The 70,195-nt window shown below is 47.3% G+C and overlaps 3 protein-coding genes across 6 annotated transcripts; 2 read left to right on the top strand and 1 right to left on the bottom strand.

The window, feature by feature from the left end:
* Positions 1–15,154: 15,154 nt before the first annotated feature.
* ZNF365 (zinc finger protein 365) lies at positions 15,155–27,063 on the bottom strand. Of its 4 annotated transcripts, none has more exons than XM_058188878.1 (5): positions 26,761–27,063; positions 24,683–25,411; positions 21,350–21,530; positions 18,968–19,005; positions 15,155–18,246 (listed from the first exon to the last, which is right to left on the bottom strand). In XM_058188878.1, exons 2-5 carry the CDS (start codon positions 25,396–25,398, stop codon positions 18,174–18,176), a joined length of 1,008 nt encoding a protein of 335 aa, XP_058044861.1. In that variant the 5' UTR covers positions 25,399–25,411; positions 26,761–27,063; the 3' UTR covers positions 15,155–18,173. The 4 variants fall into 4 exon arrangements, with proteins under 4 accessions (XP_058044861.1, XP_058044859.1, XP_058044860.1 ...); XM_058188876.1 differs by having other exon boundaries at positions 15,156–18,308; positions 26,761–27,060; XM_058188877.1 differs by lacking the exon at positions 26,761–27,063 and adding an exon at positions 25,664–26,086 and having other exon boundaries at positions 15,156–18,308.
* LOC131200739 (uncharacterized) lies at positions 26,289–27,290 on the top strand. Its single transcript, XM_058187938.1, has one exon. The coding sequence runs from the start codon at positions 26,289–26,291 to the stop codon at positions 27,288–27,290; it is 1,002 nt and encodes a 333-aa protein (XP_058043921.1).
* A 3,741-nt stretch (positions 27,291–31,031) lies between these two features.
* RTKN2 (rhotekin 2) lies at positions 31,032–53,450 on the top strand. Its single transcript, XM_058189241.1, has 12 exons — positions 31,032–31,190; positions 31,491–31,672; positions 35,169–35,227; positions 37,357–37,410; positions 39,991–40,108; positions 40,648–40,851; positions 43,477–43,571; positions 47,101–47,207; positions 48,696–48,830; positions 50,154–50,319; positions 51,641–51,748; positions 52,791–53,450. Exons 1-12 carry the CDS (start codon positions 31,182–31,184, stop codon positions 52,982–52,984), a joined length of 1,431 nt encoding a protein of 476 aa, XP_058045224.1. The 5' UTR covers positions 31,032–31,181; the 3' UTR covers positions 52,985–53,450.
* The last annotated feature ends 16,745 nt before the right edge of the window (positions 53,451–70,195 follow it).

The following is a 70,195-nucleotide window of genomic DNA, read 5'->3' as shown; positions in this document are numbered from 1 at the left end:
GGGCTCTTATGGTGGCTTCCATTGTGCAAGTGGGCATGATGATGACCTCCAACCATTTTGAGTAGGCGTCCACTACTATTAAAAAGTCCCATGGGTCCCGCAAAGTCTATGTGCACTGTGGACCAGGGTCCTTTTGGTATCTCCCACTCCATGGGGGTTGTGCAGGGTGGGGCTGGACATGTTTCCTGGAAGGGGATGCAAATTGCCACCCATTATGTGATGTCTCTGTCCATGTTGGGCCACCAGATATAGCTCCAGGCGAGTGTTTTCATGCACATGATGCCCGGGTGCCCGGTATGTAATGTTTTGAGCACCTGTCTTTGCAAATTCTGGGGGACTATTACTCTTTCCCCCCACAGCAGGCAGCCCTTTAACACTGACAGTTCTGATTGTCTCTGTTCAAAATGCCTGAATTCTTCTTCCACCCTTTCTGGTGGCCATCCCCTCAACACCCAGTTCAAGACCTTGGACAATACCTCTTGGTCTCTCTTGGTGTGGTCTGCAATCTCGGTGGATGTGATGGGGCTCTTCTTCATCGGCATCAATGAGCAGGACATGGGTGATGGGTGCGGGATCTTGCACTAATTCTGGCAGAGGGCATCTGCTGAGGGTGTCTGCGTTGGTGATGTTCTTTCCGGGTTGGTGGGTTAGTTTATAGTTGTAGCCTGTTAGGAAGATGGACCACCTCATCAGTCTGGGTGACATGAATGTTGGGGAGGAGACCCAGTAGTAATTTGTGATTTGTGGTCAGTGATGAGTTTGAATCTCCGGACATAGAGTGGTATCTTTCAGCACTTTATTTAGCGGCAGACAAAGTACGAATTGCTCGGCAGTAGCTGAGCCCGGCTCTTTATAGAGCGCCAGCATGCAAGCCGGCCACTGACAGCGCTTTAAATTTCCCGTCGCTGAAACACCCAATCAGCGGCAGGCATGCATATATTCCTACGTACCTCCTTACGTTACAATGCTGACTCTGTAAACCGCTTAGAGAGGGCTGTAAAGCACTGTGAAGCTGTATATAAGTCTATTGCTATCAGTTGCAGTGAGTTCAATCCGAAGGTTTTCTTGTAGAGAAGCTAGGGAAACATAAGATTTTTGGCTGAAGAAGTGAGCATGAGCAAAACTTTGCTGGCTGAGGAATTCTGGAAGCTGAAGCCCACAAGTTTTAAAGTTGCCAAGGTTGGAGACCCCTGACCATGACGACACTGGATGGAGTGGCCTGCATGGGCTTGTGCGGCCTCAGATTTATCCATTTCTCCCTCAGAAGATGCGCTTGGGTGGATTAGAATGGATTCGCAAATCAACATGTGTGAAACTGATCCCTACCCAAATTGGAACAATCTAACTGTTCCTGTGTTAATCAAGTTAACATTAAAGACCAAGAGTGTACTACATGCTTGTTGAACAGCCCGGTCTTGATTTCTCCATCATTATTATTATTTATTATTTATTATTATTTATTTTTTGTCGCACAGTATATATAAGCATAAGCATGAAACAACTATACAACACATAAGCATATATATGAGTATGAGTATGTAATAACTATATTAATTGGATATAACGAAGGAAAACAATAGGACAAGAACGGTAGGCACGTTTGACCTCTTAGGAATGGGGTGAGGTCAATGGTAGATAGTTTTTGGTTAAAGTTTTGGGATTTTGGGAAGAGACCACAGAGTCAGGTACTGTATTCCAAGCATTAACAACTCTGTTACTGAAGTCATATTTTCTGCAATCAAGATTGGAGCGATTCACATTAAGCTTAAATCTATTGTGTGCTCGTGTATTGTTGCAATTGAAGCATCTTCCACTTGTTGCCTCTCCCCCCCCCAACATTGCCAAGGAAACAGGAAGCCCTTGATGAGACCCAGATATTTGCCAACTCGTGCCATATTGTGCCAACTCTGGAGGTTTCCTGCCAGGCTCTCCATGAGCCACCCATCCTCCCCTTTTCCTTGGGATCAGCCTGTCCTCTGCTCTGGCCACAGAGATCCTGCTGGCCAGGGGTGGGCTTCAAAAATTTTAGCAAGGGGTTCTCTTCCCAGTTGCTAGGTGGGGCTAGCCATGGTGGGCGTGGCTTTGTCAGCGTCCTGCATCATTGGGGGGAGCTTTTTACCCTCCCCGGGCTCTGGAGGCTTTCCTCAAGCCTCTGGGAGGGCAAAAACAGCTTCCCCAGGTTCCAGGCCCCCATTTCCGTCCTTCCCGAACTTCCGGTAGGCCCGTTTTTCACCCTTCCTGAGCCAAGTGCACATACTGCACTTACCTGCATCCAAAACAGGCTGTGTGGGGACTCCTGGGAGGGGAGAGGAGGGGAGGGGTGGGCGGGGCCAGTCAGGAATGGGATTTGGGGGTTCTCTGAACTGCACATAATCTTAACTAGAGGTTCTCCCGAACCCCTGCGAACCTCAGCAGCCTACTTCTGCTGCTGGCCCACCGGCGTCCTGGGCAGCCCCGGTTAGATCAGGGCCAGGTAGGTCCTTCCCTCCTTGCTAGGAGACCCAGGGGGCTGGCTTCCCCTTCCCCCTCCTTTGTTCACTGCCTCCTTACTCTCATGCTAACGGAAAGGGGGTCTTGCCTGTTTACATAGGATGCTGATGAAAAGACAAAGACAGAGCGAGAGCAGTTTTTGAATGACAGCCTATCAAACTCGCATTCCATAGGGCATCGTGATTCACCCACTCCCACCCTCCAAAGCAGCCATTATCCTTGGCGTTTCATTAATTCCTTCTAACTGCCGTCACGGTTGTTCTCCGCTTTCTCCCCCCCCCCCCCCGCTCTGTCACGCCCGTCTGCCAGCAGGGCTGGGGCCTCCCTTGTTTTATCAGGCGCACCAGCCATGCTCCAGTTATGATCCTATAATTATAATATTTGTTTTACTCTTGGTTTATGTTTCTATTCAAATTACGTGCACCCCATCGATCCATCAAAGGCTTATGGAGAGAACTGCTCAAAAATAGAAACGTTAAAAACATCCCGCCTTCGTCCCTCCAAGAAAGGCCATTTAAGTCTGCCAATGTCGGGTGCCCACAGCCGCACCGGAGCCCTCAAAGGGGGAATGGAAGTCTGTCCAAGGGTGAGCCAGTTCAGGCTGGCTGAGTCACCGCTCCGGGTGGGTCTTCTGGATGAAGTTTAAGGTTCCCTTTTGGCAGCTGCTCCCTGGGAAAGCTGCAGCTTGACTGGTGTGTTTTACATCTGTTTTCCTGTGGCTGGACTCAGACAACTTACACACACAAACACACACACACTGAAGTTGTTGTGAGAGAGAAGCATCAGTGGCCAGTCATGGCCAGGATCCTCCAAGCCTTTCTGGGCCTCCTGCTTGGCACTCCCAGCCTTTGTTTCTGATGCTCTGAGCCAGAGGAGGGAGATGGCTGTGGGAAAACAGGGCGGCCATCAGAGAAAAGCCCCCGGAGAGGGATTTGGGGACATGCTGCATGGTAGAAGAGGACACATTTGTGTCTTCTGCATTTTCTTGATCATTCCTCCACTGACCCTAAAGAGATCAGCAGGCAGGGCTGAAGCAAGAATTGGTGTAGGGTCTCCTGCTTGGGCGAGGAGTTGGACTAGATGACCTGCAAGGTCTCTTCCGACTCTGTTAATCTCATCTAATCTAAGAATCATAACCATAAATACTGTGAGGAAAATAAACCCCACTTAAAATCCCTGCTGATCTTGGCAGCAAACTGTTCCCCACTTGCTCAGGAGGCAGCCCTGGTGAATTTGGAGGGTTTCCTGTGCGAGGAAATGTGAAGGGGCTCAAGAGACTAGTCCTCAGTGGATGGAGATGGTAAACGGAATGGATGGTCTTTAACCACGCAGTCACCATCTCTTGGAAATGACTTCCAGCTTTCTGCTTCCACGGCCATGGCAAACCCAAGCATTAACCCTCCACTTTTATTGGCCCCATCCTGCTTTGCCCCGCTGAGAACCATGGACAGCTCTCTCCTCCGTGGAAGGGAAGGCAGCTGGCTGCCTTGCCTGCCTTTTCCTTCTTCCTGCCTTGGGCTGGCTTGTATTCTGCATTCCCCATCCCCCGTCGGGGGCACCACTGCTCCCCCCTCTCCCCTCCCCCGTTCGACCAGCTTCAAAGTTGCATCTGGAGTGGGCACCTGCCAACTAATCGACCAACCTATACTCATGGCAGGAGGAAGGTGCCCCTGCGTGGCACCCAGAAGCATGTGGCCAAAAGTATCCTGCACTCTGTAGAAAAGGGATGATGGATGATCGAGACTTTAAGAACTCCTTGGAACTAGAAATGCCCCGAGCTTTGTCCCTAACAAGGAACCTCGGTTAGCTCCAGGCGGCGGCTGAGATTTTAACCCTCAGCACTGCTAACCCAAGAGAGAAGAGGGTCGCTGAGATTGTTAAAACCCAGCAATAAACCTGCGTTGTGTATCCTCAGCACCTGAGCTGATAAGCAGCTCTTCTGCCTCTCTGGATGTTTGCAACGGGAAGGAACAGCCACCCCAATAGCAATAGCAATAGCAATGGCACTTAGGCAATAACTCTTAATAAGTGCGTGCAGCTCTTCATTATGGAGAATCTGATCAGACATTTGTTATTTGTGCAATTTTGTGCTAATGGGGCAGCAACAAGATTTATATCTCATGTTTTGATCTCAATTGATTGCTAACTTTTTCTGCAACAATCCATTGCATTTAGTTATCACACATTAACTCTGTTATTAAAACCAAATTAAATGCTATTCTGCCTTTTAATTGAATTAAAATAAATGTTGGTAAAGTTTAATTAAATGCAAACAACACTTTTCATTATCGTGTTGCTTCAGTAACTTCTGTTGTTGAGCGAGGGGCCTCTGGACCCTTTGTGGGCTGTTAAAGTTGGCAGAAGTGGACTCTGCCCAACTGTCTGTCCACACATCAGATGCTGCTTTTGGGATGTGTGGTACCCAGATGTCTTCGGCTACCTGGTCCTCTTCAGCACCCTCGGGATGAATGGAAGGGCCCACTGCTTGCTACCCTGATCTCATTTCTCCAGGGAGTCACCAAGTTCTTCTCTCTTAGTGTTGTGGCCCACCAGTGGCCAGCAGAGCTGGTGGCAGACTCAGACAGTGAGGAGGTTGGGGAGGAACATGGGCCAGTCCTGGAGTCTGGGAAAGGCTCTAATTAGTGCTCTGCATCGGAGGCACAGATGGGGGCCATGGCCTTCCGACAGTTATCATCTGCCTTCGGAGTCGGATATCAGTGTGGCAGAAGAACAGCTGGAGCCTGTTCCCGATGTGCACATGTGCAGAGCTGCCAGGAGAAGGAAACAGCTAAGGAACAAGGGCCGACTCGGGAGTAAAGGCACAGGTGGACGGTGAATGGCCCCCTCCTATAAGGAATAAAGAAGAGCAAAAGGGGAAGGGAGTTTGCAGGAGACAATTAGTTCAATTCACGAGGGTGAAGATCTGTTCCTGACTTCTTGCCAAGTAATTGCTGCTACTACAGCATGGCGTTTGGAAGATATCGGCCTGGCAACTTTCCAAGCCTGATAAAGGTCTGTAGTTGTAAAATCTCATGAAAGACTGTTTGCCGGGACTTTGCTGGAGAGGAATTTCCCTTTAACCTAAATAAAAGAGGTTTTATCGGGACGAGGAGTCTAGTTCATGCTCTTGGGAGGCCTAGGTCAGAACACTTACACATTAGCGCATGGTTGGGTGAAGGAGTCTCTCAGTTGTTTTCATTGAGCAGAGAAGCTGGCATAGGGTGCAAGTGGGCTGCTAACAACTTTAAAAATATTGCGTGGTTCATGAAACACAGAGATAGAGACGTACAAGCAAGGTGCAATTGTAGCATGCAGACTTTGCATGAACTAGCAGGCTGTGCCTTATAGTTCTCATGCGTGGTTTAAGGCAGCTTTGCAGAAATTAGCATCTCTCAGAGGGAGGGAGCTCGCAGCCTCCTTCCAGGCAGGCAGGCACAGAGCATAAGGAAGATGAGTGGCTTTCCATGGTTTAGCTGGTGCCAAATGCATCGGAATGTTTCCTCATTCAAAAGAAAGGAAATAAACTCTGATTGACTAGATGCAGCTAACATGGCCAGTTAGCTTCAGCATCATGGGAATCCTGGCTTGAGGGAGCCCCAGAATTGGCCAAGACTCCCTGAAGAAGTTCAGGGAAGGATTTGTGAGCTGCTCTTGACATCAAAAATTCTCCCAAAGGTTATACATTTCACTCTCTATACTTCTTGGCTAATCATCCTGTTCATCTTTTTAACCTGAGGATTGCTGCTTTTGAAGTCCCATAATATTTATTGTGCGGTGTGGCAAAGATGCAATCACTCAAATGAAACTGTACCTTTGGGACAACCATGACCTGGATGACTGAGAATCTCTACAGACTTTTAGCTATACAATTTGGGATGAACACCCTTGGAACAATGTGGGAGTAGGAATGGATTTCCAGAGGAAAAATATGGCAGACTACAGGAAACATTTGCATCATTCAGGTGACCCTGAGGACACAGATAAACCTCCAAGTGCTTCAAGGACCCTCTAAAAAGATGCAAATGACCAGCTGTCTGCAAGGAATATAAATCCTTCCATTCCCCACTATCCTGTCAGAGCTGAAGAAGCTTCCTGGACGAGAAGCGAAACATCTTCAGAGAAAAAACAAGTCCAGCTGCCTTCCGAAAAAGCACTTTTTGGGACAATCACTCAAGTGCTACAGTTGAAGGTTAAATGGGGAAGGAAGGAAGGAAGGAAGGAAGGAAGGAAGGAAGGAAGGAAGGAAGGAAGGAAGGAAGGAAGGAAGGAAGGAAGGAAGGAAGGAAGGAAGGAAAAGCTGTTGAATGAATGAGCCCAAGACATTAAAAATTCATTTTAATGCAGGGCCAAGAAACAAAGGAGTCTTCCATTTCCATCCCGTCCTTCTGCAGTGACCTCCCAGTGGCTCCAGCAGCAGAAGCATTTTGGTTTGAGGCAGAGCAGGAGAAGTTAAGGGTGTTGGTGGAGAGAGACAGGATCAAAACAGGAAGGCTGGGTGCCTGATAGCCAGGGAAATTACCAGAACCCTGTGCAATAATTGCCTTCCAGCCATTTAGACCAGGGGTCTCCCACCTTGGCAACTTTAAGAGTTGTGGATTTCAACTCCCAGAATTCCTCAGCCAGCAAAGCTGAATGAATTCCTGCAGAGACAGTGGCAGTAAAGAAGTGGCAATTTAACCAAATGTTTTTGAAAGGAGTTCCAGCAAAAGTTTTGCAAAACCACGCTCCGTGTTTTATCTTCTGGGGTCATTTAACCCTTGGATCCATGGGCTCCATCTGGAGCGAATGCTGAGGTCCTGAGGGAGAACCTTTGCTTTGATGCCAGTCCGTCAGGATCTTACCCTGAGACACCGAAGGACTTCCTCGGCTTTTGGGGTGCGTTGCTCTTATTGTGTGAAAGTGAACACGATTATGCCTGGATTTGCAATACTGATTGCATTGCTTCCTTGGGGTTCACATTTTTCTAACTGAGCTCTAGATAATAGTCTGGTTTTATCTGTTCTGATTTAGCTGGAGAAATGAGTGAAATAAATCATTTCTAGCAGCAGCCCTTGATACGCTGCAAAATGCTCTTTTTCCAAATTTACAACCAATGATGGATTAACACTATTAGGTAGCATTAACAGCCGCAGAGCGGGGTGTGTGTGTGTGTGTGTCAGAGCCATACGGGGCACTGCTGCAGAGGGATGATGGCCAGTGGTGAACGGGAAGGGCAGCTGAAGGCAAAGGAGTCCGAAGAATTTCCTTCAGAGCTCCAAAGCTCAGCCAGGGGGTTAACTGGGGAGGTGCCCAATCATGATAAGACCACACCTAGAGTACTGCATCCAGTTTTGGTCACTCTAGAAAGAGTGCAGAGGAGAGCAACCAGGATGATTAGAGGACTGGAGGCTAAAACATACGATGAACGGTTGCAGGAACTGGGCATGGCTAGTCTAGTGAAGAGAAGGACCAGGGGAGACATGATAGCAGTCTTCCAATATTTGAGGGGCTGCTGTGAGAGGAGGGGGTCAAGCTATTTTCCAAAGCACCTGAAGGCCAGGCAAGGAATAAAGGATGGAAGCTGATGAAGGAGAGATTCAACCTGGAAATCAGGAGAAATTTTCTGACAGTGAGAACAATCAACCAGTGGAACAGAATTTGCCTTCAGACGTTGTGGGAGCTTCATCACTTGAGACTTTCAAGAAAAGATTGGACTGCCATTTGTCAGAAATGGTGTAGGGTCTCCTGCTTGAGCTGCGGGGGTGGGGGGTTGGACTAGATGACCTACAAGGTCCCTTCCAACTCTGTTAATCTGTTAACAGTTAAACAAGAAGTCCTTGTAGAAGAGAAGGAGGGGTGTGTGTAAATCTATGCTGAAAAAGCTGCGTGGCCTGCAAGCGGTAGTCAAACAGGCATGGATAGATTGACATTTGGATGAACTGTCTTTGGAATGAGAGGGGAGGAGGCTTCTACTCAGATGTTCAGGGGGCTTTCAATATTGTGTTTTTACATTATTCCAGTAACTAAGAGCAAGTCACAGAACCCATTGTGCCCGTTTATATAATCCAGATACGCTGGATCAGAGGTCTCTAAGTATGTGAGCTCACCCAACTGGCATTTATAAGTATCTCCGGTGTGGCTATTTAAATCCCTGAATCTCAAGTGAAGTCTCTTGGCGCTTGGAGCTTTCTAGGGGGATCATGTGGGCACACGGACCTGGCTGCTGTTGTCAGGGGAAACAGAGCCCGAAGGAGCCACCTGAGGAAGACTGAGTTCCCGTTCTTGGCTAAAGTTTTCCCCCAGCCGCACGAGAAATACTCTTCACATGCTTGTCAGATCTTTGAAGCCCAGCTCGTTGGGGCTGGATGTTGGCATAATTCCCTTCAATGGGGTTGGGGTTGGGGACAAAACAAAGGAATCTAGGAAGCCCCCCGCCCACCCCATTGGCTTTTTAGTCATGGGAGGAAGTAGTTGATTGACTTTTTTTGTGATTCAACCGTTCAAAAGCCTCTTTTCCCGTATCCACCTCGTTCCGCAGTAATTGACATTATTTCTCTTGTAGCTGAACCAAACTGACAGGAGCTTGCTAAAAGGTTCCTCCTATAGGACAGATTGTGCGAGGCCCTTTCAGTGGCCTGTTAGCTTTGCAGAGGCTGTTTTTTCACCCTCAAGTTTTTATTTAAAAAAAATTTTTTTTACAAACATATCAATGCGTGAATAGTGTGAGTGTCATTCCTTTTACTATAAATAAAATATCATTAATCATATTTGTGCTGTTTAGTAAGCTTATATGGTTCTAATAATAATACACATATTTATGTTAATCTTCTATTATTTAGTTATTCAATATTTCAATATGTTATTTTTATGCCAATCATCGTATTATTCAAGCAGACTTGATAATACCATCGTTCAAGTTCTGATTTCCCCTCTTGTTATTACTTCACCTTATTATATAAAAATGTGTATTCCATTAATCCCCCCCCCTAGTTTCCATCCCTATTCTAACTTCTAATTATGCCACTATTATATTTAAAAATATTCCTTTTCTATCCATCGTCTCTTGCCCGCTTTAAAGCTTTAATTGTTCATTTTTTTTAGCTTGCCTCCCATATTCCTTTCTTGGATCTTTGCACTCTGGCAGCTATTTTGCCTGCCGTGGGGAAAGCACCCAACAGGTTTGGGTAAGGTTCAGAATCCAAAGTCTTGGAGGCAGCAGGGGGATGATGACAAAGGTTTGAGAGCTGCCAAACTAGTCTGCAGACAGGTTGCATGTCAATCTTATAAACCTTGCATCCATATTTTTGCCTCTGGATTGCTATTTATGCTCAGAGGAACCAACCCTATTTAGATGAGGTTTATACCTGGAGATACACCACTACCTCAACTTAGATACAAAGCTTGCAAAAAAATTTTTTTTCTCCAGATGGAAAATTGCTGGCTTGTACCCAGCATGCTCCCAGTCAATCCTATATGCAGATCAGAGGAAGCATGCACACCATTAAGTCCAGCTAGTCAGAAAATATAGTTTGATGTTTACTAAACATCAAAAAGAGCTAACTGGCAAAGGGAAGCAAAAAGTAGGCAAGAGGAAGGAGAGAAAGCTGTGATGAATAAGTCGGAGATATAAGGGCAGAGGGTTGACTTGGTCTGTTTATCAGTCTCTAACAAGAGGCGAAGGGGACCCGGGGGCTCAGTGGCTAAGACGCTGAGCTTGTTGATCGAAAGATCGGCAGTTCAGTGGTTCGAATCCCTAGCGCTGCATAATGGGGTGAGCTCCTGTTACTTGTCCCAGTTTCTGCCAACCTAGCAGTTCGAAAGCACATAAAAAATGCAAGTAGAAAAAATAGGGACCACCTTTGGTGGGAAGGTCACAGCATTCCGTGCACCTTTGGCATTGAGTCATGCCGGCCACATGACCACAGAGACGTCTTCGAACAGAGCTGGCTCTTCGGCTTTGAAACGGAGATGAGCACCGTCCCTTAGAGTCTGGAATGACTAGCACGCATGTGTGAGGGAATCCTTTACCTTTACCTTTTTATCATGAGGCACAGACCTTTTCATAGCCACCAGATGCAACACCACAAGTCATTAGCTTGGACTGTCTGCTAAAAGGAGTGAGTGGGAGACTTTCAGCCTTTGTGTGCATGGCAGCCGCAGAATAAAGATGGAAGGTAGGACACCAGGGGACCCATCCATTATTGTGCCTTGAGAAAGAAACAGTTTGGCAGACGGAGGATTAGTTTGAAAAGTGGCTACCTGACGCCCTCTGAGTGTTGGTGACAGGCTATCCAGATCCCCCACTCTCTGAAAAATTCAGTTCACTAATTGGGACTGAACTGAATGAAAATTTAAATGGAATTTTAGGTAGGGAAATGGAGCAGTTCTCAATAAAATACTTTCAGAGCAGGGTATCAAACTCAAGGCCCGCGGGCTGGATCCAGCCCACGGGATGCTTAGATCTGGCCCCTGGGGCCGGCCTGGAAACAGCAAAGGACTGGCCCGTGGTGCCTCTGCCAGCGAAAACGGAGCTTGGGGAGGAAGTGCTCCGTTTTCGCTGGCAGAGAGCTATCAAAACAAACTAAAAACAAAACAAAAGGAGAAATGTTTCCCCTTTTGCATTTGAGCATGCAAGAAGGGACAGGAAAGGAGAAAGGGAAAGAGGAAAGACAAGGAAAAAGAAAGGAAGGTGGGAAGAGAGCAAGGAAGAAAAAATAAGGTAAGAGGGGAAGGAAGAAGAAAGGAGAATGAAGAGGGAAGGAAAAAAAGAAACAGAAGGACGGATGGACGGAAGGAAGGAAGGAAGGAAGGAAGGAAGGAAGGAAGATTATAATGAGAGTGAGGGAGGGTCTCAGGGAAGTCCTGCCTTAGCACTTGGTCATCGTATATGCCCCACCCTGAACATGAATGATGGTGAGTTGGCCATGCCCACCCATGGCCATTCCTACCCGCGGCCACCCACCGGCCCTCCAAGGCAGGAGTGGGTTCTACTAACCTTTACTACCGGTTCACATCGTGCCCACGCGCATGCGCAGATCACTTTTGATGACATCCGGGTCAGTGGGCGGAGCCTCCCACCGGTTTTCTTACTGGTTCTATAGAACCGGAGCAAACAGGGGGCAACCCTCCACTGCTCCGAGGTCAAACACAGCCCTGATGTGGCCCTCAATGAAATGGGAGTTTGACACCCCTGATTTAGAGCCAGGAGGAAAATTGAAAGATCAACTCAAAACTGGGACTGTTCATTATTATGTTTTATCTTCCTCTAGTGGGCAAAATGGGACATTACAGGAACCCTCTCCTGCCTCGGGTCTACTTTGCAAGTCTCAAATATTTAGACCAGGGGTCTCCAACCTTGGTCCCTTTAAGACTTGTGGACTTCAACTCCCAGAGTCCCTCAGCAAAGGGACTCTGGGAGTTGAGTCCCTTAGCAAAGCTGGCTGAGGGACTCTGGGAGTTGAAGTCCACAAGTCTTAAAGGGACCAAGGTTGGAGACCCCTGGTTTAGACCACCTACCCTTTTGTGTCCTGGGTCTGTAAACAGGCAGATGAGGAGGGGGGATGTCTCTGTGTTGTTCATGATCAAAGACAGCTGCTTGGTGGCTTTGCTTTGTACCAGAGGGTCAGCTGAACGGCTGTCAGGAAAAAAAACATCCATCCGTCTTATTCTGTGAAAGTGATCCGGAATCAGAATCCACCCATTATGTAGGCTGTGTGTTTGTATGGGTGCGTGTTTTGTTAATGTTGCATTTGCTTTACTTTCCTCCTCTTTTGCCAGGCTGCCTTCCGGCCTCGCTTTTTTTTTTTTTAATAATTTTTTAAAAAAATTTACATCTCATTTTGTGAATGGTTTGATTCCTGGGTTTCATACATTTCAATATAAATAACCATAACAATATTATTCTTCATAATTACAGTCCATTTTCATTTTTGATTTTACTAACATATAGTTTCTATTGTCATCTTTCAACTCTAAACTTCATAATTCTATCATACTTCATATTATCTTAATATCTGTTTTTACTATTTTCCCCCTCATATTTCCACTTCTATTTTAGACCTCTTTTTCCCCTTTTCCCCTATCATTCTGATAATCAGACGTGATCTTTCCTTTTTTTTTCATTATTCAATATTCCAATATATCAATCATGATTTTTCTCTAGTTTTTTGTTAGTATTCACATTTTTTGTGTATATATTTTCTCTAATCCTTCATTTCTTAAATTCATTACATTACTACATTCCAGTCTTTCTTTCTGCACCAACTCAGAAAGCTCAAACTGCCTAAGGAGCTACTGATCCAGTTCTACAGAGGAATTATTGAGTCTGTCATTTGCACCTCTATAACTGTCTGGTTTGGTTCTGCAACCCAACAAGAAAGACACAGACTTCAGAGGATAATTAGAACTGCAGAAAAAATAATTGCTACCAACCTGCCTTCCATTGAAGACCTGTATACTGCACAAATCAAGAAGAGGGCTGTGAAAATATTTACAGATCCCTCACATCCTGGACATAAACTGTTTCAACTCCTACCATCAAAACGATGCTATAGAGCATTGCACATCAGAACAACTAGACACAACAGTTTTTTCCCGAAGGCCATCACTCTGCTAAACAAATAATTCCCTCAACAATGTCAAACTATTTACTAAATCTACACTACTATTAATCTTCTCATCGTTTTCATCACCCATCTCCTTCCACTTATGACTGTGTGACTATAACTTTTTGTTGCTATCACTAAGGGTTAAATTGCAACCTATGACCATCATTTGTGCTGTAAATGTTGTACCTTTGATGAAGGTATTTTTTTTCTTTCTTTTTCTTTTTCTTTTCTTTTATGTACACTGAGAGCATATGCACCAAAACAAATTCCTTGTGTGCCCAATCACACTTGGCCAATAAATTCTATTCTATTCTATTCTATTCTATTCTATTCTATTCTATTCTATTCTAACATATATTCAAAAATAATTTTTATCTCTTACTCCACATATAAACAATTATCCAAGTTATATGATTCTAATATTCTTACATAATATTCATATCTTCCGGCCTTGCTGATGGAGCAAGGGCCTTTCTCTGAAGCTGACTTCCTGAGGAAGCACCCAGGAGTTGTTGGAGGAGAAGAGCAGGATGATTATGTGACACACCAACATCAGTGCCTCCTCTGTGCATAGGCTGTGCGAAGGATGACTCCAAAGCTGTGCAAAGGATGACCCGCCTCCCGCCCAAGCAGGAGACCTTACACCATTTCTGACAGATGGCAGTCTAATTTCTTCTTGAAAGCCTCCAGTGATGAAGCTCCCACAAGTTCCGAAGGCAACTTCTGTTCCATCGGTCGATTGTTCTCACTGTCAGAAAATTTCTCCTTATTTCCAGGTTGAATCTCTCCTTGTTCAGTTTCCATCCATTATTCCTTGTCTGGCCTTCAGGGGCTTTGGAAAATAGCTTGACCCCCCCTTCTCTCTGTGGCAGCCCCTCAAGAATTGGAACACTGCTCTCATGTCTCCCCTGGTCCTTCTCTTCACTAGACTAGCCATGCCCAGTTCCTGCAATCGTTCATTATGTTTTAGTCTCCAGTCCCCTCATCATCCTGGTTGCTCTCCTCTGCACTTTTTCTAGAGTCTCAACATCTTTTTTAGTGTGGTGACCAAAACTGGATGCAGTATTCTAGGTATGGTCTTACTAATAGAGTGGTATTAGTACCCCACTTCATCTTGATTGCATCCCTCTGTTAATGCAATTTAGGATTGCATTGGCTTTTTTGGCTGCATCTGCAGATATTTAGCTGGTTGTCCACCAAAGACTCCAAGATCCCTCTCAGAGTTACTGCTATTAAGCCTGGTTTCACCCAGTCTGTATGTGTACTTTTGTTTTTTCTTGCCTAAGTGTAAGAGTTTACTTTTCTGTACACTGAATTTCATTTTGTTAGGTAGGGCCCAGGACTCAAGCAAACTCTGTGGGGAGGGTCTCTGAGAAGCCCAGTTAGTTCAGTCACAGCATATAGCCAAATAGCCAGCAGGAGCTTTTGCAGACCTGGAAGTTTGGTCAAAGACCTCCCATACCTCCCCCAGCCTTATGGGCTGGCCCCACTTCAGGTCAGGAAATGCAGAATCTATCCCCACCCAGGTAGAGACGGAAGATGTTCTGACCTAGGCCTCCTGAGAAAGCATATATCACAATCTTAGTCCCCCAAAACCTCTTTTATCAAGAGGTTTTTTAATCCTGTGAATCCTCTTTTATGTCTTATGTCTTATGGGTGGGGCCAATCATCTCCAAGCCTTACTCCCGAGTCGCCCTTTTGTTCCTTAATTGTTCTTGCCTTCTGGCAGCTCTGTGCATGCGCATACTGGAAACAGGCTCACAGTTCTTCTGCTTCACTGATGTCAGATTCCAGAGGCTCTGGAGGCAGCACATAACTCCCAGATGGCCCTGGCCCCCTCTCTGCCTCTGATGCAGAGCCCTCGTCTGAGCCTTCCCCAGACTCCAGGACTGGTTCTGCCGGCTGCTGCCACAACAGAAGAGAGGCCTGAGAAAGGGTCAGCCAAGCTCCGTTCTCGGCCTGGGGGTGCAGGTCACACCGCTGTTCAATGGAGATCGGAGAATTATGGAAGCCAAAGGTGACTGTTTAGATTGGTAAAAACCAGAACAATGTAATTGAGAAATATAATCTTTATTAGACTTTTTCATAGTCATCTAAAATGTATTTCTTCCTCTCTTTTTTTTTTGGCATTACAGTGCATTCCAACTGCTTTGGAACTGATTGATTCAGTTTTTGAGGGTATAGCAAGGAAACGACCTGCCCTCGGTCTTTTGTCATGAGAAACAGCAACTGCAGGTGAAGGTGGAAATGGACTGAGTCCTCTTTGGGGCGGGGGAGACGAAGGAGCAGCCAAGGACCCTCCAGGAAAGAGGCAGCCTTTCCGGCTGGCTCAGAAAGAACCCAGGATGGAAGTCGGCATTGCAAAGCCCCAGGAGCAGCTGCTAAGAAGAGGCCCCCCTCTCTTTTTGAGCCCCCCTGGAGCCAACCAGAGGTCCTGCTGCTGAGCCTGCGGTCCCCAGCTCTGAGCTGAAATTCGCGAGGATCGGGGGGGGGAGTTCCTAGGGACCCCTTTCCTACCACGGCCAACTGCTGAGGCCACAGCCAGAAGCCTATCAGCTAGTTGGAGCCATGGGAAGACACAGGGAGCATCGTGCAGGGTGGCTGGCTTTACAACATACTGCCAGGGCAAGGAATCGCTCCAGATCTCTTTCTTAAGTGCGGGAAGGGAATTTCCCCAGGAAATTGGGATAAAAGCAGGCAAGGGGGTCTCCCCTACATCAGATGGGGGCTGGGTGAGGCTTTCTCTCAGGGCCACTGGATCTGGGGCTGTCACCTGCTGGCCAATGGATGGATGAAGGCAACTGGATACAGAGATTCCAACACAATGTCCCCATCTAATGGTTCTCTAGATCTGTGCAGGTCAGAGGTGTGAGCCCAGCTACAGCTGGGATATTTGGGGTCCTCCAACTATCAATTGAAACAGAAAGCTGGACATGTACCCCCCAAAAATCCTTTGACATTATAAAATGAAGCAACATTTTAACAGATCGACCAATCCCTACAGTTACGAATGCTTGTTTTTCTACCTCTGTTTAAATATATTGCAAACCCTGTTTTTTTATTGCCACAATCCTACCAATGTTTTTTTTTCCCCTAAGTAAATTTAAATCTTGTAAGGAAAAACAATCCACAAGGCTTAATACGCTTACCGCAGAACCACTGTGTCACATAAAGACATTTTACACCTTTTATCAGAAGCATTTAAAAAGGAGTGATAGGGTATATGGGGAATATATTTTTCGTACGGGAGAGAAGGTAAAATATCTGTAAATTTGGCATGAAGCCGAAGGACAGCCACCCAGAGCAACGGAGAAGACACAATGGGCGAAAGGAAGGGATATCCAGAGGCTTTGTCAGTGAAATCCCACCCCAGTTTCCCCCCCCCCTTCTTTCTTTGGCAAACTCAGATGCTCCTAGGGAGACCAGGGGAAGTGGCTTCTGTCCCTTGGTCTTCCCTCCCAATCCAAAGTGGAGGGAACTCTTTGCTGCAGGCTTCCTTCAGTGGTGGTATTTGGCCGGTTATATCCGGTTTGGGAAAACCGGTAGTGGCAGCTCTGCCCACCCGACTGGATGTCATCATGTCCCATTTTTGACCCTCTACGCATGCCATATTTGCAAATTGGTAGCGAAGATACGTGAATACCACCCCTGGCTTCCTTGCTCCGCTGGCCAAAAGACCAGGGATGGGCAGCTGCTGGCTCAGCTTCTGCGGCCAACTCCCTGTGTCCACTACTGCCCTTGGCCAAGATTTGGCTATGATCCATCAGGCACAGCAGGCCCCTCCTGCCTCCACTCCAGGCAAGCAGAGGTGTGCAGGTAGGAGAGCTAGATTCTTCTGCTTGCCCTTTGCATTGGCAGGAGGCCCTCTGAGCAATGGCATTATAACAGTGTCTGTTCCCCCCAATCAACCAGCAATCACATGTTGTTAAATGGTCGAAGTCCTGGGAGAGTTTAGCCATCGTTCCTCAGAGCCTCTCCATGCAAGAACAGCCAACTCTCTTGGGTGGGAATGTGGATGCCCCATGAGAGGACAGCAGGATCTTCCAAAACTTTGATCACTGGGGGCGGGGGAGGGGAGATTTCAGGAACCCTCTATACACAGTGTATTACACACTTCCCCTATGCAGAGCCTTGGCGCTGCAAGGAGCCACAGCAGTGGTGGGATTCAGCTGGTTCTCTCCGGATCGCGCGAATGCTCACATTTGCAAACCGGTAGGGAAGGTAAGTGAATCCCACCTCTGAGTCTCAGGGGAGCATCTCAACAACATCCAGCCCACAACGGTGTGGACGACCTGGGTCTCTCACACACACTAATTACGGTGAAGCGATGGAGCTGGGAAGGGCGGGGGGGGGGATTTGCAACATTTCTGGACCTACCCCTGCCCAGCCTCACCCCTCACAACAATAAAAAGTGGATTTTCAGGGTGCCAGGCAGAATAGATTCCTCCAAATTGATGGCAGGAGAAGGATTTATGTTGAAATGGCTTGCCAAAGTATCTCTTTGTGATATTCTGAGTAACCGCAGGAACAAGTTTGGAAACAAATTGAAAGGCTCCCAGTTCGTTTCAGCTTCAGCTGAAATCAGCTGTTGAAAATAAAGCAGCACCTCTCATTCAAAGTCACATGGAAATGAGGCCATTTACATATGCAATCTCGATTATCTTTTAAATATATCAAGTCCTTGCCCAAATGAGTAAGGAAAGAGATGATGATGACGATGGTGGTGATGGTTTGCTACGTGCAGCTTCCGGGAAGTCAGTCCCCCTAATTATTCCCCCCTTGATGGGCAGACGCTGCACCCTGGAATTGCCACGGGCCCTCCAGGCCAACCTTAGCAGAGCCCCAGAGGGACCATCTGGGGACTTCCAGCCAAGAGCTGCTGGTTCAAAAGCGAATTATGTTAGAATATAGATATATCGCTCTCTATAGCCACACAGACACATCTACACATGCGTGTGTAGGGATACATGGGCGCCTCAGTAAACCGGTTTGCTCTTTTTGCTGATTTTTGATTTTGCGTTCACCTTTCGGGCAATGTTGTTGGCTGCCTCCGCCTTCTTCTGGGGCCTCCCAATGTCCCAGCAGCCTTCCGCGGGTTCATACAACCACTTGACGGGGTGAAGGCCGCCTCCAAGTCTGTCGTCCTTGACTTTCTTCAGGAAGAGCCGCCCTTTCTGAAGCAAATGAGGTTTGGGGTCAGGGGGGCTACCAGAACTGTGTGGGTGCCCCCAGCTGTAAATGGGGGCAGAGAGGGAGGGAGAGAAAAGGAGAGAGAAAGAAAGAGAAGAGAGGGAAATGGAGGAAGTGGGAGGAAGAGAGGGAGGAAGAGAGAGAGATTAAGAGAGGGAGAGAGAAAAAGAAAGAAAGGGAGGGAGAGAGAGAAAGAGATGGATAGAGACAGAGAGTGAGGGAGAGAACGAGAGAAAGAAAGAGGGAGAATGAAGGAGGGAGAAAGAGGAAGAGGCAGAGGGAGAGAGGGAAGACAAAAGAGAGAGGAAGAGAGAGAAAGAAAGGGAGAAGGAGAGAGAAAGAGAGAAGGGGAAAGGGAGGCGGCAGAAAGAAAAAGTGAGGAAGAGAGGGAGGCAGAGAGGGAAGGTGAAAGAGGGAGGAAAAGTGGGAGAGAGAAAGGGAGAGGGAGAGAGAAGGGGGAGGGAGGGAGAAAGAAGGTGAGGAAGACAGAGGAAGGAAGGAAGGGATAGAGAGGGAACGTGAAAGAGTGAGGAAAAGAGGGAGAGGGAGAAAGGGAGAGGGAGAGAGAAAGAGGGAGAGGGAGAGAATGAATATGAGTGTCAGATCTGGCAAAGGGAACTCAGAAACAGAAAATGTAGTTTTAGCAGCCCAAGCTCAGACACCCACCCACCCACGTGAACGGGAGGGAAGGTCATACATACAGGCATCTGGCTTTCTTGAAAGATGACAGATCTGTAAACTAAAAAAGGGAGAACTTATTAGACTGACCTGAACCGATACTAAATGAATCATTATTTATTGATTATTGTGATCCTGTGTTTTTACATACAGATACAAATTCTGCCGAGATCAATGGGGTTTATTTCCAGATGACACAGCATGGTAAACATTAATCAACCAAGAATACCTGGGCCTCTGGGTGGCTCAGACTCCTAAGACAGTCTGTTATTAACAGCAGCTGCTTGCAATTACTGCAGGTTCAAGCCCCACCAGGCCCAAGGTTGACTCAGCCTTCCATCCTTTATAAGGTAGGTAAAATGAGGACCCAGATTGTTGGGGGCAATAAAAGTTGACTTTGTATATAATATACAAATGGATGAAGACTATTGCTTGACATAGTGTAAGCCGCCCTGAGTCTTCGGAGAAGGGCGGGATATAAATGCAAAAAACAAAAATAAATACTTCGATTGAAATTTGCCGAAATGGACCACCGGAGCCAACAACGTCTGTTCAGGACTCTACAATCCCTTTCTGGAGTGTTCTCCAGCCTGGCCTGGTTGCAGGCTGCTGAGCTTCAGGGGTTTTATGTGTCCTGGAGCCCCTGTGGCTTCTGGAGTGGCAGAGGGCAGGGTGCTGTGACCGTCTGGGCCCTTTGCCTGCTGCCACCCTCATAAATTCTGTTTTGGGAAGAGATTTCCTTCCTTATTTCCCGCAATGGCTCAGGAACCTTCATCATGTTGCTATTTCTCATTGGTAATTACTGCACTGCCTGAAGAAATTAAGTTGTCGGAACTGCCACTGCCCTGCCAGTCTGCCATGAACCCGGGGGGGGGGGGGGGAGACTGGAAGGGAGGGTGAGGGCCTGGGGGAAAGAGGAAACTGTGAGAACTGACCCAAGGTCATTTTCCTGGGACAGGGGTCTGCAAACTTGGCTCTTTTAAGACTTGTGGACTTCAACTCTCAGAGTTCCTCAGCCAGCTTTGCTGGCTGAGGGACTCTGGGAGTTGAAGTCCACAAGTCTTAAAAGAGCCAAGTTTGCAGACCCCTGTCCTGGGAGAAGAATGCCAACATGTACTGCTTCCAAAACATCTCTTTTAGACTTGGCCGGACAACGAAAAGGCAAAAGAAATAAAAAAAATGGGAAGGGACTCAGAGAGGAAATTTAAGTGGCAAAAATCTGGCCCGAACTCTCAGTTCCGGCTTTACGCTACTGCAATTCACTTGACTTCTAGTAAACAATACCTTTATCAACCAAGGGAGTTAAGGATCTTTTTTACCCTAGAAACCCACGTTTGAGGCAGGGCTGGCATTAGCAGCGCCTGGCCCATTTGCAGCAGAACCCGAACCCACAAGCAAACGCCCATCCTGCATTTTCTTTAAGGCGATTTAGTTTGCTTGAAAAGGCTTCAGCCTCTTTGAAGGAGGTTTTTCCCTTAAAATCTTGAAGGAAACTAGGATAAGGATTATCACTTCCTGAAGGCACACCCACACCCACACCCCGCCTCTAACTGCACAGATTTTGCCTGTATCCAAAGTGCTGCTAGTGGAAAACCTTTTCCTCCCAAAATATAGGTGTTGTGGCTTGCCTGCGGCTAGAGTGAGAAGGTTGGGGAGGAACTTGGGCCAATCCTGGGGGCTGGGGAAAGCTCCGATGAGGGCTCTGAATCGGGGGAGGGGGGGCAGAGGAGGTAGACAGCAGCAAGGCAGAGGAACAGATGGAGCCCATTCCCAGTGCATGTATGAGCAGAACTGCCAGAAGACAAGTACAACTCAGAAAGCAGGGTCAACTCGGGAATAAAAGCCATACCTTGGAGGCGATTGGCCCCTCCCATAGGAGATAAAAGAGGAGCGAACAGGGAGTGGGCTTTTGCAGGAAATAATTCGTTCATTCTGAGAGTCTAAGATACTCTGTTCCAAGTTTTGTCTTGTACTGCGGTTGGAAACAAGTTATGTGGCAGCTTAACGAATGAGATAAGGTGTGTTGAGAAATATTCCTTTAAAAAACTGTTTGGACAAACCTTGCTGACTGTGAATGAACGTCATTCACAGTCGTGTAAATAAAAGAGGTTTTAGCAGTAATTCCTGCCTCCTGCTTGTTAAGGGAACCTAGGTCAGAACAATAGGTGGGCATTTCCATCTCTTTAAATGTGGGTCCAGCCACATCACAGAGGCCAAACTTCTCTCTGGTCACCAACTGCATTGAGTTAGAGGAGGCCACCAGAGGCAGCCACACCCCCTCCGGGGACCTTCAAAGAGAGCCCTGAGAGGCAGGGAGGGTCCTAGATGGCCAGAGAGGTGGTGAAGCCACGGAGGACTCTTCTAAGGGCTGGATTTGGGGATGAGCAGGCTTCTCTTCTGCTCACCAGATGTTGGCTGAGGTCTCCGGAGCTGCCCAGCAGATGCTGATGCTGATACTTCTCCAGCTGTTTCTCCGCCTGGTCGACCCGCTGCAGCAGGTTCTCAATGAAACGCTCCAGCCGGGCTTTCCCGCGGACTTCTTTCTCGGCCGCTTCCTCCAGGAAGTGATTAAAGGTCACGACCTCCCTGCAAGGGCAACAAGGCAGCTGTACTGGGATGGGGGGGGGAGAGGGATGGCACAGAGCGGTGGCACCCACTGAGCGGCAGAAATGGCAGTGCCCTCCTGGCCTACCCCAGATGCCAAGCTCTCCAGGATGCAGGATTGGCAGCGGGACAGGCTGGGGCAATCATGACGCCTGACAACAAACAAGTTTTACTCCTCATTGAGATCCTTTTCCCCGGAGAAAGGAAAGGAGACATGAAGGGGGAGGCAGCGCCTGGCACTCCAGGAAAGCTCCTTGTGCTCGGAATCTGCACCCGGCTCCTGGGCTTCTCTCCCTAGGCGGCTGCAGCAGACCTTCGAGTGGAGCCAAGAAGTGAAGGGGTCAGGGGTGGTATTCACTTTTCCTACCGGTTCACAAATGTGAGTGCGCGTGTGCATGTGCACAGCCGTCCGCGCATGCGCTTTGCTCATGCATGCTCCTTCTGCGCATGCGCACGACCTCAAAAACATGCCAAAGAGGACGGCATAAAACTGGGGCAGGTGGACAGGCCCACCCGTGATTTCCGCTACCGGTTCACGCGAACCGGTCCGAACCGGCTGAATACCACCTCTGGAAGGGCTGCTCCTTTTGGAGTTTCCTCCCATGCTGTTGGGTGGGGCCCCTACACCAGCCGAGCAGAGGAAGGAAATGCAGAGATGGTGGGCCCAGCTCCACACAGAAAGCATAAGAAGCTGCATTTCCAAGGTCCATCCAGATAGCAAGGCTCTTGTGGCCAGCTTGGGACCCCGGCAGATCCCTGGGGAAAGAGTGGGGCGGCCCCACTGCAGGGCATTTTTTAAACTTCATGTAAATCTGGAGGGAGGAACTTTATGGGAAATTGATGCCAGCCATCTGCAGAAAGAAAATCTGAGGCCCTTCATGCCCTTTCCCACCTTTGAGGGGGGGAGACCCTCTGGACAAAGCCTTCTCTGCTCTAGACCAGGGGTCTCCAACCTTGGCCACTTTAAGCCTGGAGGACATGAACTCCCAGAATTTTGGGAGTTGAAGTCCTCCAGTGTTGTGACTCCAGCCCCTGAACCTGGCCCCATGCCCGAAAGTGACTCTGAGAGTGAGGGGGAAGGGCCAGTAAGGCTTACTTTGGGAGCACCGATTCCTTTGGCCCGGCTCCAGGAGCCAGAACCAGACCAGTCAGAGGACGTAATGAGGCCGTCATCCCGATTCCTCCCTTCCTCAGGCTACGCCTTCAGACCCAGCTGATAATAATAATAATCAAGCTTGGATCGACCCACGCTTCAGAAGATTAGAGAAGCGGCGTCATCAAAGGGAAGGGTAGGGCAGGAGCCCCACCCCACAGGATATATAAGGAGCTTTGGGACTGCTCTCATTCCACGGGAAGCAAAAATTAGCTGAACCGTTTCAAAGAGAGCTGAAAGTCTTACTCTGTGAGTCATTTGTTTGAACTTTGGCAGGCAGCTGCGATTTCTCTGCCAGGACTGATAAGAGCCGTGAATCCACTGGCTGAAGGCCAGCTTGTTGCTCCGAAGTGGGGAAGGAGATAGAACATCCAGGCTTAAAGTGACCAAGGTTGGAGACCCCTGCTCTGGAATATTCTCCTACTGGAGGGGAGGTCTTTGCCCCTTCCTCCCACCTTCTGCAAGAGCTTAAAACTTGGCCAGTCTTTGCCTTTGCTTTCTCCTCCTCTTTTGATTGGGGAGGGGGGTATGTAAAGTACACAGAGTGTTTGATTGGCTGCAGACGCCACATCTCAATGACTGAGCCCCTTCCCAAAGACTCCCTCAGTCCAGGCCAGTGGTGAAATCCAAACTGGTTTGCTACCAATTCGGTAGCTGCGCATGTGCGCTGCATGATAAACGCCCACTGCGTGTGCACACATGTGCAGTACATGCCAAAAGGAGGCTTGGGATGGTAAGTAGAACAGCAAGGGGGGGGATCAGCTGTGCCGCATGATTTAGCTTTGCTAGAAAACAGGATTTCCAGCTTTCTAGCAAAGCTAAACCCTGATCAGCACAGCTGATTGTTGGAAATACCGGTTCGGTGGAACCGGTAGCTTTTTTTAACTACAGGTTTGTCTGAACCAGTAGCTTTTTAAACTGCTGATTCAGACGAACCAGTAGCTTTTTTAAACTACCAGTTCAACTAAACCGGTAGCTTTTTTTTACTACCAGTTTGCCTGAATCGGAGCGAACAGGTAGCATTTCACCCCTGGGCACTTCCAGTAATGGGAGAAGTGGATGACTCCTCCTCATGGCTGAGCCAGAGAAAGTCCTTCAAAAGCCCTCCTTTCTGGCTTCCTTCCCATCCCAATTTCTACCTTATGTATTTTTAAACCAGATCAAACATGGCTGCATTTTACTCAGGGACCTGCCTGTGAGGCCTCCTAGCTGCACATAAGCCTTGATGAGACGAGCTAGATCCCCCCAAGGAATCTGTTGCCAAGGACAGGCCCTGAAGGTGAGACTTGATGCAAAACAGGTAACTAAGCAAATGAAAACAGGGATCTGTGCTATTGTTCCTTTGAGAAAGGTTTTTTCCCCACCATTGGCTGAGGATTCTGAGAACAGACTGCAGGCAGAACAGACTTGCTCATCAGCTGGGACCTTCAGCTGGGACATCTACGGCCTTTCGGTCAATGGAAGGGACAGAGCTAGCACATGGCCGGAGAGATCTTCCTCCACTTGGTCCCCTCCCCCATCACCTCCTTCAGCAGCAGGGTCAAGCCATGCAGAGGGAGAAAGAAAGGCCACTGCCCAGTGGTGAAATCCTCCTCGGATCGCCACCAGTTCGCTCCCCATGTATGCATTGTGTGCATCAAAAAGAGCTGCGCACGCATGCTCAGTGCACACCAAACACACGCTTCATGCGGAAAAAGAAAACTTCATTAGATAAGTAGAAGAGCGGGTGGGGGGGAAACAGATGTGCTGCGCGATTTAACTTCGCTAGAAAGCAGGATTTCCAGCTTTCTAGCGAAGCTAAACCCCGCACCACAGCTGATAGTCGGAAATACCGGTATGGATGAACAGGTAGCTTTTTTTTTTACTATCGATTTGCCCAAACTGGTAGTTTTTATCACTACGGTTTGCCCGAACTGGAGCAAACTGGTAGCATTTCATCCCTGCCTCTCAGACCCGGGTTCCTCCTCATCTTCTGACTTACTCCTCTTTGCGGTGCAGCTCCTCCTCTGACTCGGTGAGCCGCTGCTGCAGCACCGCAATCATCTCCACTGCCACATCCACCTGGCGGTTCAGGGCCCTCTCGCGCCGCTGCACCTCCTGCTTCTTCTGCGAGAGCTGCACAAAGGCTGCCCGGACCTCCAGGAGCTCAGCTGTCTTTCGGGACAGCTCCCGGGAGAGGTTGTCGATCCGCCTCTCGATGGTCTTGTCGACGGCTTCTACCATGTGGTTGAACTTTTCCCGTACATGGGCCTCGAAGGAAGCGCTGGAGTCCACGGCCTTCCAAGTGGGGTCCCAGCTCAGCTCGGCCGAGGCGTGGCCGGACCCCAAGTCGGCCGGCCATTCTGCCTCCCCCGCCAGGGGCCTCCTGGGCAGAGGGTCTTCCGGCTCACAGAAGTTCAGATAGGAGAGCCGTGGCTTCAGGACGCTATTGCCCCCATCCCGGAAGTTGCCCTGGGTCTGGGGGTGGGAGGAGGAGGAGCCCCGGCCCTCCTTGAAGGGAGAGAAAAGGCCAGTTTGGGGCCGGAGGCTTCTGTCTTCGAAAGCGTGGCTGTACTCCAGATGGGCCCTCAGGGAGGACAAGCTCCTGAACCGGGCGTGGTCCCCACACCGGGGGCAGCGAAAGGGCATGCGGGCACTGGCATGGTCCAGCGATTCCTGCCACGTGGATTTGCTGTCCTCAAAGGCCTTCTGTTGCATTCCTTTCCCAATCCTAGCACCCAGGGGAGGAAGAAAGGAGAGGTCAGCGAAGGTCTTCTCGGCCAGTCACGAGGAAACTTTCCGGACTATAGATCCCATCACCAGGCCAAGGGCACAGTTTCGCTGGCTGCAGAGAGCAGGCAAGAGAGTCCAGCACTTTCGGAGAGCACCGGATCGGAGGCAGCTGCCTCTCAGCCCCCACACAAAGACCCTGAATTTTGCCCCACTTGCGAACTCTCGAAAGAGGCCCATTCACACGTCTTACCTGGATCCAGTCAAAGAGCAGGTAGGCCGGCCTCTCCACCCGGTGGATTCCTTCCCTCTCACAGGTGACCTTTTCTGAGAACTGGGTGCAAGGACCCAGTTGGGGGAGGGACAGAGGGAGGGGCAGGGCTGCTCTGGGACTGGGTGGCCCTGGATTTTCAGCCCCTGGGGCTGCTCCTGTTGGGCAGGTTGGGGCTGGTGTGTGTGTGTGTGTGTGTGTGTGTGTGTGACACACACATTTGGGGGCTTCTTCGAGAGGAAAAGGGGTTTCCAAAGACCGAAGTCCCTCTGGGATAGGAGCCACAGCCCAGCGCCTCCCTCTCAGCTGGAAGCAGCTGTGGGGATCCCCTCTTGAGGCCCCGGGGATCCTGCTGCCTATTTGGGGGGGGGGCAGGTGTTTATATTTCGTCTTAAGGTGAAGAAGCCTCTTGAGGCCTCAGTTGCTCCAGAGCAGAGGTCTCCAACCTTGGTCACTTTAAGCCTGGCGGACTTCAACTCCCAGAATTCCCCAGCCAGCAAAGCTGGCTGGGGGATTCTGGGAGTTGAAGTCCGCCAGGCTTAAAGTGACCAAGGTTGGAGACCTCTGCTCCAGAGAGTCCAGAGTGGGGAGGGAGCGGCGGGGCGGGATGGCTGAAAATATCAAGGGCGACGATGCCCTCCTGCCCCGGCTTGAGCGGGAGCCGCCCCGTCGGCATCCCCCGCCCGCCCCCCGGATGCAAGAGGACTGGCGATGCGGAAAAAGGACACCCTCCCCCAAATCCGCCGCCCTGAGTAGGCCGGCCGCCTCCCCCCCCCCACTTCCCAGCAGGCACCCGGGGCCACGGAGAGCCCGCGAACCGAGCCACCCCCCCCGCGCTGCCCTCGAAGCGTCCCCCCCACCTCCCTCGGATGACGTCACGCTCGGGCCGGCGGGATCCCAGGTGGGAAGCGGCTCCACCGCCAGCCGCACTCCCTTCCCTCCCCTCCCTTCCCCATTCCAAAGCCGGGCTAGTAAGTTGCTCGCTGCGGTGGGTCAGTGCCGGCCGGGCGCCGCCTTCCTGGGCTCCCCCAGGCCGGTCTCTCGGCGCTGCTGGCCGCTCCCCGCGTTCCCTCACTCACCTCCGGAGCGGCGGCGACGGCGGCTGGTGGTGCTGCGGGTGCTGCAGTCCCGGCGCGGCTGCCCCTACTACCCCCCTCCCTCCGGGCGCCACCGCGCTCCAGCCGCGCCTCCTGCGCCGCTCATCCGAGGCTGCGGGGGGAAAAAAAACCCCGTTTTCAGCAGCGTCGTAAATCACGGCGGAACGACGCGCTCCCAAGTCGTCGTCCTCCACCCCCCACCCCCCCCGCCGCCCGCCGTGCTGCGGCGGCGGGAAGAGAGAACGGAGCGAGGGCCGAGCAGCTCCCACGGCTCCCGGGGACGGGATGGGATTGCCTTCTGCTCCCGAAGCCAAGCGGCCGGTGAAGGGAGTGCCCGCGGGGGTCCGGAGGGTGGTGAAAGGCCCCGCGGCGATCCGGGATGCCCCGTAGGCGGCCTTGCCACCTCTGGCCCCTTCCCTGACCCGAAGAACCGACCGTTCCCACCGCCAAAGCAGCAGCCAGGCTCAACCCGGTTCCTCCGTGCAGATGCCGCCGCCGCCGCCACCTGTTAAGAGGGAACTGCCCCGGAGAGCCGGCTCCCTCTTGAAACGGAGTACCATTTGTCAGAAACGATGTGTCATCTCCTGCTTGAGGGATGGGGTTGGACTAGATGACCTATAAGGTCCCTTCCAACTCTGTTAGACAATCAGATAAACATGAGCCAGCAGTGTGCAGTCGCAGCTAAAAAAGCCAATGCAAGCCTAAACTGCATTAACAGAGGGATACAATCAAGATCAAGGGAGGTACTAATACCGCTCTATAAAGACTTAGTAAGGCCACACCTAGAATACGGCATCCGGTTTTGGTCACCACACTATAAAAAAGATGTTCACTCTAGAAAGTGTGCAAAGAAAAGCAACCAGGATGATTAGAGGACTGGAGGCTAAAACATAAAGAACGGTTGCAGGAACTGGGCATGGCTAGTCTAGTGAAGAGAAGGACCAGGGGAGACATGATAGCAGTCTTCCAATATTTGAGGGGCTGCTGTGAGAGGAGGGGGTCAAGCTATTTTCCAAAGCACCTGAAGGCCAGGCAAGGAATAAAGGATGGAAGCTGATGAAGGAGAGATTCAACCTGGAAATCAGGAGAAATTTTCTGACAGTGAGAACAATCAACCAGTGGAACAGAAGTTACCTTTATATATTTATTTATTTTATTTATTTATTTGTCAAACACAACAGTATATATAAGTGTAAGCATGAAATAACCATACGAATTGGATACAATCTAAGGGAACATTAGGAACTTTCAGACATTCTGGGAGCTTCATCACTTGAGACTATCAAGAAAAGATTGGACTGCCATTTGTCAGAAATGGTGTAGGGTCTCCTGCTTGACTGGGGGTGGGTGGGTGAGTGGGTTGGACTAGATGACGTATAAGGTTCCTTCCAACTCTGTTAATCTGTTAAAAATGCCCGGTCCACTGCGAGGGGGGGTGGAAGAGAGAAAGTCCCAGACAGGGCAATAACCGCAGTGGAAGCATCTTTAGGGCAGATCACAGCGTAACATGCAACATGTTTATACCGGTGTAATATAATGTATATACTTATATATACATGTATGTATGTGGGATTATGTGCTAGTTATTACTTATTTGGGGATTTAAGGATTTCGTTTTTCTTTTATTTATTGAGTTATTGAGATGTAGTCTGTTTTTTGGAGGGCAGGGCCTGCACCAAGGGAGACTCATTCAATTTCATTGTAAAATTTTGGGCATTGACAATAAAGGTTTGATTTGATCCAAACACACAAAACCACAATATGGCAATACGTGACAGGAAAGGACTGTGGTTCGGCTGTGAGCAAAACAAAAGTCTACGGGCTCCATTTGCAGCTGAAAAAGAGTTGCAGAAACTGGGCATGGCTAGTCTAGTGAAGAGAAGGACCGGGGAGACAGGATAGCAGTCTTCCAGTATTTGAGGGGCTGCCACAGAGATTTGCCACAGAGGTTTTCCAAAGCACCTGAAGGCCAGACAAGGAATAATAGATGGAAACTGACCAGTAGTGAAATCTAAATTTTTTTACTACCGGTTCTGTGGGCGTGGCTTGGTGGGCATGACTTGGTGGGCATGGCTTGGTGGGAGTGGCAGGGGAAGGATACTGCAAAATCTCCATTTCCACCCCACTCCAGGGGAAAGATATTGCAAAATCCTCATTCCCACCCCACCCTGGGGCCAGCCAGAGATGGTATTTGCCATTTATTTATTTATTTTATTTATTTATTTGATTTTTATACCGCCCTTCTCCCGAAGGACTCAGGGCGGTGTACAGGCAAGATAAAACAATACAATATACAGATTAAAATACCATTTAAAAAACTTATTTAAATTAGCCTAAAATTAAAAAATTTCCATACTAAAAACCCCGTTTAAAAATTGATAAAAGATAAAATTCAATTTAAGACAGCCCCGCGCAAATAAAAAGATGCGTCTTCAGTTCGCGACGGAATGTCCGAAAATCAGGTATTTGGCGTAAACCCGGGGGAAGTTCGTTCCAGAGTGTGGGAGCCCCCACAGAGAAGGACCTTCCCCTGGAGGCCGCCAGCCGACATTGCTTGGCGGACGGCACCCTGAGAAGTCCCTCTCTGTGAGAGCGTACGGGTCGGTGGGAGGCATGTGGTAACAGCAGGCGGTCCCGTAAGTACCCAGGCCCTAAGCCATGGAGCGCTTTAAAGGTCGTAACCAGCACCTTAAAGCACACTCGAAAGGCCACAGGCAGCCAGTGCAGTCTGCGCAGGAGCGGTGTTACGTGGGAGCTACGCGGAGCTCCCTCTATCACCCGCGCAGCTGCATTCTGGACTAACTGAAGCCTCCGAGTGCACTTCAAGGGGAGCCCCATGTAGAGAGCATTACAATTTCTCTGAACTACTCAAAATTTCCGCTACTGGTTCTCCAGAACCTGCTGGATTTCACCCCTGAAACTGACCAAGGAGAGATTCAACCTAGAAATAAGGAGAACTATTCTGACAGTGAGAACAGTCAACCAATGGAACATTCAAGAGACTGGGCTGTTATCTGTCAGAAATGGTGTAGGGTCTCCTGCTTGAGCGGCGGGTTGGACTAAAAGACCTTCAAGATCCCTTCCAACTGTTGATGTGAATGAATGGGCTTATTCGGTGGGGCCTTGGGCTGAGCTTCTGAGCAGGAGCCTCATTTTAGGACACCCAAAGAAGCTGGGCGTTCAGCTTCCTGTGCAGGGCAGAGTTTTTGTCCCTCTTCCCCGCTGCCTCTGGAGGAGGAGGAGGAGGAGGAGGAGGAGGAGGAGGAGGAGGAGGAGGAGGAGGAGGAGGAGGAGGAGGAGGAGGAGGAAAAGGTGCCCTTGACCTCCCCCCCCCCCCAAGTCAGCCACCAGCCCGAGAAAACCCTGGTGCTTGCTTAAGCTTCTTCTGGGCACCAGAACTGATTTCTCTTACACTGAGAAACGAGTTCTTGGCACAGCAAGGCTTGAAGCCACTTCTGGGCTCCCCAAGGCCAACCAACCAAAACCCAGAAGGGACTCCATAACCTATAAGTACATAAAATTATCTGCTACCATGTTCTACCTGTTCATGACTACTTCAGCTTCAACCACAACGATACACGAGCACACAATAGATACAAACTTAAGGTAAACCTCTCCAAACTCAATTGCAGAAAATACAACTTCAGCAACAGAGTGTCAATGCCTGGAATGCACTACCTGACTCTGTGGTTACATCCCCAAACCCCCAAAACTTTAACCTTAAACTGTCTACTGTAGACCTCATCCCATTCCTAAGCGGTCTGTAAGGGACGTGCATAAGCGCACCTATCGTCCTTGTCCTAATGTCCCCTTTTATTCGTATCCATTTCATGTATTCATAACCTTGTTTATACATTTCATGTATGATTTATACGTACATTATACATTCATAATCATATTTATACTTTTATCTGTTATCTTATATATGCTTGACAAAACAAATAAAAAAAATAAAAATAAAGTCGGAAGAGCGCCTCCCCCCTTCCTCCCCCGGATTCCTCTCGATTTTCAGCCGCCCCGAAACAGCGCTGGATCTCCTCTTCCACATTCGGGCTGTCCGACAACAAGCGAGGCTCATTGAAAGTTCGCCTTTTGGGCTTCTTTCCTCCCTTCGCTTCCTTGGTCGGCCGCCCTTTCCGTTCCGATTGCGAAAGAAATGCGGGTTTGGCTCCAGCCGGGCGCCTCGGTCTCCCTGTAAGAAGCGCCAGAGATCCGGACACGCGACCTACACAAGGGCGGCGGGAAGAAAGCCGACCAAGGCGGAGGGAGGGAAAGGAGGCCACGGGGCGATCGCAGAGCCGCGGGTGGGGGGGGGCAAGAAGCGCAGCCCGCAGCCCGGCCTCTAGGCTTTGCGGCCGAGCGGGGCGGGGCGAGCGGCCGAGGCGGGAAAAGCGAAGGCGGCCATGGCGGCGGTGAGCGGCGGGGCGCTGGGGGAGGCGGGAGGCGAGCGGCAGGGGGAGGCCGGGCAGGGGCCCCGAGGGGAAGCGGCACCGCCGCTGCCGAGAAGCGGCTGCCGGAAACCCGCGGGCGGCCCCGGCCTCGAGGGACTTTTTCGGAGCTTCCTCGAGTTGCGGCGGCCAGATGTGTTCCCGACGCCCCTTTCCCGACGGAGCCGGGCGTCTTGGGGGAAGGGCGAAGGGAGACGCGTGTCTGCCGGTTGTCGGGATCCCCCCCCCCGCTCACGCTTCCTCCTTCGCTTTCGGGGTCCCCAGGAGCAGATCGAGATGGAGACGCGGATGCGCGACGGGCTCCGCAAACTGCTGGCCGTCAGCACCAGCCGGGACCAAGCCCTGCGCGCCGCCAAGGCGCTAGCCCTCTGCAACGGCCGCCTGCGGGCCCTCCGCGCGGAGCTCCAGCGGCGGAGCGAGGCGGCGGCGGCGACGGCGGCGGGACGGTGAGAGACCCAAGAGCCAGTGGAGGGCATCTCCCCGGCCGGCCCCGCTTTGCCCAGCGCTTCCCTTGAAGCAGCTTCCCCCTTGGGGTGGGGGGCGACGCTGCCCGAAACCCCAAATCTGGAAGGGTCTAATGAGGAGCTGTCGAGTTCCTCCATTCCGGGGCCGGAGCTCTTCGGCAGATGCCCTGATCCCAGAGGCCAGCAGCTGTAGGTTCTGATGCTCGGTGGAGCGGAAAATGACACACACACACAGACACAGACACACACACAAACAAACACGTGCCTTGATGCTCCTGGAAAGTTTCTTCTCTCCCAGTCAACACACACACACACACACACACACTTGATGCTCCTGGAAAGTTTCTGCCCTCCCAGTCAACTCCAGTCCTCCCAGTCTGGATTGTGCCAGATGGTCTGGCCGGCCCTGCCTCCTCCCCCATCCCCTTAGTCTTTTCTCTGCTTTCCCATCTTTGGCTGAGGCTCCCTCCTCTTAAGCTGCAGGACCCCTTGGGCTTTTATCCCTGCTTCCTCTCTGGGTGGTGGAAACTTTCTAGCCAGGGTAAAGTAGAACAAAGTAGCAAAGCTCCTGGTTGCAACCGTTAAAAGAGATTTTTAAAGCAAGGAAATTGAAAGGGAGATTTTGGGAGAGGAGCAGAATTGGAGGGGCTGGAGATGATTCATTGACTAAAAAAAAAGGCCAGCCTCTGCCAGAGCCTCCTGGTTGTCCACATGGCAGAGTAGCTGTAGATTTCTCAACTGACCATATCAAGACACATCAGTGTGTGTGTGTCAGCCACAGTCAAGTGAGAGAGAGTGAGATAAAGGTAACAATGAGCAAGAGGTGACTTGGTTACTCAATATTTGCAATCTGTCTCTTCCCCTGTTCCTGTTACAAATGATGGGTTGGCGCCATCTGCTGGCCAACGTTCACACTATCACGGTCCCTTAGTTTGAGAGTCAGATAGTGTCCTTCCCACAGTTCTCCCGCTATTAGTCTGTAGAGGTTCTCAGTCATCCAGGTCATGGTTGTTCGAAAGGTGTTTTTTCAGGAGGCAAATGGACTTTCTTTTTTTTTCTTTTCATCCAACAATTTGGGATGAAGACCCTTGGAATGGTGTGGGAGTAGGAATGGATTTCCAGAGGGGAAAAAAATGGCAACCTACAGGAACCAGGAGCACCACTCAGGAGACCCTCAGGACACAGATAAACCTCCAAGTGCTTCAAGGATCCTCTAAAAGCATTCAAATTGAAGGGCCTCTGGTGGCTCAACGGACTAAGACAGTCTGTTATTAACACAGCTGCTTGCAATTACTGCAAGTTCAAGTCCCCCCCCTGGCCCAAGGTTGACTCAGCCTTCCATCCTTTATAAGGTAGGTAAAATGAGGACCCAGATTGTTGGGGGCAATAAGCTGACTTTGTATATAAATATACAAAGGGATGAAGACTATTGCTTGACATAGTGTAAGCCGCCCTGAGTCTTCGGAGAAGGGCGGGATATAAATGCAAATAAAAAAAAATGAGCAGCTGTCTGCAAGGAATACAAATCCTTCCATTCCCCACTATCCTGTCAGAGCTGAAGAAGCTTCTTGGCTGAGAAGTGAAACATCTTCAAAAGAAAAAACAAGAAAATCTGGTTGCCTCCTGAAAAAGCACCTTTTGGATTCTCCGTCTATTCTGAATGACAGCAAGAAGCTCCTGGCAGGAGACTTAAAATAGTGCTGTGAGGTCTCTTGGTGCTTGTAGGTCCAAATACTGCTTGTCTTTCGATACCTGTTCCATTATGGCTGACTGAATTACTTCAGTCGCAGAACAGTCAGAAATCAGTGAAACGCTTATCCACCTGAACTCTGATTTTTTCCATTGCAACTGATGTTTTAAAAAGATTTTGGAGTGGCAACTCACAGTCTGCTTTTTCCTTCTATAAAAATTCCACCTGTCTGAAGGTGCATAAGAGACAAATGTGTTTTATTTATTATTTGTTTTATATCATAATTTTGATCTTAACAGTATATCTCCTAAAAATTATTTTTGTTATTCTTCCTTTCCTTTTGTGTACATATCTATTCTATAGTCATCAGTGGATTCGGGGTGAGTTACCATCTGTACGCTGATGACATTCAGCTGTACTTCTCCACCCCGGACCACCCCAACGAAGCTGTCGAAGTGCTGTCCCGGTGCTTGGAAGCCATACGGGTCTGGATGGGGAGAAACAGACTCAAGCTCAATCCCTCCAAGACGGAGTGGCTGTGGATGCCGGCACCCCGGTACAGTCAGCTGCAACCATGGCTGACTGTTGGGGGCGAGTTATTGGCCCCAATGGAAAGGGTGCGCAACTTGCGTGTCCTCCTGGATGGGCGGCTATCGTTCGATGATCATCTGGCGGCCGTCTCCAGGAGGGCCTTTTACCAAGTACGCTTGGTCCGCCAGTTGCGCCCCTTCCTTGACCGGGATGCCTTATGCACGGTCACTCATGCTCTGGTTACATCTCGTTTGGACTATTGCGATGCTCTCTACATGGGGCTGCCCTTGAAGTGCACCCGGAGGCTGCAGCTAGTCCAGAATGCAGCTGCGTGAGTAGTAATGGGAGCCAATCGTTGCTCCCATGTAACACCACTACTACGCAGTCTGCACTGGCTTCCTGTGGTCTTTCGGGTGCGCTTTAAGATTTTGGTTACCACCTTTAAAGCGCTCCATGGCTTAGGGCCCGGGTACTTACAGGACCGCCTGCTGTTACCTCATGCCTCCCACCGACCCGTACGCTCACACAGAGAGGGTCTTCTCAGGGTGCCGTCTGCCAAACAATGTCGGCTGGCGGCCCCCAGGGGTAGGGCCTTCTCTGTGGGAGCTCCTACGTTTGGAACGAACTTCCCCCTGGTTTACGCCAAGTGCCTGATCTTCGGACTTTTCGCCGTGAGCTGAAAACGCATTTATTTATCCAAGCGGGACTGGATTAAACGTTTTACTTAATTTTAACTGGGGTTAATTATTAATTTTTAGGTAATGGGGTTTTATCATTTTAACTGTAATTTTAAATTCTGGCCTATTTAAATAAGTTTTTTAATTAGTTTTTATTGTGTATGATTTCTGTATTTTATCTGGCTGTAAACCACCCTGAGTCCTTCGGGAGATAGGCGGTATAAAAATTTGATTAAATAAAATAAAATAAATAAATACAATGCATCGATATTTCAATTACATACCTTTATATATTACCCTTTATTGTCACATCTTAATCTACATCTTCAAAAGAAAAAACAAAGTCAGTTGCTTCCTGAAAAAGCACCTTTGGGACAACTATGACCTGGATGATGGAGAATCTCTACAAATGTGTTTTAATAGATGCAAAACTGTATGTGGTTTTAAATCCCTAAAGGATTTAGCTTTAAATTATTAGTGGTATCCATTTATTTGATTACTGATGAGGTTACTTTGGAAGAGAAGGGAAAATGATGAACTTTTTTTCTTTCTAATTAGTATTTTTGATTTCTTTTGTTAGAGGTTCAGATTTTGCAGCTAAAGATCGTGCAGCCTGTAGAGGGAAGGTTGGCATTTCAGGTATGTTTGTTTTCTGTTGTCTGCAACTGGAGAACACAATATAGACAATCCCTGGGTTACGAGTGTTCCCTTAGTGAACCTTCAAAGTTACGTGCTAAGTGCCTCCTAGCGTTTACGAACAGGTCCCGAAATTATGAATGTTGCAGCACCATGGCAGTTGTTCGCTCTTATGAACGACTGCAAAGTCTCTGCAGCATTCACCCCACCTATCCCCCCTCCCATATCATGTGGTTTGGCGGCAAAAAATGCAGACCAGAAGTGCGCATGAATGGCTTGAAGAAGGCTTCAGCAATGAAAAGGAGTCGTGGAAGGCTTTGCGCAGCTCTGCAGGCCTCCTTTCTTGCTTCCAGAGCCCTCTTCAAGCCATTCAGCAGTGAAAAATGTGGACCGGAAGTGCGCATGAACAGCTTGAAGAAGGCTTCGGCGATGAAAAGTAGATGCGGAAGTCCACATGCGGCCCTGCAGGCCTCTTTTGTCACCTCCAGAACACTTTTCAAGCATGCACTTCCAGTCCGCATTTTTCACCGCCGAACGGCTTGAAGAGGGTTCTGGAGGCGGGAAAGGAGGCCTGGCGGGCCACATGCAGCCTTCCACGCCTCCTTTTCATCGCCGAAGCCTTCTTCAAGCCCTTTGCGGATGAGAAAGGAGGACGCAAGCAAAGATACAGGCTGGAGTGGAGACAGATCTTCACAAAGTAAGTCACGAAGTGCAGCAGGATGGGGGAGGAAGCAATTGTGGGGACCCCAAGGGAGGGAAAATGAGGTATCTGTGGGTCAGCGGAGGCCTTGGGTGGTCTGAAGTAGGTCTTCCTCACCCCGAAATACCTCATGTGCACTTAACGAGCCTCTCATTCAATTAGCAAATGCGTGGGCAAAAGGAGGGAGTGATCCCGTTCAAGGTACGAGATTCATTCCAACAAATCCTCGGGTTAGGAATGGAATGGGCAGCCTCGGAACTCAGGATTAGCTGTAAATTATGCTGATCTGGCTGGTATCTCGCACTGATGCCTCTTCCCACTTAAATGCTGGCTTCATTTTCATCTTGGCTCTGATGAGACTTGGTCTGGAGGTTAAATTCCTCCATTTAAAAACATTAAAAAAGGTTTTTGCAAATTCTGTGATTTTCCTGTTAAAAAGTATAGTTTTACATTTTCAGTGCCAATTTGAGTAGAAAGGAAGCAAAAATTTGCTTCCAGTCTCAGTGTAGAGACGGAATCACTTTGGTATAATGTAAGGGAGCAACACGCCCCCCCCCGGCAAAAAACCCCCCTGAAGACTTGCTTTCCAAATGCTACTTTTACACCAAGGTAAAGGTTCCCCTTGCACATACATGCTAGTCGTTGCTGACTCTAGGGGGCGGTGTTCATCTCCGTTTCAAAGCCAAAGAGCCAGCGCTGTCTGAAGACGTCTCCGTGGTCATGTGGCCGGCATGACTCAACGCCAAAGGCGCATGGAATGCTGTGACCTTCCCACCAAAGGTGGTCCTTATTTTTTCTACTTGCATTTTTTTACGTGCTTTCGAAACTGCTAGGTTGGCAGAAGCTGGGACAAGTAATGGGAGCTCACCCCGTTACACGGCAGCACTAAGGATTCGAACCGCTGAGCTGCCAATCTTTCGATCGACAAGCTCAACGTCCTAGCCCTTGAGCCACCACATCCCATAATTACACCAAACCTGATAGCAATAGCACTTAGACTTATATACTGCTTCACAGTGCTTTACAGCCCTCTCTAAGCTGTTTACAGAGTCAGCCTCTTGCCCCCAACAATCTGGGTCCTCATTTTACCCACCTCGGAAGGATGGGAGGCTGAGTCAACCTGAAGCCCGTGAGATTTGAACTGCCCAACTGCTGGCAATCGCCAGTCAGCAGAAGTAACCTGCCTGCAGTACTGCATTCTAACCGCCGCACTTCCACATCTCATGGCAGTAAGGTGTAGATCTCCAAACTTGGCAACTTTGTGGAAGATTTGTGGACTTCAACTCCCAGAATTCCCCAGCCAGCATTTATTAACACTGAATTAACACTGAACGTCGAGAACAGAACATTTCTAGGAAAAGTAGGAAATAGACTCTATTCTGAATTGTGTTAGGAGTGCAACAGACTTATTTTTTCTCTCTCTTTGTTTTAGGTCTGCGAATTCCGTTGATGTGGAAAAACTCCCATCATTTCAACAGCAAAGACAGTACGTATGTTTATTTTTTGGGGTGGTTATGCAACCTCTTTAGCCAAGCTGAAGCTTTTCGTCGGTGCTGATTCAGTACAAAACATCATCCAGCATTGATTCTCACAGGCGAGGTCCGTAAGTGTCAGTTTATAGCTGAGCTTGTGAATTGTAGCTGTCTGAAATTGGCTGATGAGAACCTTTTCCTTTTGAACATGTGTGTTGTGTCTCGTCCGATCTCACCACAGCCGGGGTCTTCTTATCTGCTTCCGAACACGGAGGAATGTCCTAGTATGCCTCCCGGCCCCAGCCCTGGCTCCATGCCCAGACAGGCTGAAGAGGAGGAAATACCTCCAGCCCCCAGCTCTGGCTCCATGCCCAGGCAAACGGAGCAACTAGACCCCTCCCCCTCCTCCACAGCATGTGAGCCTGAGGGAGGTCAATTACCAACAGCTGCAGACTGGAGTGACCCTCGTGTCAGAAGACTTGATAGGCAGAGGCAACAGAAGGAAGGGAGGGGCAGGCCTGGATAAGTGCTGAGTCATGGAGCCACACCCCATGGCCTATATAAAGGATCTGCTTTCTGGCATTCTCTGAGTCAGGCAAAGTCTAAACATATCTTGCTGAAGTCACTTTCTGGTCTCCTGCCTGCCCTGAGGACTTTGCTAGGACTTTGGCAGAGCTGCAGAGGCATGCCTGATTCGGATTTCCCTGACCCGGCCGTCAGCGGAGGAGTGGGACACGACAATGTGCTCTTCAGAAAAGCGTGCAGTGACTGAAGGGACTCCTTCCATGTGTTTGGCCATGGATGTCGTGTCCCACTCCTCCGCTGACGGCCGGGTCAGGGAAATCCGAATCAGGCTTGCCTCTGCAGCTCTGCCCAAAGTCCTAGCAAAGTCCTCAGAGAAGGCAGGAGACCAGTAAGTGACTTCAGCAAGATAAGTTCGACTTTTGCCTGACTCAGAGACTGCCAGAAAGTAGATCCTTTATATAGGCCATGTGTGGCTCCATGACTCAGCACTCATTAAGGCCTGCCTCCTTCCTCTGTTGCCTCCGCCTATCCAATCTTCTGATGCGAGGATTACTCCAATCAGCTGTTGGGAATAAACCCTCCTCAGGCTCACATGCTGTGGAGGAGGGGGAGGGGTCTAGCTGCTCCTTTTGCCTGGGCATGGAGTCAGGGCTGGGGCAGGGAGGTGCTCCTTCTTCTGCAGTTTGTGTGGGCATGGAGCCAGGACTTGGGCCGGGAGGCATACATTCCTCAGTGTTCGGGAGCAGGTAAGAAGGCCCCGGCTGCTCTGAGGGCGGGCAAGACACAACAATGGAGGTGCTAAACTGTCAGAGACAGAAAATATACTTGGCAAGTGAAACCACTGGAAGTTGGTCTGCTGTTAGCACAGCAGCTGGAAGAGATGCTGGTTAGGCCTCCGAGGTTAGCCCTGGTCTGTTTTTGCCACCTTCCCCTCCCCGCCAATGGGTTTATAGCAATAGTGCTTAGACTTACCATATTTTTTGGACTATAAGACACACCAGAGTATAAGACGCACCAAGATTTTGAAGAGGAAAACAAGAAAAAAAAAAGGTTTTGGCCTAGCGTGTCTGGTTTTTGCCCTCCGTGGCCCCCAGGAGCACTCTGCAGGCCTCCCAAGCCCTCTGTGCATCCCGTTTTTGTGAAAAATGGGCCTGTTTTTGGCCTCCCAATTCCCCATGCCTTACATTTTTGCCCTCCCCAGCCCCCAGGAGCACTCTACAGGCCTCCCAAACCCTCTGCGCATCCTGTTTTTGCGAAAAACGGGCCTGTTTTTGGTGAAAATGGGACGTGTGGGTGAGGGTTTCGGGAGGCCAAAAATGGCTGTATTTGGTGTATAAAACACACCAACATTTCCACCTCTTGGGGAGGGGGAAGTGTGTCTTATACTCTGAAAAGAATGGTATATACCGCTTTCCAGTGCTTTCTAGTCCTCTCTAAGTGGTTTACAGAGTCAATCTATTGCCCCCAACAATCTGGGTCCTCATTTTACCCACATCAGAAGGCTGGAAGGCTGAGTCAACCTTCAGCCTGGTGAAATTTGAACTGCTAAATTGCAGTCAGCCAACAGTCAGCAGAAGTAGCCTGCAGTACTGCATGCTAACCACTGGGCCACCATGGCTCTTAACTTTGCCTTTCTGTAAATTCAGAAGTACTCACACAGCCAAATACTCCAATTCCTCATCCTGCATTCATAATGTTGGTGCAGTTTCTCTCTGTATGTTTAAATTAATCGTTTTGTGACAAAGTTGATTTCAAGAGTTTGAACTTCCAGATGTAATGTATGGTCAGAAACCCCGATGAATTTCTGAACTATTTAAAGTTCATTTGTAAAGTGAGAGATTTGCTAAATTGTATAAACATTAAGGACATCAAACCAGTTACTGGTTCCCTTGTTTCTTATTTGCAAACTTTTATTTTATTACTATGCTTCATTCATTCACTGTACAATGTGTGACTTCCCTAAGATTGAAGCAGTCAGTAAATCCCATAAATAAGTAATTATATACCTTACAGTGTGTGACACAACACATTGTTTTGAAGTGTTCTGCCTTTTTTGGTTTTCCTTGTAGGAACCGAACGTTACTCTGTTTTTTGCTTATTCAAAATGGGAGCTCAGGTGTATGATTCAGACCTGCTTATTGTGGATAAGGCAGCAACGGACATCTGTTTAGATAATGCAACAATATTGTGAGTATTCCTGAACCAGTATAAGAGCACCCAAAATCTTGAACGAATTCCACTGTTTTAAACATTTAGAACATGTAAACTTCGTGTGAGGCCATCTGCGCCTGAACCTGAAAACTACAACAGCTGTGAACGTCACTTGGGAATAGAGGTGACTGGCCGGTTCCTGCAGCTGAGGAATCCACCAAGGGATCTCTAGCCCTCAAAAACCAAAACTGGGCTGCACAGGGGTTGGGGTTTCAGAGAGAAAAGAGAGCTTTTCTCAGTCAAATTTCTGAGCAAATTTCAGAAATTTCCAATTTTCAATTTTCAAATTTCTAGCAAATTTAGGGACTGCTGCTTTGCTTCAGTCTGCTGATGTCTTTTACACGCTGCTCTGTGCTTTTAATATTTTACGGGTGGATTTTATGGGGTTACTTTAAATCGTGCTGGGAGCATTTCTACTAAAAAGCAGCCAAGATAAAAATACAAAAAACAGAAGTAGTAGCTTTTTTTAAAAAAATATGGTCGTCCTTCTGAAACCTGCCCCCATTTCTGTCTAGCGAGGGAGCTGGGCCAGACTTCCAGCTGAAGGTGGAGGTGTACAGTTGCTGCTGTGGGGAAGATCCCTTGACCCTCACCAACACCCCGAGGAAGCTGGTGAAGAAATTGAAGACCTCCCTGGGAAAAAGCGCCGGGAAGAAATTCAGCTCTGCTTTGGACCAGAGTGATGTTGAGACTCTCCTGCTCACTGAAACAGCCACACAGTGAGTGAACTCCGATTAAGGGTGGAGGGAGGGACTGTTTCAGATGGGGAGGGTGAGTTCCCAAGGTGTTCTGTTTCCCTCCCCCCAATACTCCCAGCAAGGAGTCAGTCAGAGGCCTTCTTTTCTCCTTTTATTTACATAGATATATGTCCTGGCCACGTCTACCCACAGGCCTGCCAAGTTTCTGGAGATAACGAGGAAATTATAGATAAGGCCAGAATTACTCACGAATATATTCTTCCCTCCATTGATACAGTTTGCTCGCGCCAATTCATTGCTTTGTCCAAGACAAAAAACCAGGAAGTCCCGCCTCCTATTTATAGTCTCTGCAGATGTCACTGCATGACAATTATGACTTGGCTTTATCCCAACACTGCTTCTGCTGCGCACGCCGGTCACGCCTGCGCAGCCTTGCATCACTCCAAAACTGTTCTTGGGGCATTGCCAAATCAGAAGAAGGCTCCAGGGAATCAGGTCTTGCCGGCCCCTCCTCCTCCCTTTGAGTGGGTGCCAGGGAGGGAAAGGGCTCAAGAGAAGCAGGGCTTGCCAGGTCTTCTCCCTCACTTTCTGAATCATCCGAGTCCAGGAGACCGGGTCCAGGAACCTGGGTCACAACACAAGGTGTCTTCTGTCTATGGAGCCATTCAGCTCCAGAGATCTACTTTCTGTCTCCTGAAGTGAGGGAAGTGGTTCAGATCAGTGGTCACCAATCGGTGGTCCGCAGAAAAATTATTTCTATTTTTTTTATATTGCACTAAATACTATTTTAGTATTTAGTATTTAAGAGACGCGGTGGCTCAGTGGCTAAGACGCTGAGTTTGTCGATCGAAAGGTTGGCAGTTCAGCGGTTCGAATCCCTAGTACTGTGTAACAGGCTGAGCTCCCGTTACTTGTGCCAACCTAGCAGTTCGAAACCACATAAAAAATACTAGTAGAAAAATAGGGAACATCTTTGGTGCAGCCCTCCTGAGCTCCGCTTTCACTGGCAGAGGGTTGCAGGAGCCCGTGGCAGCCGAAAGCGGAGCTTGGGAGCCCATTTTTGTTGGCAGAAGCACCACAGGCCGGTCCTTCGCAGTTTCCCAGGCAGCCCCACAGGCCAGATCTAAGTACCCCACAAGCTGGATTCGGCCCCCAGCCTTTGAGTTTGACACCCCTGACTTATGGCAATAATTGGATTCAAATGTTTGAGCAAACAATACTAGCCCCGCTAATTAGCCGGTTAAACTTTGTTGACTTTGTTGACTTTGTAAAAATATACAAATAGAATGAGACTATTGCCTTATACACTGTAAGCCGCCCTGAGTCTTCGGAGAAGGGCGGGGTATAAATGTAAACCAAAAAAAAACAAAAACCTTGAAACCACCAGCACTGAAGTACGAAGAAACTGGCAGTTGGGGACAGTTTTAGGAAATGGCATGAGGAAATTAGCCAAAAAAAAGAGAGAGAGGGTTTTAGAAGGAAAATGTTACCATGAAGCATATTTCGATAATGAAGCAGTTTGTTTTCTTTGGCAATGCTGGCCCTATACACAGTAAGGATCTCTCTTTTAGCATTTGGCACGCAAAGACTTTCAAACGCTGCTATTAAAAGGTTATATAAAAAACGTCAGTTACGGATGGCTTGGATGGGCGGCCTAGCGACAGAATCCGGGGCAGGAGAACCGGCCCCGGGTTTGGTCATTTCCTTCTGAGGGGCTGGTGGAAACGGTCCAGCGATGATCATCATTTCATCCTTGCTCTGCGGTCCCTTCTGAGGAAGGTGAAGCTCAGGCTGTTGGGAGGGGCAGCGGGCTTTAGGACAGGGGTCCCCCAGATGCCATTCTCTTCGATCCAGGGGTTCAGACTGTGTGTGTCTGTGTGTGTGTTGTGTACATGCTTTGAGAATTGTACTGGAGTGGCTGTGGAAGAACCTCACGAAGACCTGAATGAAAACAAATAAGCCTTGATGTCAATTAGGCTCCCAAAATAAACAACAGAGGGCAAACAAAAGAATAAGGAGGCCCATTGCTGTAAAAATAACCATTCTGCAGAGACTCTTGGTGGAAGGGTTGTCCGCTCCTTTTTTTCAGCCGGTGCCACCTGGTGATGCCCACCTGGGCAGTGGCTGCCTTTTGTAAAGAAAAGGGTGTTTCTCGGAGGCTTCTTGTCTTCAGACACTAAAAGGAAACATCTTTTGAAGTTAAAAATATGTTCTGACCCACTCTTAGCAAAAGCAAGAAACAGACTCCTGGCCACGAAAAACCCCACTTTATTTACATCTTATAGAATAGAATAGAATAGAATAGAATTTTTATTGGCCAAGTGTGATTGGACACACAAGGAATTTGTCTTGGTGCATATGCTCTCAGTGTACATAAAAGAAAAGATACGTTCATCAAGGTATGAATTAATTGCATTCACCCACCGAAAAGTGCAGGCAAGAGTCCTTCAAGGAGTTAACGGCAGTAACAGACCTTATCAGATCCTTGTGATAATTGCCAAAAAAGTGGTGTTATTAGCCATCAAACCTCAAAAATACACTTTTCCAAAAAGGTTTCCACAATTTTGGCCACTCCTGTAGCCAAAGGCCAAATGTACAGAGACCGCCATTGGATCCATCTGTGAGTGTTTCCTCTCTCTTAACCAGTGGTGTGAAATACAGCTTGCTGGCCTCTGCCTCCCTGAGCTTGGAGAACGCCAAAGATGGCTTCAACGCCCACAGCCTTACACTCCTGGGAAACGGTAAGTTACGTTGAACATGCTGAATCCTTCCCAATCCTTCCAAGTCGTCTTCGGAGAAGCTTTGCTTTTTTGTGCTGCGCCTTCTCTCACCGCAACCCATTTAGGTGGAATTGTGTTCCTGTCTTCAGTTCAGGAAACTTTTCTCCTGTATGGAGGGAGAGAAGAAGCAGGGAGAAGAACAACCTTCCTTCAGAGGTTTCTCTTGGGGATGCCTGGAAGCCCTTGTCCCGTGTCGCCTCATTCTTGTTTCCTTGAAGTATCAGATGGACGGGAATGCCTGCTCTCCGCTGGTCTCTGGGAAACATATCAGGGTGACCATTGAATTTAGAATAGAATAACAGAGTTGGAAGGGACCTTGGAGGTCTTCTAGTCCAACCCCCTGTTTAGGCAGAAAACCCACCACCACTTCAGACAAATTATTATCCAATCTCTTCTTAAAAACTTCCAGTGTTGGAACAACTTCCCACAACTTCTGAAGTTGTTCCACTGATTAATTGTTCTAACTGTCAGGAAATTTCTCCTTAGTTCTAAGTTGTTTCTCTCCTTGATTAGTTCCCATCCATTGTTTCTTGTCCTACCCTCCGGTGCTTTGGAGAATAGTTTGATTCCCTCTTCTTTGTGGCAACCCCTGAGATATCAGAACACTGCTATTATGTCACCCCTAGTCCTTCTTTTCATGAAACTAGATATATCTAGTTCCATCAACAGTTCTTTATATGTTTTAGCCCCGAGTCCCCTAATCATCTTTGTTGCTCTTCTCTGCACTCTTTCTAGAGTCTCAACATCTTTTTTTACATCGTGGCGACCAAAACTGGATGCAGTATTCCAAGTATGGCCTTATAAACTGGTATTAACATTTCACATGATCTTGATTCTATCCATCTGTTAATGCAGCCTAGAACTGTGTTGGCTTTCTTGACAGCTGCAGCACATGGCTGGCTCATATTTAAATGGTCGTCCACTAGGTCTCCAAGATCCCTCTCGCAGTTCCTACTATTGAGCCAGGTACCACCTATGCTGTACCTGTGCAATTTCTGACAGAGCAGAACAGGACCCGCCAAATCTTCTGCTTGGAAGCTGCTAGAGGCTCGCGTTCCTTTTTATGTTGCTTTGCTTTGGGCCAGAAGTGTGAAGGCGTAACTATATATGAGCCATGGTGGCGCAGTGATTAGAGTGCAGTACTGCAGGCTGCCAGCAGTTTGGCAGTTTGAGTCTCACCAGCTCAAGGTTGACTCAGCCTTCCATCCTTCTGAGTTGGGTAAAATGAGGACCCAGGTTGTTGGGGGCAATAGTCTGACTCTATAAACTGCTTCGAGAGGGCTGTAAAAGCACTATAAAGCGGTATATAAGTGCTATTGCTATTGCTATATATGTTGTGCGTGTGAAAATATTTGCTTTGAGGAAGAAATTCTGAAGATGCCACAATAAGTTTGGATCGTGAGAGTTGATCTTCCAGAAGACTTCGGAAAATTGACTTTTGCCACCAGAATTGGGCCGGAATGTTAGTTGAGCTTTGGGTGCATATTTTGCCAGATGTTGTGGGTGAGTTTTGTTTGGAGCCTCGACTGCATTGTATGGCACTTCGCTGGGTGTGTGTTTATTTTCCTCCACTTCATATGTTTATGTATTGTCAGCTGCCTAGGGTGACTAGGCTAATATAGGCAGCCATAAGGATGGTTCAGTTAATGAGTAAATGCACAGTGCAAAGCCCATAGACCACCAGCTACCCCATAGGCTGGGGGCCACCTTTGGATTCCTTCTCTCTGCGTGACCATTGAGAAATCCATCTTCCCAAAGGCTGGAGAAGTGATGCCTCTGGAAAGAGCCTGGATTTTTCTGGCATCCAGACTGTCCTACTGGTCTGCCTCAGCCTTCTATCCTCCCCGTTGCTTCCTCACTCTGGCCTCCGTCTCCCCCCCCAAACACACACACACCTGCCAGCATGTGAGTTCATACTGGGTCATTTCCTTCAAGAAGAGAAGCTGCTGTTCCTCTGACTTTGGCCGGGGAGATCATCATGTTATGGTTTTGAATGAGCTCATGTTTTTTTTTTTTATTTGCATTTATATCCCGCCCTTCGCCGAAGACTCAGGGCGGCTTACACTATGTCAAGCAATAGTCTTCATCCATTTGCATATTATATACAAAGTCAACTTATTGCCCCCAACAATCTGGGTCCTCATTTTACCTACCTTATAAAGGATGGAAGGCTGAGTCAACCTTGGGCCTGGTGGGACTTGAACCTGCAGTAATCGCAAGCAGCTGCTGTTAATAACAGACTGTCTTACTAGTCTGAGCCACAGACTGATTAGATTAATAGAGTTGGAAGGGACCTTGTAGATCACCTAGTCCAACTCCCCACCCAGAAGACCCTACACCATTTCTGACAGATGGCAGTCCAGTCTCTTCTTGAAAGCTTCCAGGGATGAAGCTCCCACGATTTCCAAAAGCAACTTCTGATCCACTGGTGGATTGCTCTCACTGTCAGAAAATTTCTCCTTATTTCTCGGCTGAATCTCTCCTTGTTCAGTTTCCATCCATTATTCCTTGTCTGGCTTTTCTTGGAGATTCCCCCTCTCTTCCTTCCTCCCTTCCTCTTTTTCTCTTCATTTCTTAATTAAATTTATATGCCGCCCATCTCGCTATGAAAAGCAACTCTGGATGGCTGACAATTAAAACCACAACATCCTTTGCCACTGCCAAGAATTCTACGATCCTGAATGTGGAGAAGGCTCTTAGCAAAATAGATTGTTCCCTGTGGTCTGTGATCTATGATAATGTCAATGTTGGGGATTTGGGTTGAAAACAGGGACAGATTGATTGTGCATTTTGATGGCACCTGACCCAGGAAGGTTTGGAGGAGTGAAGCGGGCAAGGTCCCCGGTGGTCTGAAGCTTTTGGCATCCCCAAATACGTGCTTCCTGTCCAGAGGTGGGCTTCACATAATTTAACAACCGGTTCGCCAAGCACCAAAAATGTGAGCGTATGCGTATGTGTGCAGCCTTCCACATATGTGCTTTGCTCACGTGTGCGGCTTAGAAAACGTGGCTAAATAGGACGGCATAGACAGGTCGGGTCGGTGGGCCCACCCTCATACGCAGGTCGCTACTACTGGTTCCCACGAACCGGCTGAATCCCACCACTGTTCCTGCCCAAGGACAGCTCCTGTTGCATCTGCGACTCCTTGGTTCCCTGTGGCCGACCTTCCTTAAGTGGAGGCTGCCTTCTGTGGCTGAAGATTTGGGCGGCATGTTGCTGATATAAGGGCTTCGGCTTTCAGGCCCATGCAAGTGAGCAGGGGCCCTGCACCCCACTCTGGCCTGGGGAAATCTCCCAGTGAAGGAGCAGACGTGGCACCAGCCTCATTTCTTTGTCGCTTTTCTTCCAGTCTAAAGATCTCACCCATGGAGTGAATTCATAAATCAGGATGTGGCTATTGGCTCCGCACCTGTTCAGTTATTCTTCAGTGTGACTTTGGCCAAGGAGCATGTGGCCTAAGAGGCTGGTTTGTCCTGGGTTGTCTTTGCAGAAGATTCTCCTTCTTGGCTTCCACTGTATGGCACCATGTGCTGCCGCCTGGTTGCTCAGCCGGACTGCATGACCCAAGATGCCATGACCGGATTTCTTAATGTACAGGTAAAAATGCCAGATGGGCCTTTGGTTTGGACAACGGCTTTCTTAAATGCCTCTTCAATCTTGAGGAAGACTTGGCAGTTCTTTCGCCATCTTCAGCTGGATCCCGCAGGGCAGTCCATCTCCTCCCAGGGCACTGATAACCCCGGCTGCCCCGTGGATGCCAAGAGCAGGGTGGAAGCTCCCTCCATCCCTCCCTCTGTGCTGGACACTGAGAAACAGCAGATCCGGTTCTCTCTCGAGGAAGGGCTGGTCCTCCTGCTTTCTCTGCTCCCTGCCCTGGCTGGAAGGAGGTGTTCTGACCTAGGCTTCCCCAGCAGCACGAAGCTGAGTCCTCATCCCGATAAACCCCTTTTATTTAATTTATAGTGAATTTCTCTCCAGCAAAGTCTTTACTCTCCCAGGAAGTCTTTCAAGATAGTTCACAATTACTGACCTTTATCAGGCTTGGAGAGTGGCCAGGCCGATATCTTTCAGACACCGCAATACTTGACAAGAATGCAGGAATGAACTTATTGTCTCCTGCAAACACCCCTCCCCTTTTGCTCCTCTTTTATTCCCTATGGGAGGGGCCCTTCATCATCCACCTATGGCCTTACTCCCAAGTCAACCTTTGTTCCTTAGCTGTTCTCTTCGTCTGGCAACTCTGCACATGTACACCACTGGGAACAGGCTCCAGCTGTTTGTCTACCTCACTGATGTCTGACTCCGAAGGCAGCTGATAACTGGCATATGGCCCTGGCCCCCACTCTGCCTCGGATGCAGAGCCCTCATCAGAGCCTTCCCCAGACTCCAGGACTAGCCCATGTTCCTCCCCAACCTCCTCACTGTCCGAATCTGCTGCCAACTCCGCTGGCTGCTGGTGGGCCACAACAGGAGGTTGGTGGGTCCATCCAGAAGACCTCTCCCAGAAGGAGAGGCCACGCCCACCTGGGGGAGCCTCTTCCCACTGGGAATACCAAAACACAAGCTCCAGCTAATACATATTTTTAAGGGCCTCGTGGCTCCTCAAGGAGAGGATTTCTTCAATTTGTGTCTCCTTTTATAATATCTGAATTTTATCGCGGCTGCTTTCGCTCTAAGGAGGCCATGCCAGCAAATGCCCTGGAGGCCACTACTCTCATTCATGATTTATGTCCTTTTAGTGAAAAGGTTTTGTCTGGATTATATTGGGTCACCTGTGGGTGCAGGAGGGGTCCAGGTGCCCTGTGAATTTAGGTGAAGAGACTGGATGACCTGCCTGGCAGAGGGAAGACGAGCCTCCATCATTCAGATGTCAAGCAGGATTTTCAGTGGGGCTCTGGGTGGGTGGGGGGAGTACCAGAGGCCCCTGGTTTCCCAATCCATCCTTTTGAGACTCACTTTCGCCCTTAATAAAATATTGTCATCAGAGTCACGAAGGCCGTTTGTTGACAATTTTCCTTTCCCGATAAGGGCTTGAGGGTGAAATAACCTTTGGGGATGATCTGTGACTGACGAAATTTCTTACAGCCATCGGGGGGCATCTCGGGGCAGACCTGGAGGCGGCGATACTGTGTGCTGAGAGGGGGCCAGCTGCTCTGCTTCTCTGCCCCCGAAGAAAGAGAGGCCAACGCGGAGCCGGCCTTGTCCGTTCCTATCAACCGGGTAAAGCCAAGCACTGCTAACCATTTTCAGATTAAATTGTCGGGGTCTCGTTGCACTTTATTCATCTTTCATTGGTTAAATGCCTGTATGTATGAAAGGTGGCATTGCCCTGGGCAGCGGTGAAATGCACTGACCTTCGCTACCGGATCGGAAATATGAACATGCGTGCGCGCTGGCTCGCTTTGCTCATGCGCATCACTTCTGCACGTGTGCAGAGGGTCAAAAACAGGATGTAATGATGTCCTGCTGGATGGGTGGAGCCTCCCTCCTCTGGCCCTACCCTACCGTCTCGCGCGAGCCGGATAGATTCAGCCGGATTTCACTGCTGGCCCCGGGTGAGAAATGTGGACTTAAAAGTCAGGGGGCAGCGAAAGTGCCCCCTCCCCCTTTTCACAATGGACTGGAGCTGGATGTACCTGAGGCCAAAGAGCTTCCCAGAGTTGGGCATTTGGTTGAATTTAGGGAATTTAGTAGACGAGCACCTCCCCTCCCGCTCCCTGTTCCCCTCCCTCCCTCTCCCTCCCCCCAAGTCTGGCTCTGGAACCCATTTGGGCATTTATGACCAACCAACTTGGAGAGTTGGGGAGCACTTTGCTGCTTGCTTAATTGTGTATTCTGCTATTGAACCTTCAGGCGCTTTGAAATAAGATCCTTAATATGCAGTTCCTTGGACGTTTTCCCTCTGCTGCAGGACTGCATTGCAGCTTCAGAAGGACGGGCCTGTTATTGCTGAAGTTAGCATCTTCCATCCCTTGAATAATCAAAGGGAGAATAAAGTGGTTTTCATCAGAGAACAGCTTTGGCTTCGTAAAAAGCATTTGTGGCACAAGACACTGGTGCAGATGCTAAATGAACTCTTGCCACTGGGAGGCCCCCCAGTTCTAACCTGTTGAATGCAAAAATCCTTGACTTAGTTTTCTACTAGTATCTATGGTTACCTACATTAACCAGAGGCTACATTTATGGATGCATTATTTAATCTTCTATTTTTAGAACGAAAGATTTAATCAGACAAAGCTACAAACAGAAATCCGTGGATTTCAAACCACTCCTCTAGTAGAGCCTCTTTAAAAATCTCTGAAAATATTCTGCGTGTTTTGACGGATGGTCAGTTCTTGGGACATCTATTTATTTTTTTCCCACCAGGACAATAAGATGTAAAAAAATAAAGCTGCACATTGAATGGTTGCTGGGGTAGATGGACACGCAGGAGAAGAGCAGAAAGTCCGGTGTGGGTGTTGTGTGTTTGTTTCAGCTGAAACCAGGTTAAAAGAGACCACACAATGTGCTCACAGCTACTTTACGGTTTTGTGTAACGTTTAGGAAACTCACATTCGTCCTGTGGATAAAGAGGCTGGGGAAAAGGCCAACGTTTTCTCCGTGATCAACCCTGAGCCTGGTGAGGACGCAGCTTGGATTTTCCAAGCAGAAAGCTGGGAGGATCTTTCCAAGTGGATGGAAGCATTCTCACAGCACTTTTTTGATTTCAGTAAGTGGCTTGTCTTCCTTTTTCCTGGTTGGAGGGAAGTGCAAACGCCCTGTGGTTGCCCTTGCACAACAGCCCCAACATTTGCAAAAGCCCCCCTCCCCACCCCCGCTCCCGTAGCCACAATAGAATCTGACAAAACTGGTAGAATCTGGCTTTATTCAGAGGGAGGGCCCCAAAGCCCAAGTAGCAATAGCACTTAGACTTATATACCGGTTCACATGGCTTTTGCAGCCTGCTCTAAGTGGTTTTCCAGAATCAACCTCTTACCCGCAACAATCTGGATCCTCATTTTACCATCCTCGGAAGGATGGAAGGCTGAGCTAGTCAGGATTGAACTGCTGGCAGTAGGCAAAGTTAGCCTGCAAATACTGCATTCTAACCACCACGCCACCAGAGGGATTAAGGCTTCCCCAGGGCCTTGCCAATATATGGTCATGTTATGTCAGACCGATAACAACCAAATGTAATACAAATTATCAGTTAGCTCGGCTGTGGTTGATTCAGAGGCTTTATGGCGACCTAATTTATTTATTTTATTTTATTAAATTTTTATACCGCCCTTCTCCCGAAGGACTCAGGGCGGTGTACAGCCGGAATAAAATACAGAATATATACAATTAAAAGAAATTAAAATAAACTATTACTAAACGGCCGGTAATTTAAAAGATTTAAAAATTTAAAATATTACTAAAACCCCAATTTAAAATCCACTATTTATGCCAGTCCTGCTTGAGTGAATAAATATGTTTTTAGCTCACGACGAAAGATCCGAAGATCAGGCACTTGACGTAAGCCAGGGGGGAGTTCGTTCCAGAGCGTCGGTGCTCCCACAGAGAAGGCCCTACCCCTGGGGGCCGCCAGCCGACATTGTTTGGCGGACGGCACTCTGAGAAGGCCCTCTCTGTGAGAGCGTACGGGTCGATGGGAGGCATAAGGTAACAGCAGGCGGTCACGTAAGTACCCGGGTCCTAAGCCATGGAGCGCTTTAAAGGTGGTAACCAGGATCTTGAAGCGCACCCGAAAGACTACAGGAAGCCAGTGCAGACTACGGAGCAGTGGTGTTACATGGGAGCCACGAGCGGCTCCCATTACCACTCGCGCAGCTGCGTTCTGGACTAACTGCAGCCTCTGGGTGCACCTAAGAGATAATCACTGTAGGGAGGTTTGGTTTACCCGTCAGTCAGGTGCAATTATAAAAACAGTGATACACGTTTTTATGGGGAAAATGCTTGTTCTGAAACAGAATTGTGTTGGCTGCATTTGATGCTAGTATTTAAAAATGGAGAATATGAACTCGTCCCCTTTCCTGATTTCTGTCCAGGCCAGTGGAAGCACTGCTGTGAAGAGTTCATGAGGATGGAGACGGGGTCCCCTCAAAAGCCCCCCCTGTTCTTGGCCAAAGAAGCCACTTCGGTTTACCAAGAGCTGAGTAAGTTGGAGCCAGCGAGCGACCTCAGGGCCCCAGGAGCAAGGCCAGCCCAGCCTTCGGAGCCCCACCGTCCAGCTGGGCTCTGCAGGGGCTGAAGGACAAGCAGGTCGACTTTGGGGGGCTCTGGAGAGATGAGCAACTTGGACCCCATTAAATAAAGAGATCCTTGGGGCTGCCTGATCCTCTATTTTTCACAAGCTGGGTGCTTTTGATGTTCCAGTTTTTCTTTAATTGCTGCCTGAGGTCCACAGATGATCCAGAACTGACAGACCATAATATTTTAGGATTGAAAGGGGCTTGGAGATCACTTAGTCCACCTCAATTGGTGCGTTATTTTCAGGCAAAGCCCCAAGAACAAAAAAGCATAGGTGGCAATATTATATTGTCAAGTACTTCTGAGAATGTCCCTCTTCAAACTCCGCTGGTCTAGAACTATTTATTTGCAGATATTTCTTTTAGATCGGGAGTGTCAAACTTGATTTCACTGAGGGCCCCATCAGGGTTGTGTTTGACCTGGGGGGTGGCTGTAGGGCATGGCCATCTTTACGTCACTCCAGTTGGGGGCCCCTATGGTGGTCTGAGCGCTCTGCCAATGAAAATAGGCTCCCGAGCTCCATTTTCAGCTGCCATGGCCTCCTGCAACCTTCTGCAAGTGAAAACGGAATTCGGGAGGGTCACCCAAGCTCCCTTTTCATTGATAGAGGCACCATGAACAGGTCCTTCACTGTTTCCAGGGCGGCCCTGCAGGCCGGATGTGGCCCGCAGGCTTTGAGTCTGACACCCCTGTTTTAGATTAATACAAATTCAGAAGAACGATGGTTCTGGCATAGGAATGTGCCTGGCATCTCACTTCAGGCATTATTAGGAAGTGCTAATTTTTTTGCTGAAGGAACTTCTGCTGTTCCATTTTTTTTTTTAAAGCTTTGCTTGGCAAACCAAGGAGGGTCACGTCTGGGGGATGAAGGAAGGTCTCATCCGTGGGGATGGTGCTGTGGCCCGGCTCCACTTTTGTGACCCTTTTGTGTTGTCTTTTATGTGCCAGGCATTGATTCACCAGTGAAGCCTGACCCTTTAGTTGCCACGGCTCAGCATGAGGAGGAGGCAAGCTTGTTCGTTGGCCCGGATGAGGCGGACGTGTCCGGTGGTTCTTCTCTGAAGCGGAGTGAGAGCAGCCCGCGAAGAAGCTGCGACTCCGAGGGGACAAGCAAAGGAAGGGAGCCCCCTTCCAGGCCCTGATCTGGCTCTCCAGAGCCCTGCTGCACGCTGGCACAGCTCCTGCGGCCCCCCTTCCCTCCCTCCCCCTCTCTCTTTCCCTCTGCCCCCTCTTCTCCCCCTCCTTCCATCTTTCCCTCTGTCCGTCCCTCTCTCCCTCTCTCCCCCTCTTTTTAGTGAAGATACGAATTGGCCACATCCTTAAGCCCAGGAAATACTGCAAGGGCTCAAGCGATTCTCCTCTCCAGAACCTTTTTTATATAACCTTTTAAAACAAAGCCATTTTTAACTCATCTGTTGGGGCAGCCTCAGTTTTCAAAGGACTCCTGCAGAGCTGATCAGGGGCCCCAGATGTTGGGGTTGAGCTCATCTGGCAAATGTATATCTATTTGCACAGTTTCATCTTCTGATCCATTATCTAAAACAGGGGTCTCCAACCTTGGTCCCTTTAAGATTTGAGGACTTCAACTCCCAGAGTTCCTCAGCCAGCTTTGCTGGCTGAGGGACTCTGGGAGTTGAAGTCCACAAGTCTTAAAGGGACCAAGGTTGGAGACCCCTGATCTAAAAGATCTTCTAGTTTAATGAGTGTGTGGATCTCTCAGAGCTGCTAGTTTTCTAGGTTGGATCTACTTAAACAGGACAAGCTGTTCCCACCGTGAATATGGTGGGACGGAAGAGCTAATTGGCAAAGCTCAGCTCAGGAGCCCGCTCCCTGCGTTTGTCAAAGCCCCCATCTGAATTAAATCCCTACAAGCTAAAAGGGTGTAGCATTTTTTAGGTAAAATACTAATGTCCCTCTGAATAATTTCCACAGCCAGTCGTAGAAAATTGGATGGGTTTATATTAGGAAGAATTTGATGCTGCATTCTAAACAGAATCGAAAGAGATCATTTACATGGAAATAATATCAGAGTTTTTCTTCTGCTGACTGGAACCGGTACAAATATAAAGGTACTTGTCTCAAATCTCTTCTTTTTAAGGTCTCTAATTTCCACAAGTCTGACTTTATCAGAGGAACAGCTCTTGGTTGGTTACGGACCCCACATCTGGGGAGCAATAGAAAACAAGGACTTTAGCTGTTAGCACAGTAGTTCATGGTTGTTCATCAAGTTATGTTTTTTGTATGTATTTATTATTTTTATTGCAGTGTGTGAGATGCGCTACATACTGTGGAGGTTCATGTCTGTGTTTTTTTTTAACTAGTGTGTTTTTTAAAATAAATAAATAAATAAATAAAGGAATTATAGCAAAGTGGTAAAGGAAATGTAATCTGAGATTAATGCTGTCTAGTAGTCCCATAATGAGATAGCAGAATCCCTTTTAAACTTCAAAGCCCCCAATTAACAATCTATTATTGTATTTAAGTCAAAGAAAGTCCATAATGGTGTCTAATCTCCCATAAAGTAAAGGTAAAGGTTCCCCTCACACATATGTGCTAGTCGCTCCTGACTCTAGGGGGCGGTGCTCATCTCTGTTTCAAAGCCGAAGAACCAGCACTGTCCAAAGATGTCTCCATAGTCATGTGGCCGGCATGACTCAATGCCAAAGGTGCACGGAACACTGTTACCTTCCCACCAAAGGTGGTCCCTATTTTTCTACTTGCATTTTTTACGTGCTTTTGAACTGCTAAGGTTGGCAGAAGCTGGGACAAGTAACGGGAGCTCATCCCCAGTGGCACTGGGGATTTGAACCGCTGAACTGCTGACCTTTCGATCGACAAGCTCAGCGTCTTAGTCACTGAGCCGTCTGCTCCATCCAAAATTTCCCCAACAATTGCATCTCATTTCCCAAATCCTTAGTCGTTTTGCCATGACTTTTGACCATAATTCTGGGCCCAATTAAAAACTACCCTGTCTTCCTTATTTTTTATAAATAACTCAAGGCAGTGAACATACTTAGTCCTTCTCCAATTTTCTTCATAACAGCACCCCCCGTGAGGTGGGTTGGGCAGAGAGAGTGTGAACTGACCCAAAGTTTCATGTCTCAGGTGGGAGTTTCACCGTCTCTAGCATGGTGCCTTCAACACTAGGCCAAACTGCCTCTATTAGTTGTTATTGTTTGATAAGTCACCCAGCCTCCACCCAAGGTAGTTTATTCTCCAAAGGAATGCCTAGTATGAAAGGCAGAATATGTAGTAAGGCCATTAAAAGGTATCACACATGGAGGTTCAAGGCAGAGCTCCCTGGCATTTGAGTGGCAGCTTTAAAGTTATCAGTTTCTGCCTCAATGTCTAAGTTGGGGTGGGCCACTATGGCCCTTTTATGGCCAGTGGATTTCAATTCCCAGCCATAGTTGCTCACCCCTACTCTACCGTGTTTCCCCGAAAATACAACGTACCCAGTGGTGGGATTCAGCCAGTTCGCACCACTTCGGGAGAACCGGTTGTTAACTTTCTGAGCAGTTTGGTGAACTGGTTGTTGGAAGAAATCATTAGGGCAGAGAACCGGTTGTTAAATTATTTGAATCCCACCACTGAACTTACCCCAAAAGTAAACCCTAGCTTGATTTTCAAATGTGCACCTAATATAAGCCCTACCCAAAAAATAAAATCTAATTAAGACCCCACCCACTCCAGGTAAAAAATAAGCTAGGATGGGGATGGAGGAGTGGAGCTGCCGTATTACTTAGCTCTGGACAGTTGTAGTCAGGCGTCGCGCACCCCAACACCTGCCTTGCCAGCCCATTTTCTCTGCCTGCAATGCTTTCCTGATGGCCTCTGCAGCCGATAACAGAGGTCTGGATTGATCCAGAGCCCTCTTATCGGCTGCAGAGAGCTTCAGAAAAGCCTTGCCGGCTGCAGAAGTTCCTGAAGGCCTCGGACAGCGAAAAGGAGGCTGGGGTGACGCGTGCAAGTGAGGTGAGTCAGTGGATGATATCCCTCTCCCCACCCCAAAAATAATACCTGGTGCCTTTTTTGGTGGCAAAAAAATAAATAAAATAAGACGGGGTCTTATTTTCGGGGAAACACTGGGTAGGTGCTAACACAGGGTCTGGTTTGGCCCAGTGACCTATTAATTATGGGACTTTGCTGCCATACAATTCCCCAGTTCTTTACAAAGCAGTGTGAAGCCAACCTGTTTCGATTCTTCCGGTCCTGATACATTGAGAATAGACAGCAGATACCAACATTCAGTGCAACTGAATAAAACATTGTCCCGGAGCAATAAAAATCTCATCATCGTCTCCCTACAACCTCGGCTATCCATTTTTTCAGTTCATGTCGTATGCACATGGTCATTTTCCAAAAATATTTTAGTGGCTGTTATGGGGGATGTGGGCTGCAGAGCCACCATTGTTCCATTGCCCTTCAGTCTGCACTGAATGCTTTCATTGCTTTTGTTCTGACCCAGCCTTAGCAGAAACAAGAAACAGATTACTTGTCATGAAAAAAACCCTCTTTATTTATCTCCTGTGAATTAATGGCATTCACACACAGAAAGGTCCAGGCAATTTTTCAGGGGGCTCGGGAGGACCCCTTACAGGGACGTGCTGAGGACTTTGGAAGGTATCTGCACGATAAAATCGCTCAGATCCGGGACGGGCTGGACGCCGATTGGGTGGATCCAGGCGGGATGACACAGGCACGTCTTGAGAACATTGTTTGGGCTGAGTTCGACTCTGTGACTCCCGAAGACATGGACAGGATACTGGGGAGGTTGAATGCCACCACATGTTTATTGGACCTGTGTCCCTCCTGGCTGGTACTGGCCACTCAGGAGGTTACACGAGGCTGGCTCCAGGGAATTACCAGTGCTTCTTTGACGGAGGGAGTCTTTCCAGCTGCCTTGAAAGAGGTGGTGGTGAGGCCCCTCCCTAAGAAGCCTTCCCTGGACCCGGCTATTTTGGCTAATTATTGTCCCGTCTCCAACCTCCGCTTTTTTTTCTTTTTTATTCAAAAAGTTTTACAAAATTTTCCCCCCTTCCCCCGCTCTCCCCTCCCTTCACGACCCCCCCCCCGACTTCCCGGAACGAACACAAGGTATAGTTAAAAATAAAACAAACATATGCTAAAAAATTTTCATCCCAACTTAATTATACCCCTACAATCATCAATTCCTAACTTCCCCCGAAAACAATCAAAAATAATACATCATAATCATTCAAAAACAGTCTGATAACTCTTAGTCTGATATCTGCGTTGAATATAGTCAATCCATTTTTCCATTCCTTTAAGTATCTTTCTTGCGTATTGTCTTTCAAAAGGCTGATATCTTCGCCATCTCAGCCAAATTGGCAACTTTCAATATCCATTCTTCTATTGTAGGTACTTCTTTTTCTTCCAGTATTGTCCTATTAGTAATCTTGCTGCTGTTATTAGATTTAAAATCAATTTAGTCTCAATTACTGTACAATCCGTAATAATTCCCAACAAAAAAATTGCGGCAGGAACTTTATCTTCTTTTCCAAACATTTTGTAAAATCCACCAAATTTTTATCCAAAAGGCCTTTATATCCTTACAAGTCCACCAAATGTGAAAATATGTAGCGTCATCACAATTACATCTCCAACATTTTGCTTGCATATCTGGATACATACGATAATTTTTAGGATCTAAATGCCATCTATAAAACATTTTATAAAAATTTCCCTCAGATTCTGTGCCTGTGAATTTAACATTTCTAACCCAAATTTTTCCCAAGTTTCCAATAATATTGGCTCCTGAAAATTTTGTGCCCACTTTATCATACAGTCCTTTACCAAGTCCCTTTCAGAATCTATTTCAAGTAACACATTATACAATCTCTTTATATGCTCCTGAGACTGATTTCTAATTTGCTTTACCAAATTTCCCTCGTTCTGCTCTATACCAATTTTCTGATCTTCCTTCCATCTAGCACGTAGTTGCTCATATTGAAACCAAGTATAATTTTTCCCTTCCTCTTTTAATACGTGCAGAGATTTTAATTGCAAATTACCTCTTTCAGTATACAAAAGATCTTTATATGTAATCATTTCCTGATTCTGTTCTATATTTATATTCTCTATTGTATGTCTAGGACTTGCCCATATAGGAACCTTATAATTTAGTTTATAAGAATATTTTTCCAAACACATGAAGAGCAGTTCTTAGCACATGATTTTTAAAGGCCTTATCCACTTTTTTGTCATAAATTAAATATGCATGCCATCCATATAGCAAGTCATAACCTTCTATATTCAAAATTCTTTCCTCCGTTAAATTAAACCAATCACTTATTGCAGAGAGAGCAGCTGCTTCATAGTATAATTTAAAATTGGGCATTTTTAAACCTCCCCTTTCCCGAGAATCTTGAATTATTTTCATTTTAACCCTAGCTTTTTTACCTTCCCATATAAATTTGTTAATTCCCTTCTGCCATTCCTCAAGATTCTTATCTTTCTTAATTATTGGTATCATCTGAAAGAGGAATACAAAATCTAGGTAAAACATTCATTTTAATAGCAGCAATTCTCCACAGCAGATAATTGCAATTTTTTCCAAACAATCAACTCCTTCTGAACTTTTTGTCATAAAACCTCATAGTTATTCTTATACAATTTAACATTTGACGATGTAATATAACCCCCTAAGTATTTAACCTTCTTTACAATTTCAAATCCTGTTATTTCCTCTAGTTTTTCTTTCTGTTGTCTGGCCATATTTTTTATTATCACTTTTGTCTTTTTCTGATTTACCTTAAACCCTGAAACCTTCCCATATTGATCAATTATTTCCAACAAAGATTTACTAGAATTTATAGGGTTTGTTAAAGTAATCACCAGGTCATCTGCAAAAGCTCTTAGCTTATATTCATGTTGCCTAACTCTAATTCCCTCTATCTCCTTTACTTCTCGTATTTTATCCAATAATGGTTCTAGAGTTAAAATAAACAATAATGGTGATAAAGGACATCCCTGTCTTGTTCCTTTCGCAATCTTAAAAGGTTCTGTTAAGCTACCATTGATTATAATCTGTGCTGTTTGCTCTCCATAAATTGCCCTAATTATTCTTGTAAAACCATCTCCAAATTGCATCTTTTCTATTAATTTAAATAAAAAATCCCAATGCAATCGATCAAAAGCTTTCTCTGCATCGAGAAAGATAAATGCTGCTGGAATAAAATTTTTCTTTTCTAAATACTCCAGTAAATTACATTATCCTGATATCTAAACAAATTTTTAATTAATCTCCAAGTTCTTCTACCTTCTTTTGCATATTGCAATTCCATCCAAACAGGACTATGATCAGACAAACATCTTGATGTTTGTCCAACCTCCGCTTTTTAGTGAAGGTTGTTGAGAGTGTGGTGGCATGGCAGCTTCCTCGGTACCTGGATGACACTGTTTATCTAGACCCGTGCCAGTCTGGCTTCAGGCCTGGGTACAGCACGGAGATGGCTTTGGTCGCGTTGGTTGATGATCTCTGGAGGGCACGGGACAGAGGTTGTTCCTCTGTTCTTGTCCTGTTGGATCTGTCAGCGGCGTTTGATACCATCGACCATGGTATCTTGCTGCAACGGTTGGGGGGTTTGGGAGTGGGAGGCACCGTTTTATGGTGGTTCTCCTCCTACCTCTCCGACCGTTCGCAGACGGTGTTGATAGGGGGGCAGAGATCGACCGCTAGGCAACTCACTTGTGGGGTGCTGCAGCGGTCGATTCTCTTGCCTCTCCTGTTCAACATCTATATGAAGCCGCTGGGGGAGATCATACATGGTTTCGGGGTGAGTTGTCAGCTGTACGCTGACGATACTCAGCTGTACATTTCCACCCCGAACCACCCCAACGAAGCTGTCGATGTGATGACTCAGTGTCTTGAGGCCGTTTGGGTCTGGATGGGGACGAACAGACTCCGACTCAACCCATCCAAGACGGAGTGGCTGTGGATACCAGCGTCCCGGCACAGTCAACTAACCCCATTGTTGACTATGGGGGGCGAATCGTTAGCCCCCAGGGAATCGGTGCGCAATTTAGGCGTTCTCCTGGATGCACGGCTGTCTTTAGAAGACCATCTGACAGCCGTCGCCAGCGGAGCTTTTCATCAGGTTCACCTGATTTGCCAATTGCGCCCTTTCCTGGATCGGGACTTGTTATGCACAGTCACTCATGCCCTTGTTACTTCCCGTGTGGATTACTGCAATGCTCTCTACATGTGTCTCCCCTTGAAGAGCACCCGGAGGCTCCAACTGGTACAGAATTGAGGGAGCACCTTGTAGCTCCCATGTAACACCTCTCCTGCGCAGGCTGCACTGGTTGCCGGTGGTCTTCCGGGTGCGCTTCAAGGTGCTGGTTATCACCTTTAAAGTGCTCCATGGCATGGGACCGGGATACTTACGGGACCGCCTGCTGCCGCCAGTTACCTCTCATCGTCCGGTGCGTCCAGTCCACTCTCACAGGGAGGGCCTCCTTAGGGTGCCGTCGGCCAACCAATGTCGGCTGGCTGCTCTCAGGGGAAGAAATACGAACTGTTGTCTCCTACAACAATCACTCCCCTTTCCTTCTATTTATTCCCTAGCCAGGGAGGGGCCATTCAGCATCTACGTATGCTTTGTTTCCCAAGTCGACTTCTTGTCCTCAGTTGTTCTCCTCTCCTAACAGCTCTGTGCATATGCACATCTGGAACAGGCCCCAGCTGTTCTTTCTCCTCACTCATCTCAGCTTCCAACGGCAGCTGCCTCTCCGGTGGCTGGGAAATGTCAGACGGCCCTGGCTCTATCTCTGAATCCAACGCAGAGCACCCATCAGAGCCTTCCTTGGGCTCCAGAGCTGGCCCAAGTTCCTCCCCAACCTCCTCATTGTCTCAATCTGGCGGGCCACAACAACTTTTCCCAACAAATGTTTTATGGATCCAGTCTCTCAGACTGCAACTGAGAATGTTGGAAATCTTTAGTCTTGATTTTTGTTATTGCAAAAGAGCAGATCTGTTCTCCCACTGGGTTAGACTAGATCAGACCTCTGGGGTTATTTTGCACAATTCATCCATGTTCACCGATATTCCTGGTTGAAGCCTGATAGCTGCTGTTGTTTGTGATGTCTTGAAGGCATTTCACAATAGGATGATGTAGTTATAGCCAACAGCCACTAGGTGTCCTGTGCATCTCCTCTACTGAATTTGCAAAACTGAAGAATTTAGCTTGAGTTTAGTTCCTTGTAGAAAGGAAATTGTATAAAGTCCGAAAAGAGATAGAAATTAGAATTCTATAGCACTTTTTCCTGAGAGAAGGAGGTGATATTAATTGCATTTAATCTACATGTTGATTTTAATTAAGGTTTCCTCCAGTATGCTTGGCACCAGAATTGAAATTACAATTACTTTGTATTTTTAGTTAATGTATTTAACTAAAGGGATCTAAATTATAACAGAAAGGTGATCCCCATCCTTGCAGCTTCTAAATATTCCGGGCCTGCAGTTGCAAGAATTAGAAGTTGTCCAAAGTGCATCAAAAAAGCACCAGATTGAAGATTCGCCTCAATACAGGCCAGAATAGATATAAATCACTTTATATTCAGACTAACCCATGTTAGCTTGCCAGAGAATGAACTCGAAAAATGAAGTTCATTTACATTGCCTTGAGCCTTTTGGAGGTCATTTAAATGAAATTAGGGTGAGATTAATTGGAAACAAATTGTTCCTCAGTCTGGAATCTTGCAGCAGATGGGACCCTGTTGCAAATTTATCAGGCGATTAACTGAGGGTGACTACAGGCCATTTAAATTTATGCATGGGAAAATCTTTGCAAGTAGTAGTGTCGTCTTCCAAATCAACACGGAAACCATTGAAACAGGAAGAAAGTATTTGGTGCTTCTAACTTCTCCCTCCTGAGTGCAACTATTTTGGATCCTAAAAGTAAAGGTAAAGGTTCCCCTTGCACATATGTGCTAGTCAATCCTGACTCTAGGGGGATCATCTCCGTTTCAAAGCCGAAGAGCCAGCGCTGTCCGAAGATGTCTCCGTGGTCATGTGGCCGGCATGACTCAACGCCAAAGGCTCATGGAATACTGTTACTTTCCCACCAAACATGGTCCCTATTTTTGTACTTGCATTTTTTTATGTGCTTTCGAACTGCTAGGTTGGCGGAAGCTGGGACAAGTGGGGATTCGAACGATCTTTTGATCGACAAGCTCAACATCTTAGCCACTGAACCACTGTGTCCCTTATTTTGGATATTACCTCAGCTCTAATTCAGTTGCTTTTGCAATTCAATTCATATTCTGTGCACCGGCTTCTCTCTGCTGTTCCTTACAAGCCTTTCCTCTTTTTTTTTTTTTAGTCCTGGAGAAATCAACCTTCATCACTAGAGACTCCAGGCAAGCACAAAAAGTCAGGTATAAGCATGACAAAAAGAGGACAAACAAAAGGAAGATCAGAGGCAGATTCCTCATTAACTATGAATGAATCATATTGAAAATGGCTCATGTGATCACCGCCACATGTTCTTCTACAGCTGGGTTCTTCCCAGGTCACTTTCACATCTGCCTCACCACTGCAACTAAATTCCAAGAAAACATTGTTTCTGTATTACAGAATATCAGATTTGTTAGGAAACAAAAAGCCCACCTGGGATGAAGCTCCAACTTTCAGTAACTTTCTGACTCTTCTGCTTCCTAGAAAGGCCTTTTAATTGACGTCATGTCTTTCATTCGAGGATGCGTCAGTGAGTCAAATAAATTATTGCCGTAAAATTTAATCATCTTAGCTTAAGTGCTGACCCGTCCTAGTCTTAACTCAAGCTTTCTGTCTTTTCCTGTAAACATTTTGAGCAAGGCCCGAAAGGAATCTGATATCCAGAGGAAAAGGCAGGCTTGGCTCCAGATCAGCTCTTCTTCTACTAAGGCCCTCAAAAGATGCTGACTTATAACACCCATCATCTTCAGCCTGCATGATTGGCACCCGTGGGAGATGCCTGTGTGGGAAGCCCCCCCTCCCCCTTCTAGAGAATGAAATATTTTGGGGGATTATTAAAAGTGGTAGAATATTATATTTCCCCAAAGGAGAAATAGAGAAACATGTTTTTAAAGGCAGAAAGCTGCCTCCAGTCTTTCTTAATAGTCTCCAGCAGATGCCTGAAGCCTTTAGAGATGGATATTTTGTGTCCATTAAGAAAGACTGGGCCAGTCTATTCACAAACAAAACACCTTCACCACCCACCTCCCCCACACAAATTCTAAAAACAAGACATGACCTTTGGGACATAATAGAATTACCCACCTTTTGCTATTAGAATAGCAAAAGACAGAGAGTTCCCTACATTGCACAACCCCCAGCAGCATTTCAGAAACTATATAAAAATCCTTGCACTCATCAAACCAATTTATCAGCTGTCCCAGAACGACATGCTGTTGCTGGTTCTGCTCATCAATAAAGGGACCTTCTTTCCTAAGCAGCTAGCCTCCATTTTATTTCCAGAGTCTTTCTCTCAGCTTGGAACTGAACCAGGTGGATTTTTCTTCCCATACCTGCTTGGGAAAGGCTATGGCATGTGGGTCTGGATTTAGAATAGAACAGAACAGAACAGAATTTATTGGCCAAGTGTGATTGGACACACAAGGAATTTGTTTTGGTGCATATGCTCTTAGTGTACATAAAAGAAAAGAAAAAGAAAAAGAAAGAAAAAAAATACCTTCATCAAAGGTACAACATTTACAACACAAATGATGATCATAGGTTGCAATTTAACCCTTTGTGATAGCAACAAAAAGTTATAGAATAGAATAGAATAGAATAGAATTTTATTGGCCAAGTGTAATTGGACACACAAGGAATTTGTCTTGGTGCATAAGCTCTCAGTGTACATAAAAGAAAAGATACCTTCATCAAGGTACAACATTTACAACACAATTGATAGTCAATATATCAATATAAATCATAAGGATTGCCAGCAACAAGTTATAGTCATACAGTCATAAGTGGAAAGAGATTGGTGCTGGGAACTATGAAACGATTAATAGTAGTGCAGATTTAGTAAATAGTCTGACAGTGTTGAGGGAATTATTTGTTTAGCAGAGTGATGGCCTTCGGGAAAAAACTGTTCTTGTATCTAGTTGTTCTGGTGTGCAATGCTCTATAGCGTCGTTTTGAGGGTAGGAGTTGAAACAGTTTATGTCCAGGATGCGAGGGATCTGCAAATATTTTCACGGCCCTCTTCTTGATTCGTGCAGTATACAGGTCCTCAATGGAAGGCAGGTTGGTAGCAATTATTTTTTCTGCAGTTCTAATTATCCTCTGAAGTCTGTGTTTTTCTTGTTGGGTTGCAGAACCGAACCAGACAGTTATAGAGGTGCAAATGACAGACTCAATAATTCCTCTGTAGAATTGGATCAGCAGCTCCTTGGGCAGTTTGAGCTTACTGAGTTGGCGCAGAAAGAACAGTCTTTGTTGTCCTTTTTTAATGATGTTTTTGATGTTAGCTGTCCATTTGAGATCTTGCGATATGATAGAACCCAGAAATTTGAAGGTTTCTACTGTTGATACTGTGTTGTCAAGTATTGTGAGAGGTGGAAGTATGGAAGGGTTTCTCCTAAAGTCTACCACCATTTCTACATTTTGAGTGTGTTCAGTTCCAGATTGTTTTGGTTGCACCACAAGGCTAGTCGTTCGACCTCTCGTCTATATGCGGATTCGTCATTGTCTCGAATGAGACCAATCAGTGTTGTGTCATCTGCGAACTTCAGTAGTTTAACAGAATTTATCAGAGACGCTAAAGGTTCCCTTCGCACATACATGCTAGTCATTCCTGACTCTAGGGGGTGGTGCTCATCTCTATTTCAAAGCCGAAGAGCCAAACGCTGTCCGAAGATGTCCCCGTGGTCATGTGGCCGGCATGACCCAATGTCAAAGGCACACCTGGTCTCTATTTTTCTACTTGCTTTTTTTACCTGCTTTCAAACTGCTAGGTTGTCAGAAGCTGGGACAAGTAATGGGAGCTTACGCGGCACTAGGGATTTGAATGGCTGAACTGCCGACCTTTCGATCAACAAGCTCAACATCTTAGCCACTGAGCCACCGCATCCCTATTCAGAGATGCTGCCCTGCTTTAAAAAGGCTGTACAATGTGCCAATTTCAGAAGAAAACAGGCCTGAAAGATTCTGGCACAACACAGTAACCAGGGATAGGAAACAGAATCAGAAATAAAAGCCATTTGAGCAAGAGGAAGAGAGGGCGATCTTACCCCAGCAGCAAAGATCAGGAATGCAATGAGAATAAAACGTGGATCAAGAGGGTCATATTTGAAAGTGCTTTGTTCCTTTTGAAAGAGGTTTCTCTTTCTTCTCTAAGTCATGTCCCCACTTGTCTCTAACCACAGCGCAGTTGTGCCTGGGCAATCCTTCCTTTTCTCCATATCCTATGAATGAGACGGTCCTAAAGGACCTATAGCTACCCTGGGGTCAAAGAAGTGCTTTCCCCTTTAATCCAGCTCTGTCTGAAATGTGTAAAATTTGTTAGTCCCCTGTATAAGGTTTGAGGGAAGTCAGGTGACTGCAGTTTTTAGGAATGGATGCAACAAAGGAAGGACTGAGATTGATATTGAGAACAGCAAATTTCATGCATTATTATAGTTTTTTGCTGACTCAAAGGTGGCTGGATAATATAGCAGTGAGGAAGGGCTATTATTAAACTCTTAAAATGTGGCATCTGTCTTTCACAAAAGAGCCAGAATTTACTGCTGATCCATGAAAGGTAACACACTGGTGTAAAACAGGGTTGTGTGCTAATCTTATTCTGCCTGTTCTTTGCTTCCATGCTGTCACAATCAGTGATGGGATTCAAATTTTTGTACTACCGGTTCTTTGGGTATGGCTTGATGGGCTTGGCCCGGGGTTGTGACAGTCTTCTGCATCCCCCTGGGAGCAAAAACAGGCTGCAGTGGGGACTTGCTGCCGCCCCTCCTCGTGCCCCATTTTGGGCCAAAAGGCCTCCTTGATGCCTCCTGGGAGTGAAAAAGAGCCGCGAGGGGCTGTGGTGCCCCTGCACCCCATTTTGGGCCTAGGAGGCCTCCGTGAAGCCTCTTGGGAGCGAAAATGGGCCATGGGGGGACTCCTGGAAGGAGTGGGGCAAGAAAGGGCCGGGCCAGCCAGCAATTTAACTACCGGTTCACCCAAACTGGCTTGAACTGGCTGAATCCCACCACTGGTCACAATGTCATATGCTTTCTAAGCTCTGGAGATGGGCGCAGGTACTGATTGGATGGCTCTCTTGAACACACTTTGCCACTTGAACACACAGGCATTCAAGAAACCCTCTTTGCACTCCTAGCACATGAAACAGCAATCTGTAGCTGATGCTGAAAAATTCTCTTCTGCCTGAACAAGACTGAACTATTTCATCTGCTATAGCCAAATGCCAGGCTTGGAGAGCCAAAAATAACTGCTGACAACACCCAGCTGACAAATGTAAACAGCTTCAAATACTTGGGAAGCATCATTTTGAGCAACTTTGGACATAGAAATTGACTCTGAAGTCAGCAAGGCCAGCCAGGCGCTGACTGGGGCAGCTGAGAACTAGAGGGCTCAATCAATACAACATCTCTATCTTCACAAAGCTAAAAGTCTTACTGTGATTATCCCTTCCCTCCTAACACGGATGTGAGTCCTGGACTCTGAACTGAAAGCACATCAAACAGTTGGAGAAGTTTCACATCATGCATGATCTCCACTCCATCCTTGGGATTTGTTGGCCAGATCATGTCTCCAACCTGGACACCTTGGATCGTGTTGAGTCCACCAGAGTTGAATCCCTGATTATCAGAGCCTGGATGAGATGCTGGGATACTTCGTTGGAATGGATGGCCTCCATATGCCTTGCCAGTTGCTCTATGGCAGGGGTGTCAAACTTCATTTAATTAAGGGTCGCATCAGAGTTGTTTTTGACCTGGGGGGGGGGTCGGCATGGGTGCGGCCAGGGTGGGCATGGCCAGCTCAACGTCACTCACACTGGGGACGCCTATGGTGGCCCGAGTGCTCTGCCAATGAAAACGGACTCCCAAACTTTGTTTTTGGGTGGGATGGAGTACTGCAACCCTCTGCCAGCAAAAACACAGCCCTCCCAATCTCCATTATTGCTGGCAGAGGGTTGCAGGAGGCTGTCCCAGCCAAAAACGGAGATTGGGAGCCCATTTTCGCTGGCAGAGGCACTGCGGGCTGGTCCTTCGTTGTTTCCAGGGCAGCCCCGTGAGCAAGATCTAAGCAGGCCTTGAGTTTGACACCCCTGCTCTATGGTTTACTAGAGTCACTAGGAGAAGAGACCTTGAGATTAGCCACACAAGTGCTACAAAGATGTTGTGAAAGAGACCCTATGCCACTATGACATCCAGTCAAGAGAACTAGAAGTTGTATCTGTTGACAAAACCCACTATGAAGCCTCCACAGGCTTTGAAGACAGGCATCATCCAAAACTGATGGGAAACCATGAGTGGCATCACACAATTATGCCCACAACAACGGACTTCCAGTGGTTCCATTCTGGGGCTGCAGAGCCAACTCCATGTCTACAAATAAATTGCAGGTCTTCCAAAGTCTATCATTTTCGCCCAGTGATCTTTTTAAAAAAATTCAGCCTTTGTTGGTATAGTGTGGTAGCCTTTATTGCACATTTCAGGATTAGGATGGACCTTATTATTGGGTATTTATGCCATTACGGCCTTAAATCTGTTACAACTGGGCTCCAAAAATCCATCTCACCACAACAGAGGAGTAAAGAAATCTCTCACTCTTTTGTCCCCTCTAGTGGTCAGCTGGATTTTCACATTCAAAGAGTATTTCACAGTTTTATAAATTCTAAAAGGTTATAAGTACCCAAGTACTTATCAAAAATCTGACTTTTCACTTTTCTGAATTTTGTTACTCATATGGCTGAAAGTCTCATTATTTCTGAGGATTTGCCTTCCTTCAAAGGGATTTTGGAATCTATTCTTCCTTAGCTATCTGGCCCACAAATTTATAAGAATTTGGGTTTTTTCTCCTGTTGGAAGAAATGTCCATCTGGGTTCAGTTCCAAGTGGCGAGAAAGACACTGGAAACATGGAGACTGCTTGGAAAGACAGGGCCACGTGATTTGAGGTCCTGGGCAAAAAGAGCACACGGGTGAGTGAGAGAGTGAGTTGGGCTTTGAACTTGCTTTCTGTTCCTGTGGCAAGAAATGTATCCTGTTTGGTTGTCAGACTCCCATGCTTGGTTGAATCTTGCTGGGTGATGATGTAATGAAGAGGCTTTGGATAATTCCTATTATGGCTTAATGGCTTTGTCTTGGTTTAGATCTTGAGTGAGGGCTAATCCCAGTGGTAGGATTCAGCCAGTTCGCACCACTTCAGGAGAACCGGTTGTTAACTTTCTGAGCAGTTTGGTGAACTGGTTATGGGAAGAAATCATTAGGACAGAGAACTGGTTGTTAAATTATTTGAATCCTACCACTGGCTAATCCTATCATGTCCTGAGGGCCATGTCTTTTGTCTTGTAGAAAAGCTGGTCCAGCCTTTGGTCTTGTAAATAACCAAAGTATCTGCTGGGAGCAGGGAGCTGGGGCTGAGTTTCTGTCTTAAGATTTCTAGTTCTCTTTTAGGAGAAATATTCTGCCTTTTTAATATTTCCTAGAATATTTCATTTTTCTAGGAGTGGGGTGGGTGCTAACTTCCTATACTCTTATGGAAAAGTGTTTTATTTTATTATTATTTTACTTTGATTTCCCCCCCAAATCATAATTGCCAAAATGCAGAAAATAACTAGTCATGACTTTCAGGTAACCCCATCTGATTCCTGAAAATCTGAGATAACTCCAGCAGATTACAGTTTACAGCAAGGAAGAAAGAAAGAAAAATGGAATGAACATTACTGGGTTCTGTAGATCCAGGAAAAGAGAAAACTGCAGCTCCATTTCTGTACTTAGGTCTAAGTTGCAGAATTAGATTCTGGAAAGATTATTCCATAGAGGTGGACCATCTGAATCTCATTAGGTTTTGCTATATCCAGTCTGAAGTTGTGGAGAACAAACTTACTCAGGCCATAAAGCAGAGAAAGTAAACGTTCCCTCAACTCAGATATACAGTTTGTAACAGGGGTCTCCAACCTTGGCAACTTTAAGACTTGTGGACTTCAACTCCCAGAATTCCTCAGCCAGCAAAGCTTTGAGGAGTTGAAGTCCACAAGTCTTAAAGTTGCCAAGGTTGGAGATCCCTGGTTTGGAAGACAACTTTATTAATCCCAGAGACAAAGAATTACCTAGTTATGGGTACAGAATACAAATATCTAGATTAAAATGGCTTCAGGATAGAGTTGCCAATGATGAAAAACTGCCAGAAGCACCCTAGAATTTATTTATTTATTTATTTATTTATTTGATTTTTATACCGCCCTTCTCCCGAAGGACTCAGGGCGGTGTACAGGCAAAATAAAACCATACAATATACAGATTAAAATACCATTTAAAAAACTTATTTAAATTAGCCTGAGATTAAAAATTTCCAATTTTAGAATGCTTCTAAAACATAGGCAGTTGATACCATCTTGGTATTACCCACCTCATAAAACTTCAGAAAAATATTATTTTTTGAAATAACATTGTTACACGGCTTTATATTTTTCTAAAAATATAGGATTGTTTCTTAATTGCATATTAATAATGAATGTACAAGGAAATGTTAAGATTTACGTTAAATTGCTCTATTTGTATCTATTTTATGTATTCAGTTCATGCTTATACTTATATATATTACCTAATATGTTCTTGACAAATGAAATTTTAAAAAAATGTTTGCAAGCATGCTGATACAATCGGTGCGGTTTAATGGTTAAGGTGGTGAACTTAGCCAATCTCTGGTGCTTCCTTAGCTATAGGCGTAGAGCAGGATGGCGGTGGACAATCTCTCACCCCTAGATTGGAAGTTGAAGAACACTTATCTACCAACCAGCATTAACCCAAATGGATTAAGGTCCATAACTTTAAATGAAGAGGCCTTCATCTGCAGCGGATTGATTCAAGACCAGTAACATTAAATGCAACAGATCAATAATAGAACTTTTTCTCTGCATAAAGTTAAGCAAACAAGTAGAGGATTATTGAAGACATGGCTGCAAACTTCCACTGACGTTCTTGGTGTAATTACACTATTATCTGGATATTAAGAGGGCAGTTTCAAAGATAAACGTCTTTCCTGACTCATGGGATCACACGCATGAGACAAGATTGTGGAATGGGTTGAGAAAACATTCAGGTTGCAAGTTTATACCTGTCCATCTTCTAAAGAGTTGCTTGGGCTTAGAGCTCCAGGCTGATGTTGTTGGTCTT

The sequence above is a fragment of the Ahaetulla prasina genome, chromosome 6 (genome assembly GCF_028640845.1).
Source record: "Ahaetulla prasina isolate Xishuangbanna chromosome 6, ASM2864084v1, whole genome shotgun sequence".
Classification (NCBI taxonomy): Eukaryota; Metazoa; Chordata; class Lepidosauria; order Squamata; family Colubridae; genus Ahaetulla; species Ahaetulla prasina.
This window is presented reverse-complemented; position numbering and strand designations above follow the sequence as displayed.

Excerpts from the sequence above, each read along its gene's own strand:
- ZNF365 (XM_058188876.1), bottom strand. The coding sequence starts at position 25,398 with ATGCAACAGAAGGCCTTTGAGGACAGCAAATCCACGTGGCAGGAATCG. Across the intron at positions 19,006-21,349 it reads GAGACCTCAGCCAACATCTG|TTTACAGATCTGTCATCTTT; the intron begins GTGAGCAGAAGA and ends TCCCTTTTTTAG. Across the intron at positions 18,309-18,967 it reads TTCAAGAAAGCCAGATGCCT|CTGGGGGCACCCACACAGTT; the intron begins GTATGTATGACC and ends CCCCATTTACAG.
- LOC131200739 (XM_058187938.1), top strand. The coding sequence starts at position 26,289 with ATGGCTGAAAATATCAAGGGCGACGATGCCCTCCTGCCCCGGCTTGAG.
- RTKN2 (XM_058189241.1), top strand. Across the intron at positions 31,673-35,168 it reads GCGGCGACGGCGGCGGGACG|AGGTTCAGATTTTGCAGCTA; the intron begins GTGAGAGACCCA and ends TTCTTTTGTTAG. Across the intron at positions 43,572-47,100 it reads CCTTACACTCCTGGGAAACG|AAGATTCTCCTTCTTGGCTT; the intron begins GTAAGTTACGTT and ends TTGTCTTTGCAG.